The sequence below is a fragment of the Triticum aestivum genome, chromosome 7B (genome assembly GCF_018294505.1).
Source record: "Triticum aestivum cultivar Chinese Spring chromosome 7B, IWGSC CS RefSeq v2.1, whole genome shotgun sequence".
Taxonomy (NCBI): Eukaryota; Viridiplantae; Streptophyta; class Magnoliopsida; order Poales; family Poaceae; genus Triticum; species Triticum aestivum.
In genome coordinates, this window is record NC_057813.1 from 593,723,788 (window position 1) to 593,795,876 (window position 72,089).

Genomic DNA, 72,089 nt, shown 5'->3' on the forward strand with positions numbered 1-72,089 from the left:
TATGCTATGTGATGTGATATGGCCAAGAAGAATGTGATGAATGATATGAGATTGATCATGTTCTTGTAATAGGAATCACGACTTGCATGTCGATGAGTATGACAACCGGCAGGAGCCATAGGAGTTGTCTTAATTTATTGTATGACCTGCGGGTCATTGAACAACGCCATGTAATTACTTTACTTTATTGCTAACCGGTAGCCATAGTAGTAGAAGTAATAAGTTGGCGAGACAACTTCATGGAGACACGATGATGGAGATCATGATGATGGAGATCATGGTGTCATGCCGGTGACGATGATGATCATGGAGCCCCGAAGATGGAGATCAAAAGGAGCAAAATGATATTGGCCATATCATGTCACTATTTGATTGCATGTGATGTTTATCATATTTATGCATCTTGTTTACTTAGAACGACGGTAGTAAATAAGATGATCCCTTACAACAATTTCACGAAGTGTTCTCCCCTAACTGTGCACCGTTGCTAAAGTTCATCGTTTCGAAGCACCACGTGATGATCGGGTGTGATAGATCCTTACGTTCACATACAACGGGTGTAAGACAGTTTTACACATGCAAAACACTTAGGGTTAACTTGACGAGCCTAGCATGTACAGACATGGCCTCGAAACACAAAGACCGAAAGGTCGAGCATGAGTCGTATGGAGGATACGATCAACATGAAGATGTTCACCGATGATGATAGTCCGTCTCACATGATGATCGGACACGGCCTAGTTGACTCGGATCATGTAATCACTTAGATGACTAGAGGGATGTCTATCTGAGTGGGAGTTCATAAGATGAACTTAATTATCCTGAACATAGTCAAAAGATCTTTGCAAATTATGTCGTAAGCTCGTGCTTTAGTTCCACTGTTTAGATATGTTCCTAGAGAAAATATAGTTGAAAGTTGACAATAGCGATTATGCGGACAATAGAAAGCTTATGACCTTAATGCACCGCACAGTGTGCTGAACCCCAAACGTCGTTTGTGGATGTTGCGAACATCAGACATACACGTTTTGATAACTACGTGATAGTTCAGTTAAACGGTTTAGAGTTGAGGCACCAAAGACGTTTTTGAAACGTCGTGGAACATATGAGATGTTTCGAGGGCTGAAATTGAGATTTCAGGCTCGTGCCCATGTCAAGAGGTATGAAACCTCCAACGATTTTCTTAGCCTGCAAACTAAGGGAGAAAAGCTCACTCGTTGAGCTTGTGCTCAGATTGTCTGAGTGCAACAATCACTTGAATCGAGTGGGAGTTGATCTTCCAGATGAGATAGTGATGTTTCTCCAAAGTCATTGCCACCAAGCTGCTAGAGCTTCGTGATGAACTATAACATATCAGGGATAGATATGATGATACTTGAGGTATTCACAATGTTTGACACTGCGAAAGTAGAAATCAAGAAGGAGCATCAATTGTTGATGGTTGGTGAAACCACTAGTTTCCAGAAGGGCAAGGGCAAGAAGGGATACTACATGAAACGACAAATCAGCTGCTGCTCCAGTGAAGAAACCCAAGGTTGAAGCCAAACCCGAGACTAAGTGCTTCTGTGATAAGGGGAATAGTCACTAGAGCGGAATTACCTTAGATAATTGGTAGATGAGAAGGCTGGCAAGGTCGATAGAAGTATATTGGATATACATTATGTTAATGTGTACTTTACTAGTACTCCTAGTAGCACCAGGGTATTAGATACCGGTTCGGTTGCTAAGTGTTAGTAACTCGAAATAAAAGAGCTACGGAATAAACGGAGACTAGCTAAAGGTGAGCTGACGATATGTGTTGGAAGTATTTCCAAGTTTGATGTGATCAAACATCGCACACTCCCTCTACCATCTAGATTAGTATTAAACCTGAATAATTGTCATTTGGTGTTTGCGTTGAGCATAGACATGATTGGATTATGTCTATCGCTATACGGTTATTCATTTAAGGAGAATAATGGTTACTCTATTTATTTGAATAATACCTTCAATGGTCTTGCACCTAAAGGAATGGTTTATTGAATCTCGATCGTAGTGATACACATTTTCATGCCAAAAAGATATAAGATAGTAATGATAGTACCACTTACTTGTGGCACTGCCATGTAAGTCATATTGGTATAAAACGCATGAAGAAGCTCCATGTTGATGGATCTTTGGACTCACTCGTTTTGAAAAGTTTGAGACATGCGAACCATGTCTATTGGTGTATACGCATGAAGAAACTCCATGCAGATGGATCGTTTGGCTCACTTGATTTTGAATCACTTGAGATATGCAAATCATACCACATGGGCAAGATGACTAAAAAGCCTCCTTTTTCAGTAAAATGGAACAAGATAGCAACTTGTTGGAAGTAACACATTTTGATGTGTGCAGTCCAATGAGTGCTGAGGCATGCAGTGAATATCGTCATGTTCTTACTTCACAGATGATTCGAGTAGATGTAGAGTATATTTACTTGATGAAACACAAGTCTGAATTATTGAATGGTTCAAGTAATTTCAGAGTGAAGTTGAAGATCATCGTGACAAGAGGATGAAATGTCTATCTAAGTTACGAGCTTTGGCACGCAATTAAGACATTGTGGAAATTGTTTCACAATTAATACCGCCTGGAACACCATAGTGTGAGGGTGTGTCCGAACATCATAGTTGCACCCTATTGGATATGGTGCGTACCATGATGTCTCTTATCAAATTACCACTATCGTTCATGGGTTAGGCATTAGAGACAACCACACTCACTTTATAGGGCACCACGTAATTCCGTTGAGACGACACCGTTTGAACTATGGTTTGGAGAAACCTAAGTTGTCGTTTCTTAAAAGTTTGGGGTTGCGACGCTTATGTGAAAAGTTTCAAGTTGATAAACTCGAACCCAAAGCGGATAAAATGCATCTTCATAGGACACCCAAAACAGTTGGGTATACCTCCTAATTCAGATCCGAAAGCAATAGGGATTGTTTCTTGAATCGGGTCCTTTCTCGAGGAAAAGTTTGTCTCGAAAAGTTGAGTGGGAGGATGGTGGAGACTTGATATGGTTATTGAACCATCACTACAACTAGTGTGTAGCAGGGCACAGGAAGTTGTTCCTGTGGCACCTACAACAATTGAAGTAGAAGCTTATGATAGTGATCATGAAACTTCAGATCAAGTCACTACCGAACCTCGTAGGACGACAAGGACGCGTACTACTTCGGAGTGGTACGGTGATCCTGTCTTGAAGGTCATGTTGCTAGACAACAATGAACCTACGAGCTATGGAGAAGCGATGGTGGGCCCAAATTCCGACAAATGGTTAGAAGCCATGAAATCCGAGATAGGATCCATGTATCAGAACAAAGCATGGACTTTGGTGGACTTGCCCAATGATCGGCAAGCCATTGAGATAAATGGATCTTTAAGAAGAAGACGGACGTGGACGGTGATATCACCATCTATGAAGCTCGACTTGTGGCGAAGAGTTTTTCACAAGTTCAAGGAGTTGACTACGATGAGATTTTCTCATCCGTAGCGATGCTTAAGTCCGTCGGAATCATGTTAGCATTAGCTGCATTTATGAAATCTGGCAGATGGATGTCAAAACGAGTTTCCTTACCAGTCTTCATAAGGAAAGGTTGTATGTGATACAATCCGAAAGTTTTTGTCGATCCTAAGGATGCTAAAAGGTATGCTGGCTCCAGCGATCCTTCTAAGGACTGGAGTAAGCATCTCGGAGTTGGAATGTACGTTTTGATGAGATGATCAAAGATTTTGGGTTTATACAATAGTTTATGAGAAACTTGTATTTCCAAAGAAGTGAGTGGGAGCACTATAGAATTTCTGATGAGTATATGTTATTGACATATTGTTGATCAGAAATGACGTAGAATTTCTGGAAAGCATATAGGGTTATTTGAAAAGTGTTTTTCAAGTGAAAACCTGGTTTAAACTACTTGAACATTGAGCACCAAGATCTATGAGGATAGATCAAAAACCGCTTAATGATACTTTCAAATGAGCATATACCTTGACATGATCTTGAAGGTGTTCAAGATGTATCAGTCAAAGAAGGAGTTCTTGCCTGAGATGTAAGGTACGAAGTTAAGACTTAAAGCTCGACCACGGCAGAATAGAGAGAAAGGACGAAGGTCATCCCCTATGTTTCAGACGTAGGCTCTATAGTATGCTATGCTATGTACCGCACCGGAAATGTGCCTTGCCATGAGTCAGTCAAGGGGAACAAGAATGATCCAGGAATGGATCATTGGACAGCGGTCAATATTGTCCTTGGAGTAAATATGGACATGTTTCTCGATTATGGAGGTGATAAAGAGTTCGGCGTAAAGGGTTACGTCGATGCAAGCTTTAACACCTATCCGAGTGACTCTGAGTAGCAAAGCGGATACGTATAGTGGAGCAACCATTTGGAATAGCTCCAAGTGGAGTGTGGAAGCAGCATTTACAATATGACCTAGAGATTTGCGAAGTACATACGGATCTGAATGTTGCAGACCTGTTGACTAAAACCTCTCTCACAAGCAAAACATGATCAAACCCCAGAACTCATTGAGTCTTAATCACATGATGATGTGAACTAGTTTAATGACACTAGTAAACTCTTTGGATGTTGGTCACATGGCGATGTGACCTGTCAGTGTTAATCGCATGGCAATGTGAACTAGATTATTGACTCTAGTGCAAGTGGGAGACTGTTGGAAATATGCCCAAGAGGCAATAATAAATTAGTTATTATTATATTTCCTTGTTCATGATAATCGTTTATTATCCATGCTATAATTGTATTGATAGGAAACTCAGATACATGTGTGGATACATAGACAACTCCTTGTCCCTAGTAAGCCTCTAGTTGACTAGCTCGTTGATCAATAGATGGTTACGGTTTCCTGACCATGGACATTGGATGTCGTTGATAACGGGATCACATCATTAGGAGAATGATGTGATGGAAAAGGCCCAATCCTAAGCCTAGCACAAAGATTGTGTAGTTCGTATGCTAAAGCTTTTCCAATGTCAAGTATCATTTCCTTAGACCATGAAATTGTGCAACTCCCGGATATCGTAGGAATGCTTTGGGTGTACCAAATGTCACAATGTAACTGGGTGGCTATAAAGGTGCACTACAGGTATCTCCGAAAGTGTCTGTTGGGTTGGCATGAATTGAGACTGGGATTTGTCACTCCGGTAAACGGAGAGGTATCTCTGGGCCCACTCGGTAGGACATCATCATAATGTGCACAATGTGACCAAGGGGTTGATCACGGGATGATGTGTTACGGGACGAGTAAAGAGTCTTGCCGGTAACGAGATTGAACAAGGTATCGGCATACCGACTATCAAATCTCGGGCAAGTATAATACCGCTAGACAAAGGGAATTGTATACGGGATCGATTGAGTCCTTGACATCGTGGTTCATCCGATGAGATCATCGTGGAATATGTGGGAGCCAACATGGGTATCCAGATCCCGCTGTTGGTTATTGACTGGAGAACGTCTCGGTCATGTCTACATGTCTCCAGAACCCGTAGGGTCTACACACTTAAGGTTTGATGACGCTAGGGTTATAAAGGAAGTTTGTATGTGGTTACCGAATGTTGTTCGGAGTCCCGGAAGAGATCCCGGACGTCACTAGGAGTTCCAGAATGGTCCGGAGGTAAAGATTTATATATGGAAAGTCCTGTTTTGGTCACCGGAAAAGTTTCGGGTTTTTCCGGTAACGTACCGGGACCACCGGGAAGGTCCCGGGGGTCCACCAAGTGGGGCCACCAACCCTGGAGGGCTGCATGGGCCAAGTGTGGGAGGGGCCAGCCCCAGGTGTGCTGGTGCCCCCCCCCCACAGGGCCCAAGGCGCAGGAAGTGGGGAAGGGGGGAAAACCCTAGGGCAGATGAGCCCTAAGGCCCACCCCAGGCGCGCCTCCCCCTCTCTTCCCCTCTAGCCGCCACCCAGATGAGATCTGGGGGCTGCCGCCACCCTTGGGGAGGGAACCCTAGAGGGGGCGCAGCCCCATCCCCCACTATAAATACTTGAGGTTTGGGGGCTGCCCAAACACAAATCTTGTCCCTCTTGGTGCCAGCCCTACCCTCTCTTACTCCTCCTCTCCCGTGGTGCTTGGCGAAGCCCTGCAGGATTGCCACGCTCCTCCATCACCACCACACCGTTGTGCTGCTGCTGGATGGTGTCTTCCTCAACCTCTCCCTCTCTCCTTTCTGGATCAAGGCGTGGGAGACGTCACCGGGCTGTACGTGTGTTGAACGCGGAGGTGCCGTCCGTTCGGCACTAGGATCTCCGGTGATTTGGATCACGACGAGTACGACTCCTTCAACCCCGTTCTCTTGAACGCTTCCGCTTAGCGATCTACAAGGGTATGTAGATGCACTCTCCTTCCCCTCGTTGCTGGTTTCTCCATAGATAGATCTTGGTGACACGTAGGAAAATTTTGAATTTCTGCTACGTTCCCCAACAGTGGCATCATGAGCTAGGTCTATTGCATAGATTCTTTGCACGAGTAGAACACAAAGTAGTTGTGGGCGTTGATTTTGTTCAATATGCTTACCGTTACTAGTCCAATCTTGTTTCGACGGTATTGTGGGATGAAGCGGCCCGGACCGACCTTACACGTACCTTACGTGAGACAGGTTCCACCGATTGACATGCACTTGGTGCATAAGGTGGCTAGCGGGTGCCAGTCTCTCCACTTTAGTCGGAACGGATTCGATGAAAAGGGTCCTTATGAAGGGTAAATAGCAATTGGCATATCACGTTGTGGTTTTGCGTAGGTAAGAAACGTTCTTGCTAGAAACCCATAGCAGCCACGTAAAACATGCAAACAACAATTAGAGGACGTCTAACTTGTTTTTGCAGGGTATGCTATGTGATGTGATATGGCCAAGAAGAATGTGATGAATGATATGTGATGTATGAGATTGATCATGTTCTTGTAATAGGAATCACGACTTGCATGTCGATGAGTATGACAACCGGCAGGAGCCATAGGAGTTGTCTTTATTTATTGTATGACCTGCGTGGCATTGAACAACGCCATGTAATTACTTTACTGCTAACCGGTAGCCATAGTAGTAGAAGTAATAAGTTGGCGAGACAACTTCATGGAGACACGATGATGGAGATCATGATGATGGAGATCATGGTGTCATGCCGGTGACGATGATGATCATGGAGCCCCGAAGATGGAGATCAAAAGGAGCAAAATGATATTGGCCATATCATGTCACTATTTGATTGCATGTGATGTTTATCATGTTTATGCATCTTGTTTACTTAGAACGACGGTAGTAAATAAGATGATCCCTTACAAAATTTCAAGAAGTGTTCTCCCCTAACTGTGCACCGTTGCTAAAGTTCGTCGTTTCGAAGCACCACGTGATGATCGGGTGTGATAGATTCTTACGTTCACATACAACGGGTGTAAGACAGATTTTACACATGCAAAACACTTAGGGTTAACTTGACGAGCCTAGCATGTACAGACATGGCCTCGGAACACAGAGACCGAAAGGTCGAGCATGAGTCGTATGGAGGATACGATCAACATGAAGATGTTCACCGATGATGACTAGTCCATCTCACGTGATGATCGGACACGGCCTAGTTGACTCGGATCATGTAATCACTTAGATGACTAGAGGGATGTCTATCTGAGTGGGAGTTCATAAGATGAACTTAATTATCCTGAACATAGTCAAAAGATCTTTGCAAATTATGTCGTAAGCTCGCGCTTTAGTTCCACTGTTTAGATATGTTCCTAGAGAAAATATAGTTGAAAGTTGACAATAGCGATTATGCGGACAGTAGAAAGCTTATGTCCTTATTGCACCGCTCAGTGTGCTGAACCCCAAACATCATTTGTGGATGTTGCGAACATCAGACATACACGTTTTGATAACTACGTGATAGTTCAGTTAAACGGTTTAGAGTTGAGGCACCAAAGACGTTTTCGAAACGTCGCAGAACATATGAGATGTTTTCGAGGGCTGGAATTGGGATTTCAGGCTCGTGCCCACGTCAAGAGGTATAAGACCTCCGACAATTTTCTTAGCCTGCAAACTAAGGGAGAAAAGCTCAATCGTTGAGCTTGTGCTCAGATTGTCTGAGTGCAACAATCACTTGAATCGAGTGGGAGTTGATCTTCTAGATGAGATAGTGATGTTTCTCCAAAGTCATTGCCACCAAGCTGCTAGAGCTTCGTGATGAACTATAACATATCAGGGATAGATATGATGATCCTTGAGGTATTCGCGATGTTTGACACTGCGAAAATAGAAATCAAGAAGGAGCATCAATTGTTGATGGTTGGTGAAACCACTAGTTTCAAGAAGGGCAAGGGCAAGAAGGGATACTTCATGAAATGGCAAATCAGCTGCTGCTCTAGTGAAGAAACCCAAGGTTGAACCCAAACCCGAGACTAAGTGCTTCTGTAATAAGGGGAACAACCACTGGAGCGGAATTACCCTAGATACTTGGTAGATGAGAAGGCTGGCAAGGTCGATAGAAGTATATTGGATATACATTATGTTAATGTGTACTTTACTAGTACTCCTAGTAGCACCAGGGTATTAGATACCGGTTCGGTTGCTAATTGTTAGTAACTCGAAATAAAAGCTACGGAATAAACGGAGACTAGCTAAAGGTGAGCTGACGATATGTGTTGGAAGTATTTCCAAGGTTGACGTGATCAAGCATCGCACGCTCCCTCTACCATCGAGATTTGGTGTTTGCGTTGAGCATAGACATGATTGGATTATGTCTATCGCAATACAGTTATTCATTTAAGGAGAATAATGGTTACTCTATTTATTTGAATAATACCTTCAATGGTCTTGCACCTAAAGGAATGGTTTATTGAATCTCGATCGTAGTGATACACATTTTCATGCAAAAAAGATATAAGATAGTAATGATAGTACCACTTACTTGTTGCACTGCCATGTAAGTCATATTGGTGTAAAACGCATGAAGAAGCTCCATGTTGATGGATCTTTGAACTCACTCGTTTTTGAAAAGTTTGAGACATGCGAACCATGTCTATTGGTGTATACGCATGAAGAAACTCCATGCAGATGGATCGTTTGGACTCACTTGTTTTTGAATCACTTGAGATGTGCAAATCATACCACATGGGCAAGATGACTAAAAAGCCTCATTTTTCAGTAAAATGGAACAAGATAGCAACTTGTTGGAAGTAACACATTTTGATGTGTGCAGTCCAATGAGTGCTGAGGCATGCAGTGAATATCGTTACGTTCTTACTTCACAGATGATTCGAGTAGATGTAGAGTATATTTACTTGATGAAACACAAGTCTGAATTATTGAATGGTTCAAGTAATTTCAGAGTGAAGTTGAAGATCATCGTGACAAGAGGATAAAATGTCCATGATATGATCATAGAGATGAGTATCTGAGTTACGAGCTTTGGCACGCAATTAAGACATTGTGGAAATTGTTTCACAATTAATACCGCCTGGAACACCATAGTTTGATGGTGTGTCCGAACATCATAGTTGCACCCTATTGGATATGGTGCGTACCATGATGTCTCTTATCGAATTACCACTATCGTTTATGGGTTAGGCATTAGAGACAACCACATTCACTTTAAATAGGGCACCACGTAATTCCGTTGAGATGACACCGTATGAACTATGGTTTAGAGAAACCTAAGCTGTCATTTCTTAAAGGTTTGGGGCTGCGACGCTTATGTGAAAAAGTTTCAGGCTAATAAGCTAGAACCCAAAACGGATAAATTGCATCTTCATAGGACACCCAAAACAGTTGGGTATACCTCCTAATTCAGATCCGAAAGCAATAGGGATTGTTTATTGAATCGGGTCCTTTCTCGAGGAAAGGTTTGTCTCGAAAAGTTGAGTGGGAGGATGGTGGAGACTTGAAATGGTTATTGAACCATTACTACAACTAGTGTGTAGCAGGGCACAGGAAGTTGTTCCTGTGGCACCTACACCAATTGAAGTAGAAGCTTATGATAGTGATCATGAAACTTTAGATCAAGTCACCGCCGTACCTCGTAGGGTGACAAGGATGCGTACTGCTTCAGAGTGGTACAGTAATCCTTTCGTGAAGGTCATGTTGCTGGACAACAATGAACCTACGACCTATGGAGAAGCGATGGTGGGCCCAAATTCCGATAAATGGATAGAAGCCATGAAATCCAAGATAGGATCCATGTATCAGAACAAAGCATGGACTTTGGTGGACTTGCCTGATGATCGGCAAGCCATAGAGATAAATGAATCTTTAAGAAGAAGACGGACGTGGACGGTAATGTCACCGTCTATGAAGCTCGACTTGTGGCGAAGAGTTTTTCACAAGTTCAAGGAGTTGACTACGATGAGATTTTCTCATCTGTACCAATGCTTAAGTCCGTCGAAATCATGTTAGCATTAGCTGCATTTATGAAATCTAGCAGATGGATGTCAAAACGAGTTTCCTTACCAGTTATCGTAAGGAAAGGTTGTATGTGATACAATCAAAAAGGTTTTGTCGATCCTAAGGATGCTAAAAGGTATGCTAGCTCCAGCGATCCTTCTAAGGACTGGAGTAAGCATCTCGGAGTTGGAATGTACGTTTTGATGAGATGATCAAAGATTTTGGGTTTATACAAAGTTTATGAGAAACTTGTATTTCCAAAGAAGTGAGTGGGAGCACTATAGAATTTCTGATGAGTATATGTTGTTGACATATTATTGATCAGAAATGATGTAGAATTTCTGGAAAGCATATAGGGTTATTTGAAAAGTGTTTTTCAATGGAAAACCTGGATTAGGCTACTTGAATAATAAGCATCAAGATCTATAAGATAGATCAAAATGCTTAATAGTACTTTCAAATGAGCACATACCTTGACATGATCTTGAAGGTGTTCAAGATGGATCAGTCAAAGAAGGAGTTCTTGCCTGAGATGTAAGGTATGAAGTTAAGACTTAAAGCTCGACCACGGCAAAATAGAGAGAAAGGACAAAGGTCGTCCCCTATGTTTCAGACGTAGGCTCTATAGTATGCTATGCTGTGTACCGCACTGGAAGTGTGCCTTGCCATGAGTCAGTCAAGGGGTACAAGAATGATCCAGGAATGGATCATTGGACAGCGGTCAAAATTGTCCTTGGAGTAAATAAGGACATGTTTCTCGATTATGGAGGTGATAAAGAGTTCGGCGTAAAGGGTTACGTCGATGCAAGCTTTAACACCTATCCGAATGACTCTGAGTAGCAAACCGGATACGTATAGTGGAGCAACCATTTGGAATAGCTCCAAGTGGAGCGTGGAAGCAGCATTTACAATATGACCTAGAGATTTGCGAAGTACATACGGATCTGAATGTTGCAGACCCGTTGACTAAAACCTCTCTCACAAGCAAAACATGATCAAACCCCAGAACTCATTGAGTCTTAATCACATGATGATGTGAACTAGTTTAGTGACACTAGTAAACTCTTTGGATGTTGGTCACATGGCGATGTGACCTGTGAGTGTTAATCACATGGCGATGTGAACTAGATTATTGACTCTAGTGCAAGTGGGAGACTGTTGGAAATATGCCCTAGAGGCAATAATAAATTAGTTATTATTATATTTTCCTTGTTCATGATAATCGTTTATTATCCATGCTATAATTGTATTGATAGGAAACTCAGATACATGTGTGGATACATAGACAACACCATGTCCCTAGTAAGCCTCTAGTTGACTAGCTCGTTGATCAATAGATGGTTACGGTTTCCTGACCATGGACATTGGATGTCGTTGATAACGGGATCACATCATTAGGAGAATGATGTGATGGACAAGACCCAATCCTAAGCCTAGCACAAAGATCGTGTAGTTCGTATGCTAAAGCTTTTCTAATGTCAAGTATCATTTCCTTAGACCATGAGATTGTGCAACTTCCGGATACCGTAGGAATGCTTTGGGTGTACCAAACATCACAACGTAACTGGGTGGCTATAAAGGTGCACTACAGGTATCTCCGAAAGTGTCTGTTGGGTTGGCACGAATCGAGACTGGGATTTGTCACTCCGTGTAAACGGAGAGGTATCTCTGGGCCCACTCGATAGGACATCATCATAATGTGCACAATGTGACCAAGGGGTTGATCACGGGATGATGTGTTACGGAATGAGTAAAGAGACTTGCCGGTAACGAGATTGAACAAGGTACCGGTATACCGACGATCGAATCTCGGGCAAGTACAATACCGTTAGACAAAGGGAATTGTATACGGGATTAATTGAGTCCTTGACATCGTGGTTCATCCGATGAGATCATCGTGGAACATGTGGGAGCCAACATGGGTATTCAGATCCCGCTATTGGTTATTGACCGGAGAACGTCTTGGTCATGTCTACATGTCTCCCGAACCCGTACGGTCTACACACTTAAGGTTCAATGATGCTAGGGTTATAAAGGAAGTTTGTATGTGGTTACCGAATGTTGTTCGGAGTACCGGATGAGGTCCCGGACGTCACGAGGAGTTCTGGAATGGTCCGGAGGTAAAGATTTATATATGGAAAGTTGTTGTTCAGGTTCCGAAAAAAGTTCGAGTTTTTTCGGTATTGTACCGGGAAGCTTCCAGAAGGTTCCGGAGGATTCCGGAGGGGTCCGGAGGTCCGGAAATTGTTCCACCACGTCCAATACAGTAGCATGGGCTGTAGGAGGGCGCCCTAGCCTTAATGGGCCAGGGGCACCAGCCCCCGCAAGGCCCATGCGCATGGAGAGGGAAAACCCTAAGGGGGGAGGGCCTCCACTTGACTTGGGATGCACTCCTCCCCCCCTTGGCCGCCGCCCCCTCCTCAGATTGGATCTGAGGGGGCCGGCCCCCCTCTCCCTTGCCCCTATATATATGTGGGGGGTGGGAGGGCAGCCGTACCACAAGTTCTGGCACAGCCCTCCCCCTCTCCGAAGTACTCCTCCTCTCCCGAGGTGCTTGGCAAAGCCCTGCAGGATTGCCACGCTCCTCCACCACCACCACGCGGTTGTGCTGCTGCTGGATGGAGTCTTCCTCAACCCCTCCCTCTATCCTTGCTAGATCAAGGCATGGGAGACGTCACCGGGCTGTACGTGTGTTGAACGCGGAGGTGCCGTCCGTTCGGCACTAGGATCTCCGGTGATTTGGATCACGACGAGTACGACTCCTTCAACCCCGTTCTCTTGAACGCTTCCGCTTAGCGATCTACAAGGGTATGTAGATGCACTCTCCTTCCCCTCGTTGCTGGTTTCTCCATAGATAGATCTTGGTGACACATAGGAAAATTTTGAATTTCTGCTACGTTCCCCAACAGTGGCATCATGAGCTAGGTCTATTGCGTAGATTCTTTGCACGAGTAGAACACAAAGTAGTTGTGGGCGTTGATTTTGTTCAATATGCTTACCGTTACTAGTCCAATCTTGTTTCGACGGTATTGTGGGATGAAGCGGCCCGGACCGACCTTACACGTACACTTACGTGAGACAGGTTCCACCGACTGACATGCACTTGGTGCATAAGGTGGCTAGCGGGTGCCAGTCTCTCCCACTTTAGTCGGAACGGATTCGATGAAAAGGGTCCTTATGAAGGGTAAATAGCAATTGACATATCACGTTGTGGTTTTGCGTAGGTAAGAAACGTTCTTGCTAGAAACCCATAGCAGCCACGTAAAACATGCAAACAACAATTAGAGGACGTCTAACTTGTTTTTGCAGGGTATGCTATGTGATGTGATATGGCCAAGAAGAATGTGATGAATGATATGTGATGTATGAGATTGATCATGTTCTTGTAATAGGAATCACGACTTGCATGTCGATGAGTATGACAACCGGCAGGAGCCATAGGAGTTGTCTTAATTTATTGTATGACCTGCGTGTCATTGAACAACGCCATGTAATTACTTTACTTTATTGCTAACCGGTAGCCATAGTAGTAGAAGTAATAGTTGGCGAGACAACTTCATGAGACACGATGATGGAGATCATGATGATGGAGATCATGGTGTCATGCCGGTGACGATGATGATCATGGAGCCCCGAAGATGGAGATCAAAAGGAGCAAAATGATATTGGCCATATCATGTCACTATTTGATTGCATGTGATGTTTATCATGTTTATGCATCTTGTTTACTTAGAACGACGGTAGTAAATAAGATGATCCCTCATAAAATTTCAAGAAGTGTTCTCCCCTAACTGTGCACCGTTGCTAAAGTTCGTCGTTTCGAAGCACCACGTGATGATCGGGTGTGATAGATTCTTACGTTCACATACAACGGGTGTAAGACAGATTTACACACGCGAAACACTTAGGGTTAACTTGACGAGCCTAGCATGTACAGACATGGCCTCGGAACACAGAGACCGAAAGGTCGAGCATGAGTCGTATAGTAGATACGATCAACATGAAGATGTTCACCGATGATGACTAGTCCGTCTCACGTGATGATCGGACACGGCCTAGTTGACTCGGATCATGTAATCACTTAGATGACTAGAGGGATGTCTATCTGAGTGGGAGTTCATAAGATGAACTTAATTATCCTGAACATAGTCAAAAGATCTTTGCAAATTATGTCGTAAGCTCGCGCTTTAGTTCCACTGTTTAGATATGTTCCTAGAGAAAATATAGTTGAAAGTTGACAGTAGCGATTATGCGGACAGTAGAAAGCTTATGTCCTTAATGCACCGCTCAGTGTGCTGAACCCCAAACGTCGTTTGTGGATGTTGCGAACATCGGACATACACGTTTTGATAACTACGTGATAGTTCAGTTAAACGGTTTAGAGTTGAGGCACCAAAGACGTTTTCGAAACGTCGCGGAACATATGAGATGTTTCGAGGGCTGAAATTGGGATTTCAGGCTCGTGCCCACGTCAAGAGGTATAAGACCTCCGACAATTTTCTTAGCCTGCAAACTAAGGGAGAAAAGCTCAATCGTTGAGCTTGTGCTCAGATTGTCTGAGTGCAACAATCACTTGAATCGAGTGGGAGTTGATCTTCCAGATGAGATAGTGATGTTTCTCCAAAGTCATTGCCACCAAGCTGCTAGAGCTTCGTGATGAACTATAACATATCAGGGATAGATATGATGATCCTTGAGGTATTCGCGATGTTTGACACCGCGAAAGTAGAAATCAAGAAGGAGCATCAATTGTTGATGGTTGGTGAAACCACTAGTTTCAAGAAGGGCAAGGGCAAGAAGGGATACTTCATGAAACGGCAAATCAGTTGCTGCTCTAGTGAAGAAACCCAAGGTTGAACCCAAACCCGAGACTAAGTGCTTCTGTAATAAGGGGAACAACCACTGGAGCAGAATTACCCTAGATACTTGGTAGATGAGAAGGCTGGCAAGGTCGATAGAAGTATATTGGATATACATTATGTTAATGTGTACTTTACTAGTACTCCTAGTAGCACCAGGGTATTAGATACCGGTTCGGTTGCTAAGTGTTAGTAACTCGAAATAAAAGCTACGGAATAAACGGAGACTAGCTAAAGGTGAGCTGACGATATGTGTTGGAAGTGTTTCCAAGGTTGATGTGATCAAGCATCGCACGCTCCCTCTACCATCAAGATTAGTATTAAACCTGAATAATTGTTATTTGGTGTTTGCGTTGAGCATAGACATGATTGGATTATGTCTATCGCAATACGGTTATTCATTTAAGGAGAATAATGGTTACTCTATTTATTTGAATAATACCTTCAATGGTCTTGCACCTAAAGGAATGGTTTATTGAATCTCGATCGTAGTGATACACATTTTCATGCCAAAAGATATAAGATAGTAATGATAGTACCACTTACTTGTGGCACTGCCATGTAAGTCATATTGGTATAAAACGCATGAAGAAGCTCCATGTTGATGGATCTTTGGACTCACTCGTTTTTGAAAAGTTTGAGACATGCGAACCATGTCTATTGGTGTATACGCATGAAGAAACTCCATGCAGATGGATCGTTTGGACTCACTTGATTTTGAATCACTTGAGATATGCAAATCATACCACATGGGCAAGATGACTGAAAAGCCTCGTTTTCAGTAAATGGAACAAGATAGCAACTTGTTGGAAGTAACACATTTTGATGTGTGCAGTCCAATGAGTGCTGATGCATGCAGTGAATATCGTTATGTTCTTACTTCACAGATGATTTGTGTAGATGTTGAGTATATTTACTTGATGAAACACAAGTCTGAATTATTGAATGGTTCAAGTAATTTCAGAGTGAAGTTGAAGATCATCGTGACAAGAGGATAAAATGTCTATGATATGATCATAGAGATGAGTATCTGAGTTACGAGCTTTGGCACGCAATTAAGACATTGTGGAAATTGTTTCACAATTAATACCGCCTGGAACACCATAGTGTGATGGTGTGTCCGAACATCATAGTTGCACCCTATTGGATATGGTGCGTACCATGATGTATCTTATCGAATTACCACTATCGTTCATGGGTTAGGCATTAGAGACAACCACATTCACTTTAAATAGGGCACCACGTAATTCCGTTGAGATGACACCGTATGAACTATGGTTTAGAGAAACCTAAGCTGTCATTTCTTAAAAGTTTGGGGCTGCGACGCTTATGTGAAAAGTTTCAGGTTGATAAGCTCGAACCCAAAGCGGATAAAATGCATCTTCATAGGACACCCAAAACAGTTGGGTATACCTCCTAATTCAGATCCGAAAGCAATAGGGATTGTTTCTTGAATCGGGTCCTTTCTCGAGGAAAGTTTGTCTCGAAAATTGAGTGGGAGGATGGTGGAGACTTGATGAGGTTATTGAACCGTCACTTCAACTAGTGTGTAGCAGGGCACAGGAAGTTGTTCCTGTGGCACCTACACCAATTGAAGTAGAAGCTTATGATAGTGATCATGAAGTTTCGGATCAAGTCACTACCGTACCTCGTAGGGTGACAAGGATGCGTACTACTTCAGAGTGGTACAGTAATCCTGTCTTGAAGGTCATGTTGCTAGACAACAATGAACCTACGAGCTATGGAGAAGCGATGGTGGGCCCATATTCCGACAAATGGTTAGAAGCCATGAAATCCGAGATAGGATCCATGTATCAGAACAAAGCTTGGACTTTGGTGGACTTGCCCGATGATCGGCAAGCCATTGAGATAAATGGATCTTTAAGAAGAAGACGGACGTGGACGGTAATGTCACCGTCTATGAAGCTCGACTTGTGGCGAAGAGTTTTTCACAAGTTCAAGGAGTTGACTACGATGAGATTTTCTCATCCGTAGCGATGCTTAAGTCCGTCGGAATCATGTTAGCATTAGCTGCATTTATGAAATCTGGCAGATGGATGTCAAAACGAGTTTCCTTACCAGTTTCGTAAGGAAAGGTTGTATGTGATACAATCAGAAAGGTTTTGTCGATCCTAAGGATGCTAAAAGGTATGCTAGCTCCAGCGATCCTTCTAAGGACTGGAGCAAGCATCTCGGAGTTGGAATGTACGCTTTGATGAGATGATCAAAGATTTTGGGTTTATACAAAGTTTATGAGAAACTTGTATTTCCAAAGAAGTGAGTGGGAGCACTATAGAATTTCTGATGAGTATATGTTGTTGACATATTGTTGATCAGAAATGATGTAGAATTTCTGGAAAGCATATAGGGTTATTTGAAAGTGTTTTTCAATAGAAAACCTGGATTAAGCTACTTGAACATTGAGCATCAAGATCTATGAGGATAGATCAAAAACGCTTAATGGTACTTTCAAATGAGCATATACCTTGACATGATCTTGAAGGTGTTCAAGATGGATCAGTCAAAGAAGGAGTTCTTGCCTGAGATGTAAGGTATGAAGTTAAGACTTAAAGCTCGACCACGGCAGAAAGAGAGAAAGGACGAAGGTCGTCCCCTATGCTTCAGACGTAGGCTCTATAGTATGCTATGCTGTGTACCGCACCGGAAGTGTGCCTTGCCATGAGTCAGTCAAGGGGTACAAGAATGATCCAGGAATGGATCATTGGACAGCGGTCAAAATTGTCCTTGGAGTAAATAAGGACATGTTTCTCGATTATGGAGGTGATAAAGAGTTCGGCGTAAAGGGTTACGTCGATGCAAGCTTTAACACCTATCCGAATGACTCTGAGTAGCAAACCGGATACGTATAGTGGAGCAACCATTTGGAATAGCTCCAAGTGGAGCGTGGAAGCAGCATTTACAATATGACCTAGAGATTTGCGAAGTACATACGGATCTGAATGTTGCAGACCCGTTGACTAAAACCTCTCTCACAAGCAAAACATGATCAAACCCCAGAACTCATTGAGTCTTAATCACATGATGATGTGAACTAGTTTAGTGACACTAGTAAACTCTTTGGATGTTGGTCACATGGCGATGTGACCTGTGAGTGTTAATCACATGGCGATGTGAACTAGATTATTGACTCTAGTGCAAGTGGGAGACTGTTGGAAATATGCCCTAGAGGCAATAATAAATTAGTTATTATTATATTTCCTTGTTCATGATAATCGTTTATTATCCATGCTATAATTGTATTGATAGGAAACTCAGATACATGTGTGGATACATAGACAACACCATGTCCCTAGTAAGCCTCTAGTTGACTAGCTCGTTGATCAATAGATGGTTACGGTTTCCTGACCATGGACATTGGATGTCGTTGATAACGGGATCACATCATTAGGAGAATGATGTGATGGACAAGACCCAATCCTAAGCCTAGCACAAAGATCGTGTAGTTCGTATGCTAAAGCTTTTCTAATGTCAAGTATCATTTCCTTAGACCATGAGATTGTGCAACTCCCGGATACCGTAGGAATGCTTTGGGTGTACCAAACGTCACAACGTAACTGGGTGGCTATAAAGGTGCACTACAGGTATCTCCGAAAGTGTCTGTTGGGTTGGCACGAATCGAGACTGGGATTTGTCACTCCGTGTAACGGAGAGGTATCTCTGGGCCCACTCGGTAGGACATCATCATAATGTGCACAATGTGACCAAGGGGTTGATCACGGGATGATGTGTTACGGAACGAGTAAAGAGACTTGCCGGTAACGAGATTGAACAAGGTATCGGTATACCGACGATCGAATCTCGGGCAAGTACAATACCGCTAGACAAAGGGAATTGTATACGGGATTGATTGAGTCCTTGACATCGTGGTTCATCCGATGAGATCATCGTGGAACATGTGGGAGCCAACATGGGTATCCAGATCCCGCTGTTGGTTATTGACCGGAGAACGTCTCGGTCATGTCTGCATGGTCTCCGAACCCGTAGGGTCTACACACTTAAGGTTCGATGACGCTAGGGTTATAAAGGAAGTTTGTATGTGGTTACCGAATGTTGTTCGGAGTCCCGGATGAGATCCCGGACGTCACGAGGAGTTCCGAATGGTCCGGAGGTAAAGATTTATATATGGAAAGTTGTTGTTCGGGTTCCGGAAAAAGTTCGGTTTTTTCGGTATTGTACCGGGAAGCTTCAGAAGGTTCCGGAGGATTCCGGAGGGGTCCGGAGGTCCGGAAATTGTTCCACCACGTCCAATACAGTAGCATGGGCTGTAGGGGGCGCCCTAGCCTTAATGGCCAGGGGCACCAGCCCCCCCAAGGCCCATGCGCATGGGGAGGGGAAAACCCTAAGGGGGAGGGCCTCCACTTGACTTGGGAGGCACTCCTCCCCCCTTGGCCGCCGCCCCCTCCTCAGATTGGATCTGAGGGGGCCGGCCCCCCTCTCCCTTGCCCCTATATATATGTGGGGGGTGGGAGGGCAGCCGTACCACAAGTTCTGGCGCAGCCCTCCCCCTCTCCCAAGTACTCCTCCTCTCCCGCGGTGCTTGGCGAAGCCCTGCAGGATTGCCACGCTCCTCCACCACCACCACGCCGTTGTGCTGCTGCTGGATGGAGTCTTCCTCAACCTCTCCCTCTCTCCTTGCTGGATCAAGGCATGGGAGACGTCACCGGGCTGTACGTGTGTTGAACACGGAGGTGCCGTCCGTTCGGCACTAGGATCTCCGGTGATTTGGATCACGACGAGTACGACTCCTTCAACCCCGTTCTCTTGAACGCTTCCGCTTAGCGATCTACAAGGGTATGTAGATGCACTCTCCTTCCCCTTGTTGCTGGTTTCTCCATAGATAGATCTTGGTGACACGTAGGAAAATTTTGAATTTCTGCTACGTTCCCCAACAGTGGCATCATGAGCTAGGTCTATTGCGTAGATTCTTTGCACGAGTAGAACACAAAGTAGTTGTGGGCGTTGATTTTGTTCAATATGCTTACCGTTACTAGTCCAATCTTGTTTCGACGGTATTGTGGGATGAAGCGGCCTGGACCGACCTTATACGTACCCTTACGTGAGACAGGTTCCACCGATTGACATGCACTTGGTGCATAAGGTGGCTAGCGGGTGCCAGTCTCTCCCACTTTAGTCGGAACGGATTCGATGAAAAGGGTCCTTGTGAAGGGTAAATAGCAATTGGCATATCACGTTGTGGTTTTGCGTAGGTAAGAAACGTTCTTGCTAGAAACCCATAGCAGCCACGTAAAACATGCAAACAACAATTAGAGGACGTCTAACTTGTTTTTGCAGGTTATGCTATGTGATGTGATATGGCCACGAAGAATGTGATGAATGATATGACATTGATCATGTTCTTGTAATAGGAATCACGACTTGCATGTCGATGAGTATGACAACCGGCAGGAGCCATAGGAGTTGTCTTAATTTATTGTATGACCAGCGTGTCATTGAACAACGCCATGTAATTACTTTACTTTATTGCTAACCGGTAGCCATAGTAGTAGAAGTAATAAGTTGGCGAGACAACTTCATGGAGACACGATGATGGAGATCATGATGATGGAGATCATGGTGTCATGCCGGTGACGATGATGATCATGGAGCCCCGAAGATGGAGATCAAAAGGAGCAAAATGATATTGGCCATATCATGTCACTATTTGATTGCATGTGATGTTTATCATGTTTATGCATCTTGTTTACTTAGAACGACGGTAGTAAATAAGATGATCCCTTACAACAATTTCAAGAAGTGTTCTCCCCTAACTGTGCACCGTTGCTAAAGTTCGTCGTTTCGAAGCACCACGTGATGATCGGGTGTGATAGATCCTTACGTTCACATACAACGGGTGTAAGACAGATTTACACATGCAAAACACTTAGGGTTAACTTGACGAGCCTAGCATGTACAGACATGGCCTCGGAACACAGAGACCGAAAGGTCGAGCATGAGTCGTATAGTAGATACGATCAACATGAAGATGTTCACCGATGATGACTAGTCCGTCTCACGTGATGATCGGACACGGCCTAGTTGACTCGGATCATGTAATCACTTAGATGACTAGAGGGATGTCTATCTGAGTGGGAGTTCATAAGATGAACTTAATTATCCTGAACATAGTCAAAAGATCTTTGCAAATTATGTCGTAAGCTCGCGCTTTAGTTCCACTGTTTAGATATGTTCCTAGAGAAAATATAGTTGAAAGTTGACAATAGCGATTATGCGGACAGTAGAAAGCTTATGTCCTTAATGCACCGCACAGTGTGCTGAACCCCAAACGTCATTTGTGGATGTTGCGAACATCAGACATACACGTTTTGATAACTACGTGATAGTTCAGTTAAACGGTTTAGAGTTGAGGCACCAAAGACGTTTTCGAAACATCGCGGAACATATGAGATGTTTCGAGGGCTGAAATTGGGATTTCAGGCTCGTGCCCACGTCAAGAGGTATGAAGACCTCCGACGATTTTCTTAGCCTGCAAACTAAGGGAGAAAAGCTCAATCGTTGAGCTTGTGCTCAGATTGTCTGAGTGCAACAATCACTTGAATCGAGTGGGAGTTGATCTTCCAGATGAGATAGTGATGTTTCTCCAAAGTCATTGCCACCAAGCTGCTAGAGCTTCGTGATGAACTATAACATATCAGGGATAGATATGATGATCCTTGAGGTATTCGCGATGTTTGACACCGCGAAAGTAGAAATCAAGAAGGAGCATCAATTGTTGATGGTTGGTGAAACCACTAGTTTCAAGAAGGGCAAGGGCAAGAAGGGATACTTCATGAAACGGCAAATCAGCTGCTGCTCTAGTGAAGAAACCCAAGGTTGAACCCAAACCCGAGACTAAGTGCTTCTGTAATAAGGGGAACAACCACTGGAGCGGAATTACCCTAGATACTTGGTAGATGAGAAGGCTGGCAAGGTCGATAGAAGTATATTGGATATACATTATGTTAATGTGTACTTTACTAGTACTCCTAGTAGCACCAGGGTATTAGATACCGGTTCGGTTGCTAAGTGTTAGTAACTCGAAATAAAAGCTACGGAATAAACGGAGACTAGCTAAAGGTGAGCTGACGATATGTGTTGGAAGTATTTCCAAGGTTGATGTGATCAAGCATCACACGCTCCCTCTACCATCGAGATTTGGTGTTTGCGTTGAGCATAGACATGATTGGATTATGTCTATCGCAATACGGTTATTCATTTAAGGAGAATAATGGTTACTCTATTTATTTGAATAATACCTTCAATGGTCTTGCACCTAAAGGAATGGTTTATTGAATCTCGATCGTAGTGATACACATTTTCATGCCAAAAGATATAAGATAGTAATGATAGTACCACTTACTTGTGGCACTGCCATGTAAGTCATATTGGTGTAAAACGCATGAAGAAGCTCCATGTTGATGGATCTTTGGACTCACTCGTTTTTGAAAAGTTTGAGACATGCGAACCATGTCTATTGGTGTATACGCATGAAGAAACTCCATGCAGATGGATCGTTTGGACTCACTTGATTTTGAATCACTTGAGATATGCAAATCATACCACATGGGCAAGATGACTAAAAAGCCTCGTTTTCAGTAAAATGGAACAAGATAGCAACTTGTTGGAAGTAACACATTTTGATGTGTGCAGTCCAATGAGTGCTGAGGCATGCAGTGAATATTGTTATGTTCTTACTTCACAGATGATTCGAGTAGATGTAGAGTATATTTACTTGATGAAACACAAGTCTGAATTATTGAATGGTTCAAGTAATTTCAGAGTGAAGTTGAAGATCATCGTGACAAGAGGATAAAATGTCCATGATATGATCATAGAGATGAGTATATGAGTTACGAGCTTTGGCACACAATTAAGACATTGTGGAAATTGTTTCACAATTAATACCGCCTGGAACACCATAGTTTGATGGTGTGTCCGAACATCATAGTTGCACCCTATTGGATATGGTGCGTACCATAATGTCTCTTATTGAATTACCACTATCGTTTATGGGTTAGGCATTAGAGACAACCACATTCACTTTAAATAGGGCACCACGTAATTCCGTTGAGATGACACCGTATGAACTATGGTTTAGAGAAACCTAAGCTGTCATTTCTTAAAGGTTTGGGGCTGCGACGCTTATGTGAAAAAGTTTCAGGTTGATAAGCTAGAACCCAAAACGGATAAATTGCATCTTCATAGGACACCTAAAACAGTTGGGTATACCTCCTAATTCAGATCCGAAAGCAATAGGGATTGTTTCTTGAATCGGGTCCTTTCTCGAGGAAAGGTTTGTCTCGAAAAGTTGAGTGGGAGGATGGTGGAGACTTGAAATGGTTATTGAACCATTACTACAACTAGTGTGTATCCGGGCACGGGAAGTTGTTCCTGTGGCACCTACACCAATTGAAGTAGAAGCTTATGATAGTGATCATGAAACTTCAGATCAAGTCACTGCCGTACCTCGTAGGGTGACAAGGATGCGTACTGCTTCAGAGTGGTACAGTAATCCTGTCTTGATGGTCATGTTGCTGGACAACAATGAACCTACGAGCTATGGAGAAGCGATGGTGGGCCCAAATTCCGACAAATGGATAGAAGCCATGAAATCCGAGATAGGATCCATGTATCAGAACAAAGCATGGACTTTGGTGGACTTGCCCGATGATCGGCAAGCCATAGAGATAAATGGATCTTTAAGAAGAAGACGGACGTGGACGGTAATGTCACCGTCTATGAAGCTCGACTTGTGGTGAAGAGTTTTTCACAAGTTCAAGGAGTTGACTACGATGAGATTTTCTCATCCGTAGCGATGCTTAAGTCCGTCGGAATCATGTTACCATTAGCTGCATTTATGAAATCTGGCAGATGGATGTCAAAACGAGTTTCCTTACCAGTTTTCGTAAGGAAAGGTTGTATGTGATACAATCAGAAAGTTTTGTCGATCCTAAGGATGCTAAAAGGTATGCTGGCTCCAGCGATCCTTCTAAGGACTGGAGTAAGCATCTCGGAGTTGGAATGTACGTTTTGATGAGATGATCAAAGATTTTGGGTTTATACAAAGTTTATGAGAAACTTGTATTTCCAAAGAAGTGAGTGGGAGCACTATAGAATTTCTGATGAGTATATGTTGTTGACATATTGTTGATCAGAAATGATGTAGAATTTCTGGAAAGCATATAGGGTTATTTGAAAAGTGTTTTTCAATGGAAAACCTGGATTAGGCTACTTGAACAATAAGCATCAAGATCTATAAGATAGATCAAAATGCTTAATAGTACTTTCAAATGAGCACGTACCTTGACATGATCTTGAAGGTGTTCAAGATGGATCAGTCAAAGAAGGAGTTCTTGCCTGAGATGTAAGGTATGAAGTTAAGACTTAAAGCTCGACCACGGCAGAATAGAGAGAAAGGACGAAGGTCGTCCCCTATGCTTCAGACGTAGGCTCTATAGTATGCTATGCTGTGTACCGCACCGGAAGTGTGCCTTGCCATGAGTCAGTCAAGGGGTACAAGAATGATCCAGGAATGGATCATTGGACAGCGGTTAAAATTGTCCTTGGAGTAAATAAGGACATGTTTCTCGATTATGGAGGTGATAAAGAGTTCGGCGTAAAGGGTTACGTCGATGCAAGCTTTAACACCTATCCGAATGACTCTGAGTAGCAAACCGGATACGTATAGTGGAGCAACCATTTGGAATAGCTCCAAGTGGAGCGTGGAAGCAGCATTTACAATATGACCTAGAGATTTGCGAAGTACATACGGATCTGAATGTTGCAGACCCGTTGACTAAAACCTCTCTCACAAGCAAAACATGATCAAACCCCAGAACTCATTGAGTCTTAATCACATGATGATGTGAACTAGTTTAGTGACACTAGTAAACTCTTTGGATGTTGGTCACATGGCGATGTGACCTGTGAGTGTTAATCACATGGCGATGTGAACTAGATTATTGACTCTAGTGCAAGTGGGAGACTGTTGGAAATATGCCCTAGAGGCAATAATAAATTAGTTATTATTATATTTCCTTGTTCATGATAATCGTTTATTATCCATGCTATAATTGTATTGATAGGAAACTCAGATACATGTGTGGATACATAGACAACACCATGTCCCTAGTAAGCCTCTAGTTGACTAGCTCGTTGATCAATAGATGGTTACGGTTTCCTGACCATGGACATTGGATGTCGTTGATAACGGGATCACATCATTAGGAGAATGATGTGATGGACAAGACCCAATCCTAAGCCTAGCACAAAGATCGTGTAGTTCGTATGCTAAAGCTTTTCTAATGTCAAGTATCATTTCCTTAGACCATGAGATTGTGCAACTCCCGGATACCGTAGGAATGCTTTGGGTGTACCAAACGTCACAACGTAACTGGGTGGCTATAAAGGTGCACTACAGGTATCTCCGAAAGTGTCTGTTGGGTTGGCACGAATCGAGACTGGGATTTGTCACTCCGTGTAAACGGAGAGGTATCTCTGGGCCCACTCGGTAGGACATCATCATAATGTGCACAATGTGACCAAGGGGTTGATCACGGGATGATGTGTTACGGAACGAGTAAAGAGACTTGCCGGTAACGAGATTGAACAAGGTATCGGTATACCGACGATCGAATCTCGGGCAAGTACAATACTGTTAGACAAAGGGAATTGTATACGGGATTAATTGAGTCCTTGACATCGTGGTTCATCCGATGAGATCATCGTGGAACATGTGGGAGCCAACATGGGTATCCAGATCCCGCTGTTGGTTATTGACCGGAGAACGTCTCGGTCATGTCTACATGTCTCCCGAACCCGTAGGGTCTACACACTTAAGGTTCGATGATGCTAGGGTTATAAAGGAAGTTTGTATGTGGTTACCGAATGTTGTTCGGAGTCCCGGATGAGATCTCGGACGTCATGAGGAGTTCCGGAATGGTCCGGAGGTAAAGATTTATATATGGAAAGTTATTGTTCGGGTTCCGGAAAACGTTTGAGTTTTTTCGGTATTGTACCGGGAAGCTTCCAGAAGGTTTCGGAGGATTCCGGAGGGGTCCGGAGGTCCGGAAATTGTTCCACCACGTCCAATACAGTAGCATGGGCTGTAGGGGGGCGCCCTAGCCTTAATGGGCCAGGGGCACCAGCCCCCCCCAAGGCCCATGCACATGGGGAGGGAAAACCCTAAGGGGGGAGGGCCTCCACTTGACTTGGGAGGCACTCCTCCCCCCCTTGGCCGCCGCCCCCTCCTCAGATTGGATCTGAGGGGGCCGGCCCCCCTCTCCCTTGCCCCTATATATATGTGGGGGGTGGGAGGGCAGCCGTACCACAAGTTCTGGCGCAGCCCTCCCCCTCTCCCAAGTACTCCTCCTCTCCCGCGGTGCTTGGCGAAGCCCTGCAGGATTGCCACGCTCCTCCACCACCACCACGCCGTTGTGCTGCTGCTGGATGGAGTCTTCCTCAACCTCTCCCTCTCTCCTTGCTGGATCAAGGCATGGGAGACGTCACCGGGCTGTACGTGTGTTGAACGCGGAGGTGCCGTCCGTTCGGCACTAGGATCTCCGGTGATTTGGATCACGACGAGTACGACTCCTTCAACCCCGTTCTCTTGAACGCTTCCGCTTAGTGATCTACAAGGGTATGTAGATGCACTCTCCTTCCCCTCGTTGCTGGTTTCTCCATAGATAGATCTTGGTGACATGTAGGAAAATTTTGAATTTCTGCTACGTTCCCCAACAGCCTTTAGTGACCACAATTTAGTGCCGGTTATGGAACCGGCACTACAGGGCCTTACGAATCGGTGCTATTGCCCGGTTCTGCACTAGTGTTAGATCATAAACTAAAAACATGTTCCAGTTCCCACAATAGTTGCATCTACAGATGAAATGCCAAACATCCACTGCCAACCGTTGTGCTAAGAAATATCAAACTGAGCACACCACATAGCAGTTCATAACTCCAACCATTTAAACCGCATATAAAATTCAATAAACTGTACCATATCTACTTTAAACAATACAACAGTGCATCAACTCCATGTACTACTAAAGTACCATTTGTTTGAAATTCAGTGCATGTACTAATTCAGACAATTCCTAAGTGCTAATCCAGTTGCACCAATAATTGAGTGAGTTAAGAAAGCAGATATACCTGCCACTACTTGTTTCACATTGATGGTAGTCAGTTGATTGATTGATTCAGAGTTCTGTTGCCAGTACTCACTTTATGTTAGCTTGCCTGAACAAATAAAACAAAATATGTTTTTAAATATTAGGAGGAATGAAACAAATGATATATAGTGCTCGCTGCATGCCGTCACCTACTAACATGCACAGATGCATTAGAAACTGAACTTTTTGCACTGTCTGAATCAATCAATGGAGCAATCTGCCTCTTCAAGTTTAAACTGATTGTTTGGAGGCCATTTGTATGTTGACATGTTAAAAGCAAGATATATCAAGTTTTGTTTTCTTGTTCGAAGATATTAAACAGAAGCTGCTATAGAGGAAGACTCATCTTACTCATGTATGACCGCAAAAAAAACTTAATTGTTGTGTTCATCTTACTCATCTTACTCATGGTACAAAATTGGTTTCAATCTAAACAAGTGCCAAAACTCATGGGCTTGACCATTATATTGGTAAGGCTGTCTTTGGTAGTCGTCAAAACAGACCTTTATTCACGCAACAAAACAAAATAGGTTAGGAGGGGCTTACCATGACCTGAAGAGGTAGCAGATGCTGAGACGGTTGATGTTGCCAGCTACTGCAGCGGGAGGTGTTCCACGACGGCGGTCAGATGTTATAAACTATAGGGCAAAAGAAATCACATACAAATTAAGAGATGGCATTAAAAATATAGTTTAACGTAAGAATAGAACGCATCAACAATATAATTGTATAACATTGGCTATCTAAAGTTTTCAATTTGACAGAAAGAATGTAACTTTGACATTAATACTTGCTGCTAGGAAACACCTAAATTGCACACATAAAAACCGGCAACATTCACTTAACTAAAAGTGACGTCATTAAAAAAATAGATACATAATAATATCTAATAAAATTTCAGGCAAGCTTGCATTCAAAGAGAACAGTCCCTCAATTATACGCTGCTAGAAAATTAAAATCACTTTGTATTCTGTTTGGGTTTACTTTAATTCAATCCTAAAATTCAGAAACAACAATTATCCACTGCTAGAAATTAAAGATAAAGCACACATAAAAATAGGTAGAATAATTTTAGTTCTGCTACGGTTACTTTCCCAGGAAGAATTTTTGTCCTCCATACTACATTTTCAGTAAAATGCATAGGCGTGAAAATATGAAGAGTAAAGCACCCACATAAAAAATAGGAGCTGACAATATGGATAATCTAGAATTGCAAGAGGACATGCCTGAGCATTAAAAGAAAAGAGAGGACACAACCTAAAGATCCTGATGCACCACTGATTCTGAAGACACCTCCATAGACATCGCCCTGGTCCAGACAGCAAGATCTAAATACCAACATCCATCCGTTCAACCTGTTGGTAGCGACACTGATTCATCGGGATAATAAAACTTGACTAGCTAATTTACAAACATTCTCTACTGCAAACAAAATTCAAAATTAAGCGGTGCAGCTACTGTAAGAAGATCCAAATGGGTACTCCATTTAATCCTTGAGTAAAAATGCAACATATTGAAACACAAATGCTCAGAGTTGTAGCAAACATATGCACAAACCCTATAAAATGCTCAAGGTTCTAGCAAACATCTTCACAAAGCCTGGCAAACATCTAGCAAACATCTGCAGAAACCATAGCAAACATCTAGCAAGCATCTGCACAAACATATGGAAACTACAATGCTCAATATTCAGTGCAACATCTGCACAGACCCTACAAAAGAGAGCTAAGGATGCAGAGATGCTGCCACTAAAATATATGATTGAGTGGAATATTTAAGAGCTCGTATTTATTTGTGAAGGCATGTATAATAGTAAACGCAGTAGTCCAAACTCTAGAAAGTTAACCATGGTATGGTTACTGCATATAATGCTACTAACTAAAAGTGACATCATCAAAAACAAGAAAAATAAAACACATACATAATAATTGCTAATAAAATTACAGGCAAAGCTTGCATTGAAAGATAACAGTCCCTCAATTCTACGATGCTAGAAAATTAAAATCACTTTGTCTTTTGTTTGGGTTTACTTTAATTCAATCCTAAAATTCACAAACAACAATTATACAGTGCTAGAAATTAAATATAAAGCACACATAAAAATAGGTAGAATAATTTTAGATCTGCTACGGTTACTTTCCCAGGAAGAATTTTGTCCTCCATACTACATTTTCAGTAAAATGCATAGGCATCAAAATATGAAGAGTAAAGCACCCACATAAAATATATGAGCTGTCAATATGGATAATCTAGAATTGCAAGAGTACATGCCTGAGCATCAAAAGAAAAGAGAGGACACAACCTAAAGATCCTGATGCAGCACCGATCCTGAAGACACCTCCATAGACGTCGTCCTGGTCCACACAACAAGATCTATATACCAACATCCATCCGCTCAACCTGTTGGTAGCGACACTGATTCATCAGGATAATAATACTTCACTAGCTAATTTACAAACATTCTCTACTGCAAACAATATTCAAAAGTAAGCAGTGCAGCTACTGTAAAGAAGATCCAAATGGGTACTCCATTTAATCATTGATTAAAACTGCAACATATTGAAACAAAAATGCTCAAAGTTGTAGCAAACATCTGCACAAACCCTATAGAAATGCTTAAGGTTCTAGCAAACATATCAACAAACCCTAGCGAACATCTGCAGAAACCCTAGCAAACATCTAGCAAGCAACTGCACAAACAAATGAAAACTAAAATGCTCAATATTCAATGCAACATCTGCACAAACCCTAGAAAAGAGAGCTAAGGATGCAGAGATGCTGCCACTGCTTAAGGATTCATTTCCTTACCATCAGATAAGCGGGATCCATGCGAGCTAGCTGTTGCTGATGGCAAGCAGTCGTCGTCCTCGCCGTGCATGGGAGGTTTGTTCATGGCCCCGCGCCACAAAAAGAATAGAGAACCATGTCAGCACGGTAGAAACATTCGAAGAAGACTAGGAGGGGGCCGATCTGCCATGGGGAGTGGCGTACCGTAGCTGTGGCGTTGCAGATTGGGACGCGTCACCTCGGATCCACCTGCGACATCACCGGAGAGGAGCACCGCTGCGGATCCATGCCAAGTGCTTGTGCATGTCATCCCTCCTTGGCGAGGGCGGCGGCGTCGGCAAGCAGTCGTCGTCCTCGCCGTGCATGTGAGGTTGGCTCATCGCACCGCGGCACAGAGAGAACAGAGAAGGAGTTCAGTGGCTAAGAAGACGAGGAGGGGGCGGATCTAAGCAGCCCGCGTTGATTTGATTTGTCAGGCATGGGTAGTGGCTTACCGGAGTTGTGTCGTTGTAGATATGGATGCGTCGCTGCGGATCCAGTTGCGACCACGCCGGAGAGTAGCGCCGCCGCGGATCCGACCGGAACGGGACCGCATCCATCACCCGCAGGTGCTCCAGGAAGCGCGCCCTGTCCATCCCACTTAGTCGCGCAGCCCACAGCAGGCAGCCCCAAGTTCAGTGGATGCAGGAGACCGATTCGGTGGCCGGCGGGCGGGAGAGTGGGGCTTCCTGCCCATCAACGCGGGCAGCGATGCGGGCAGGGGAGGGGAAAGGGCGAGAGGGTTTGTGTGAGTGAGACAAGAGGAGATGAGAGAGTGAGAGAGAGGAGAGGATAAGGTAGGTTAGGTAGAATGCGGCGGGGGAAGGGGAACGGGCGACGGCGCATGGCTTTAGTGCTGCTGCGTGCCAGGTGGGCCGTGGTGGCGGGCCGCGTTGGACGGGCCTGGCTTTTTTTTGTTTGTTTTCCTTTTATCTTTTATATTTTTGGGGGGTTTTGTTTATATTTTATTTCCTATACTTTTTTTATTATGTAGTTATATTGTTTTATTTTTATTATAATATACAGATTTCGTTGCATGTCACAAAAGTGTTCAATAGTATTAATGAATTGTTCATGGTTTTTTTCAACAGTTCATCATCCATTACAAAATTGTTGAACATTTATTTAAAAATTATCAATGAATATATAATCACTAAACAACAACAACAACAACAACAACAACAACAAAGCCTTTAGTCCCAAACAAGTTGGGGTAGGCTAGAGGTGAAACCCATAAGATCTCGCAACCAAATCATGGCTCTGGCACATGGATAGCAAGCTTCCACGCACCCCTGTCCATAGCTAGCTCTTTGTCGATACTCCAATCCTTCAGGTCTCTCTTAACGGACTCCTCCCATGTCAAATTCGGTCGACCCCGCCCTCTCTTGACATTCTCCGCGCGCTTTAGCCGTCCGCTATGCACTGGAGCTTCTGGAGGCCTGCGCTGAATATGCCCAAACCATCTCAGACGATGTTGGACAAGCTTCTCCTCAATTGGTGCTACCCCAACTCTATCTCGTATATCATCATTCCAGACTCGATCCTTCCCCGTGTGGCCACACATCCATCTCAACATACGCATCTCTGCCACACCTAACTGTTGAACATGTCGCCTTTTAGTCGGCCAACACTCCGCGCCATACAACATTGCGGGTCGAACCGCCGTCCTGTAGAACTTGCCTTTTAGCTTTTGTGGCACTCTCTTGTCACAGAGAATGCCAGAAGCTTGGCGCCACTTCATCCATCCGGCTTTGATTCGATGGTTCACATCTTCATCAATACCCCCATCCTCCTGCAACATTGACCCCAAATACCGAAAGGTGTCCTTCCGAGGTACCACCTGGCCATCAAGGCTAACCTCCTCCTCCTCACACCTAGTAGTACTGAAACCGCACATCATGTACTCGGTTTTAGTTCTACTAAGCCTAAACCCTTTCGATTCCAAGGTTTGTCTCCATAACTCTAACTTCCTATTTACCCCCGTCCGACTATCGTCAACTAGCACCACATCATCCGCAAAGAGCATACACCATGGGATATCTCCTTGTATATCCCTTGTGACCTCATCCATCACCAATGCAAAAAGATAAGGGCTCAAAGCTGACCCCTGATGCAGTCCTATCTTAATCGGGAAGTCATCGGTGTCGACATCACTTGTTCGAACACTTGTCACAACATTATCGTACATGTCCTTGATGAGGGTAATGTACTTTGCTGGAACTTTGTGTTTCTCCAAGGCCCACCACATGACATTCCGCGGTATCTTATCATAGGCCTTCTCCAAGTCAATGAACACCATATGCAAGTCCTTCTTTTGCTCATTGTATCTCTCCATAAGTTGTCGTACCAAGAAAATGGCTTCCATGGTCGACCTCCCAGGCATGAAACCAAACTGATTTTTGGTCACGCTTGTCATTCTTCTTAAGCGGTGCTCAATGACTCTCTCCCATAGCTTCATTGTATGGCTCATCAGCTTAATTCCACGGTAATTAGTACAACTCTGAACATCCCCCTTGTTCTTGAAGATTGGTACTAATATACTCCGTCTCCATTCTTCTGGCATCTTGTTTGCCCAAAAAATGAGGTTGAAAAGCTTGGTTAGCCATACTATCACTATGTCCCCGAGACCTTTCCACACCTCAATGGGGATACAATCAGGGCCCATCGCCTTGCCTCCTTTCATCCTTTTTAAAGCCTCCTTCACCTCAGACCCCTGGATGCGCCGCACAAAACGCATGCTGGTCTCATCAAAGGAGTCGTCCAGTTCAATGGTAGAACTCTCATTCTCCCCATTGAACAGCTTGTCGAAGTACTCCCGCCATCTATGCTTAATCTCCTCGTCCTTCACCAAGAGTTGGCCTGCTTTGTCCTTGATGCATTTGACTTGGCCAATATCCCTCGTCTTCCTCTCCCGGATCTTAGCCATCTTATAGATGTCCCTTTCACCTTCCTTTGTGCCTAACCGTTGGTATAGGTCCTCATATGCCCGACCCCTTGCTTCACCAACAGCTCGCTTTGTGGCCTTCTTCGCCATCTTGTACTTCTCTATGTTGTCTGCACTCCTATCCAGGTATAGGCGTCTGAAGCAATCTTTCTTCTCTTTAATCGCCTTCTGGACATCATCATTCCACCACCAGGTATCCTTATCTTCGCTTCTCCTTCCCCTGGACACTCCAAACTCCTCCGAGGCCACCTTACGAATGCAAGTCGCCATCTTCATCCACACATTGTCTGCATCCCCTCCTTCCTCCCAAGGGCCCTCCTTAATTACCCTCTCCTTGAACACCTGAGCTACCTCCCCCTTGAGCTTCCACCACTTCGTTCTAGCGACTTTGGCACGCTTATCCCGCTGGACACGAATCCGAAAGCGGAAGTCAGCAACCACCAGCTTATGCTAGGGTACAACACTCTCTCCGGGTATCACCTTACAGTCTAGGCACGCACGCCTATATTCTCTTCTCGAGAGGATGAAATCAATCTGGCTAGAGTGTTGGCCACTACTAAAAGTCACCAGATGTGATTCTCTCTTTCTAAAGAGGGTGTTAGCTACAATCATGTTGTAGGCTAGAGCAAAGCTTAAGACATCTTCTCCTTCTTGATTCCTGATGCCATAGCCAAAGCCCCCATGTGCCCCTTCAAAACCTGTGTTAGATGTACCCACGTGGCCATTGAGGTCTCCTCCTATGAAGAGCTTCTCACCAATCGGTACACTCCTAACCATGTCTTCCAAGCCTTCCCAGAACTCCCTCTTGGTGTTCTCATTGTGGCCTACTTGCAGGGCATACGCGCTGATAACATTGAGAACCAAGTCCTCAACTACCAGCTTGACCAGGATAATCCGGTCCCCACGTCTCTTGACGTCTACCACTCCATACTTGAGGCTCTTGTTGATCAAGATGCCTACGCCATTTCTGTTTGCAGCCGTCCCCGTGTACCACAGCTTGAAGCCGGTATCCTCCACCTCCTTCGCTTTCTGTCCTCTCCATTTGGTTTCTTGGACGCAAAGGATATCAACACCCCTCCTCACCGCTGCATCAACTAGCTCCCTAAGCTTCCCTGTCAGAGACCCTACGTTCCAGCTACCTAAGCAAATCCTCCTAGGCTCGGCTAGCTTCCTTACCCTTCGCACTCGTCGAGTCAAATGCGAAGACCCTTGCTCATTTTCCACTACATCCGGGCGCCGATGTAGCGCGCCACTAAGGATGCGACGACCCGATCCTCGCTCACTTGCCACCGTATCCGGATCAAGATACGGTGCGCCACTTGAGGGTGATGGCCCGGCCCTTGCCCATTTTCCACCACACCCGGGTTCCGATGTGGCGCGTCGCTGAGAGGGTTACGCCCCAACGAAAATCTTTTGGGTTTCATCTCCATAAGAGTGGCTGAGTTTTTACGCTGGCTCGCCAAGCCTATCACAACCCTCCTCCTTTACCCGGGCTTGGGACCGGCTATGTTGAGACAACATAGGCGGAGTTAATGAATATATAATCACTGTGTTTTAAAAATTTGTTATTTGTATTAAAAAAATTCAAATATGTAATAAGAAATTGTTCAACTTATATTACAAAAAAATATAATCATTGTGTTTTTTTGTTTATTTTCTTTTCATTTATCTCTTTTTTCTTTTTTATGTTTTTTTCTATACTCTTTTATTCTTTGTTTATAATGTTTGATTTTTATTATAATATACAGAGCTCAATGCATGTCACAAAAGTGTTCAAAGGTATTAAGGAAATGTTCATGTTTTTTTGAAAAGTTCATCGTCCATTACAAAATTGTTCAACTTATATTATAAAATGTTAAGTGAATATATAATCACTGTGTTTTTTAAGTTTGTTAATTATATTTTACAAACAAAATTGTTTATAAAATTTATTATAAAATGTTTTTCTTTTCCTTTTTCTATTTTTTTTGTTTGAATTTATTATAAAATGTTTTTCTTTTCTTTTTTCTATGTTTTTTTGTTTATATTTTTCTCCTATCCTTTTTTATTCTTTATTTATATTGTTTCGTTTTCATTATAATATACAGGGTTCATTGCATGTCACAACAGTGTTCACCGGTATTAAGGAAATGTTCATGGTTTTTACAATAGTTCATCATCCATTGCAAAATTGTTCAACATTTATTACAAAATGTTAAGTGAATATATAAAACTTATTCAACATTTATTATAAATTGTTCAACTGTGTTTTTGAAATTGGTTAAGTGTATATTACAAAAATTTGAAAACTGTATTAAAAAATTGTTCAACATATATTACAATATTTATCATCATTATGCATTTTTTGAGTTTTTCAAAATAAGTTTGATACTAAATAGGTCGCTCCGCAAGATTTCAATAGCATATGTTATTAATTAAAAATCATTTAAGCAATTTCAGATGACCACTTACTTATATATATGAACATTATAGTTTGTTGTTTACTTGAATTGTGGTATTAGTAAAATGATTTGAACTGCATATTTTTCTAATATAATCAAAAGCATTTTTTATCACAGATAAAATAGTTGTGTTAGTTTCACATTATATGATGCATAAACAAATCATATTTATATTTCAGCATAGATATAAAGTGATGGGTTCCGACATACACGATGATGTAACAATTGCAGTCCGCACTGACACAACACGAGAAGAGGTGCATATAGCTAAACTTACTCTGTATGTATATTATAGATGATAATATGAATGGTCTATTTATATTCTTGTTTTATCAAAATATAGGAGACATGGATATGGACTTTGGAGATGCACAGAAAGAATCCATGGAGGTTTCAGATGCAATGTCGCTGGAAGGGACCGGATATTCACAACATAATAACGTCGAAGAGGTTATATCTCATAACAAACCAAAAAAGTATGCTAATTTGCATGTTATCCCACAAGGTATATGTTTATATTATTATCGATCTTATTTTTGTGATCTTGCCTTTTGTATTCAACTAATTTTGCTCATTTTTTTGTTACTAAGTTGTCTCACTTTTTATGAATTTGACAGACTATGTTTGTACCCCTAGAGATATTACAGTCATCGAATCAATAAAGTCTGCCCCCAAGAATACCTAGTTCGTAGACATTGGAGATGCCTTGTTAGCAACCGACGATTTGAAATGCCTTATAAAAAATGATATGTTCTTACATGACGGTGTAAGACCAATTGCACAAAGGTTGTAATCAGTAATATGAACATTATATAATATCATAAAATATAAATATATTCTAAATGTTGTTTACAGGTGATAAATGCTTACATATATTGCATGCTTGCTCACGGCCATCTACAAGACAGAGCGGGTGAAAAGGTACACATTATTAGCACATTTGTATCTGGCCAGATAAAAGAAGACGGTGAAAGAGACATCGACCCATCAAAATATCGTCGCATCGTGCGTCATGTTAATGCTTATCTACAACAAGATATGGTTAGTTTTTTTTCTTGTTATCCATGCATATAATTATGGATTGTTTTGATTTAGTTCATCTGTCTAATGATTAATTAATAATTATATCTATTTGTGACTGTGTTTACACCAGTTATTCGTTCCGATTAACATGCAGGGCTACCATTGGTATCTAGCAGTCGCTAATGCCAAAAAACGAGAGATCCAAGTATTGGACTCACTTGGTGAGAATGTCAAACGCAATGACCTTGCTACTACGGTAACTATCTATGTTTTTACTCATCTTAACATTTGTTTTATTTGACTTCATCCCTAACATTTCTCATATGATAGTTACGGGGGGGCTCGAGAAATGGCTGAAACTTGTAGAGCAGAGTCCGGAGTTTATCAGAGGTGATAAGTGGCCCGATCTCAATGTTACAAAATGGACGGATGAAGAGCAAGTTCAGGAGGCAATACAAACTGATGGGTAAGCAATTGTTAAAATGGTTTGTTTATTTGATTCATCTGTGTGATATTCTAAAGCATTATGTTATAATATTATAGCATATCATGTGGATTGTTTATGCTGAATTATATGGAATATTGGACATCACATGGACTGTCAGACCAATTCACCCAGGTATTTCATTTGTATACATTATCTTGTTATTTTATCTGAAAATATTATTTAATTTTTTTGTATAAAATTTTGGTAGGAGGATATGAAACATTTTCATCAAAAATTAGCAGTCATTTTGCTCGATTCAGAGCTTAATAAGCTAGAAGGATGTCCCATATACCATCAACATGTCAACGAAGAAACTTTAGCTAATTTTGATCTCGAGATCCTGGATAATCCTTCGGACGTAGTCGAAGACAAACGTCCTGCCCAAATCACTATCATTCCCACGGATCAATGTCAAATACTTGCTGACCTCTGCAAGTACATCACGTCGATCGATGATTCCGGGTGTTTGGAGTAAGTATCATGTATCAATATTTAACGTGCGGATGTATATTATTGTTCTTCTTACCATCCAAATTACAGGAAGGTATGGGTCCGGAGTTGCACACCCGATCCAAAGAGCTTAAGTCTTAAGAAACTTCAGTGCATACTTAAGATGGAGCAGCCTATGGACAATGATTGCTTCAACACCGCCGTGCGTATGCTGGCATGTGATGAGGGAGTATTGATCACAGACCCTCCTATACACTACATGGATCTACGATTTTGTGTAAGTTATTGAAACTCTTCATTCTATGTGCCATTAGTATCAACATGTTTTAACAATATTCTTCTTTTACTTAGTCCATGATGCTAGAGTCAACACAAGGTCAGAAGTTTTGTGAGAAGGAAACTATCCAGACATTGGTAACATTATTTGATAGCTGGCCTGGGATGGAGAACGACATCTCATCTTGCAATAAGGTAAATAAAATATTTTGTCCATCGTTATCATGGTTTGTTGTTGTTTCTAATAGCTCCATTTGTAGATTTATCTTCCCTATGCATCCATCGGCCGATACATCTTGTACGTCATTGACAAAGAGGCACGTCTTCTATATATTATGGATCATATTGAAACATCACAATCGTTAGAGGATAAAAACTTGAGGCAATCACTGAAATTAAAAAGTTTTGCAAGGGATTTCAAAGAAGCACTCGAAATAAAGATGCCTGGTCGGAATTATGATATATCTAAATGGCAACGTTTATTTCCGTTCGGTGTTCCAAAGAGTGTAGATGGGTAATGAATTCGTAACAAGAATATTTACTTTTGTTATCACTATAATTTTTATATTAGTAATTTAAATTTTTGCAGGAATGTGTCCGGCTATTTTATTTTTCATTTTATGCTCTGGTGGAACGGTAAAGAATTGGTGAAGCCGATTTGCGCAGTGAGTATTGTGCATTACATGTTTTAAGACCTTCGGCGTGAAATTTTCATGCTGACTACATGTGTTGTTTCCGCATGATGGGTATGAATTGAGGAAGAAATTTTTATTATACTTGCTAAAACATCATGGGAATGAAGCTAGAGGAAACTTTCCTGATATTGTTAAAGAATTTCTTAAGCGCATCATCTAGATATTAATAGTTTTGTAATAGATGTTCAGTTGGTACATCACTCAGTTTGTTACATTGACATGTCGTTAAATTTTCTTTTATGTTATCCAATTACATTGCAATAATGGACTTCAGTTATTAAATAATTGTGTTTGTTTTATATTGTTTGTATGTGTGAAATTTAACATGTAACTCTGGTAAAATATTTCAAGAGCCCGTGGCAACGCAAGGGCAATCTACTAGTTTTCAGTAACTGTGGTCCATCTAAAATATATTGAAGATACTTCGCTACAATATGCTTCAAATTTCGAAAAACCAGGTTAATGCCTTCAATCTGAAAAAACAAAAACTGCAATGGCCTAGTAGTTTCAATTTTAAAAGTGTGGAGATCAGATTCAAAAAAATTTGGCAGCAATCCATCTTATTAAAATGCACGTGTTGACATGGAGAATTTCTGTGGGGTGTTCGAGGATTTAATTTTTAGAGAATCTCATATCCAAACAAGGCAAGAAACCAGTAACTAATTAGAACATGGATTACCGTAGGTGGAGTGATCACTGCGGGGCGGGCACGATTGGCTGGGGGCATCGCCAGTCAGGTCGCGTGGATGGACAAACGATGCGATCGAGTAGCTGGCCCTAGCAACATGTCTAGTGGCAGTGGCAGTAGCGCGGGAGGTGCGAGATGCATATGCGGCAGCGAAGGCGGCTCTACCGGTGGCGACGGCAGTGCGGACGGCAAAAGCGGTGGCAGCGTCCTGGGTGGTTTTTGCGAGCTTGGAGGTGATTGAAGTCATTGCGAAAGGATGGGCGAGGGACGGAGGGTTGCTGTGCGTTGCCTTTGTTAGCCCCAGGTTTCCTTGTAATATAGCAGCATCGAAAAAGTTCACGAAAAAACATAATTTGGGCGGTCATTATGAGTTTGGGTCTTTTCTAGCCGTCCGATCAAGTTTAGCTTGATGGTTTAGGGCAACTCAAGTCGCTCACCTCAATTCCCTCCCCTTCCCCTCTCTCGCGCTGGCGATGGTGGGCAAGGACCTCTTCCTGGCGCATGAAACCTTAACCTGCTTGCCTTCTCTTCATGTTGCTTGTTGATTATGATTGGCTTTTGGTTCACAGGAATAAGGTTAGGCAAATACTCCCTCCGTCCGAAAATACTTGTCATCAAAATGGATTAAAAGGATGTATCTAAACGTATTTTAGTTCTAGATACATCTCTTTTTATCCATTTTGATGACAAGTATTTTCGGACGGAGGAAGTAACTCTTTGCATGGAGAAGATTTCATTGGCGTCTTGATGGCAAGCAGGTTGCAATGGCATCCTATCATGATCATCCTGTTTAAGTCTTCACCTTGCTTGTCTTCTTTAAACTATCCATGCTTTTATTTCCATAACTGCTCTCTCCATTTCTAAATATAAGCCCTTTTAAAAATTTCAATATGAACCACATGCGGATCTTTATGGACATATTTTAAAGTATGGATTCACTCATTTTGCTCCCTATTAGTCAGTATTGGAATATCTGAAGGGCTTTATGTTTAAGAACGGAGGGAGTATGTGCTTATCACGTGTTTGATGCAATGCACAAGAATAATGGGGCACTCGGTGGTATTTATTTCTACGTGTGAGGAGTACAACATGTAAATGCCATCAATCTTCAAACCTAAGCGCTGTAAGTGAGCTTCATGTGAAGCTTACCCTATAATTTAGGTTCTAGGTACAAGCACGTTAGCTCAAGTGCCATCATTTTCCACTTCTTAATAGTATTTGGATAGCTCGGTTTAGGGATATACGAGGCATTGGAATTTTGAGATGGACTGATGGAGGATCTGATTATGTTGGTAAATGTGATCTTAATGCTAGTTCACTTGCCATCCTTCAATTCATATTGAAGGCATTATACTGTGATAATAATTCACACTATAGTTATGCATTTTAATTTTGTATAGAGAGTTGTGCTTTTGTTTGACAAATGCGATAAGTTGCAACCAAACTATAATCTTTTTAATACGACCGAATTTCTTCTACTACCCTATCAAAGCACCCAGTCCGGAGAACCAAAAACATCCCGAACATTAAACCATACTCCAATGTTTCGCATCAAACCATGCTCTAATGATCTAAATTGCCCCAATGTTTAGCATCAAACACGTTCAACACTTAACCTCATTGCTAAATCCCATGTTTGGTTGTTTAAATAAAAACACAAGCTTTATTCATTTGAAATAATCATTACATCATTTATGAGGATCGGTACAATTTCTTTTAAAGGCTCCTTAAATCCCACGCCTGGTTATAAGCACCAACTCACCCGAGTCCTACCCCTTGCCTCTGCTTTCCCCTTGCTCCTCTCCAGAATATTCCGGAGAGACAGGGGAGCAAAGCTAGGGTTTCGACATCGCCGCCACATTGTCCTCCCAACATCAAACTAAGTGCAATGCTAGGGCATGAGCTCTCCTATACACCAACTCAAACCAAGTGCATTCTAGGTGAGTGTACACGGAAAAAAATTATTATCAATATTTACGTTCTTTGTTTATTATGATTACGATGATATTCTAAATATAATTAGAAAGCACGCACATGTTTCCCAATTATACTGAACCCAAGTTGCAAGAACATTTATCACCCACCAGAAATTTCTATAGGTATGATTACCTACTAATACACTACCAAATATTATTAAAATATTTGTTAGAGTCCATAGTTTGGAAATCTCTACAATGATATTCAATGTTACCAAAATAGATATGAACACACACATACATGCGAATATATATTTTTACAATACATAATTTATGTAGCATTCATTTTTTTCTTAAATTGCATTTTAAATATAGCAAAAGCAAAAATTTCACTAACATACATTACAATTTCTTAACTTTTTACACTATAACTAGTATTTGGCAACACTATTATGTGGTTAACTATGGTAGATAAACAATATAAAATTATGCTCATTATCACTATACTATGTTAATTTTGATTACAAAACTATAGTATGATACAAGTAACTAAAATAAATATAAAAATTAGCATAAAAACTTTGTCCGGGGTTCATTGCATGGACCGGCCCTATCACAAATTCATTTCTAAGAAAGTGAAGATATTGCGCTAAATATCTAGTTTCCTATCTAATCAAATTCCAGTATTTCTAGTTCCTGCAGCTCGTGGTTGTTTTGTAGAGAAACTAATGGAATTGGAGCATATGACCTAAAGTTGGAAGCTGTTAAAGCAAGCTCTGATTCATGCACTCGGGCCACCTTTGTGCATGTGTTTGGCAGGTGCCTTAGGTTTCTACGCCGGTTGTGAGTGTCCCCTCTTTGATGCTGAAGTGTTACCCCAAGCACAAGAAAATGAGATGTAATACCTATGTTCTTTGTTTAATATATTGTTTTCACTTCAAACAGGCAGTGGATATTCCACTGCATGTGGTTAGAACAATCGTTTCTCAATTCAATAAATTCTAGGCCATATTTCTAAATATGTATGTTGCATGTAGTGTACGTTCTATCTTGTATGTATTTTGGTATTCTAAACCATATGTTTATGAATGTGTGTATGTCTCATCTTATACCATGTATGTCTACCAAGTTTCAATTTTCTGAATAAGTATGTTGCATGCAAGTCATGTTCTATCATATATGTCTCTTAGTTTTAAAGTTTCCAAACCATCTTTATGAACTCATCCATTCAGACATTTTTGAATCATTTTTTCTTTTTGACAAAGAGAGCTCCCTCTCCGATTTCGTATACTATAAACCAAATGTCTCACAGAACAACTACAGAAAAAAAAAAGTAGAACAGACCAAACATGTTCCACATCTTGCAATTTTGGGGAATCCACAAATTGGATCTTCAAAACAGAAGACAAAATAATGACCTCCATATCAAGGAAAGGCATAATAAGTTTTTAGAACAATGATAGCAAATACTAAACGAACTATTGGCAAAGTATGTGCGAGCACACACACACACACACATGTAGAGAAGTTCTTTGTGCAGATGGACTTTGAAGAAGGACAGGAGACAAAAGCAGCTCAAGGCGTTGTAATTCTCCTCACCCCTACTGTCCATCCATGCACTACATCAAACACTTCATTTGCTATCATCTCGGACATTTTTACTTATTGTCATGCTTGATTTTCCTGCTTTATCTGCAAAATGATCCAATCATTAACCACCTTGCAATCATGTTGACAACAACATTAGGATCATTGATCTTTTTGTTATCAACCCCGCACTATTTCTTAATCACCATATGGACCAAAAGACAGTAGATACACCGAGCGTCATAAGATGTTTATAATGTTTTATAAATCTTTTAAGCCAAATGTTTAACAAGTCATTCATATTATCAGGAACATGAAAGGCGTATTTTAGAATATTCCATAACATTTTAGAAATTGAGCATTGCAAAAATAGATGGTTAGTTTATTCATCTCTACCACAGAAGGCACAAGATTTGCTTACTAACCATCCTCTCCTAATCAAGTTATCATTGGTTCGAACACTGTTTCTAAGAACCAACCACATAAAAACTTGATTCTAGAAAGCATTTTAACTTTCCACAAAAAAATTGTGTGGGAAGGAGACCATTTTCACTCAAATTCCTACAGTAGGGTTTCACAAAATATATCCCACCCATTTAACTCAACATTAGAATATGCTTATTTGATGTCTGTCCACAATTCAATTGACTAAACCCCTCCCCCCCCCCCACACACACACACGCACACGCACACACACATGCACACATCATCACCACCACAAAATCCTTCTAAAATAATCATTGTCTTATCCTTTTTTAAGTACTTCAACTACTAACATTTTTCTATCAAAACAAATATTGTATAATGTGGGGTAGTTGGATTTCAGAGGTTTATCCCCAATCCACCAGTCTTCCCGAAATCTCACATTTTCACCATTTCCCACGCAAAATATACACAAAGATAAGAAATGGTCTCTATATTTAAGTAAGCCACCCCGGAACTGGGATCACCCTATTTAGATTTGATTCCAGTTTTAAAAAGTTGTCATATATACTTATGAGAATAGATTGCCATAACCTCCTAAATTGTAAATTTTCGACCACCATGCACATCAATGATTGATTCACTACGGCGAGAATTTGAACACCAACACCCCCAAGGTTTTTTGGCAACAAACATCATAACATGTTACTAGGTGATATTTCGTTTTGTTAGTTTCTTCCTACCACAACAATCTAACTCTAAAAACATAAATCTGATTTTAACCCCTACAGGTAACCCATGGAAAGACATCATAAAATTCGGGATACCAATACGGATGATTGCATCAAAGTGACTGCTACTTGTGATCTGCGTTGGTTTTTCCCCGAAGAGGAGAGGATGATGCAGTACAGTAGAGATAAATATTTCCCTCAGTTAAGAACCAAGGGTATCAATCCAGTAGGAGAATCAAGCAACACCTTGTTAGTAGCACATGCACATAAAATAACAACTTCTTGCACCCAACGTGAACAAGGTGTTGTCAATCCCTTGGCGGTAAGTTGCAAGGATTAAATCTAGTAGGGATAAATAGATAGATAAAATACAAAATAAAATAACAGTAATTAAATAGTAGCAAAGTATTTTTGGATTTTAATATATGATAAAAGTAGACCCTGGGGCCATAGTTTTCACTAGAGGCATCTCTCTTGAAGATAGCATACGGTGGGCAAACAAATTACTGTTGGGTAATTGATAGAAACGCAAATAATCATGACGATATCCAAGGCAATGATCATGTATATAGTCATCACGTTCGAGAGAAGTAGACCGACTCCTGCCTGCATCTACTACTATTACTGCACACATCGACCGCTATCTAGCATGCATCTAGAGTATTAAGTTCATAAAGAATGGAGCAACGCCTTAAGTAAGATGACATGATGTAGACAAAGTAAACTCATGCATGAATAAACCCCATATTTTTATCCTTAATAGCAACAATACAGTACGTGTCATGTCCCCTTCTGTCACTAGGATTGAGTAGCGCAAGATCGAACCCATTACAAAGCACCTCTCCCATTGCAAGAAAAATCAATCTAGTTGGCCAAACCAAATCAATAGATCAGAGAGAAATACGAAGCTATAATAATCATGCATAAAATAGTTCAGAGAAAAATCAAATAATATTCATGGATAATTTGAACATAAACTCACAATTCTTCGGATCCCAACAAACACACCGCAAAAAGTGATTACATCGAATAGAACTCGAAGAACATAGAGGAGAACATTGTATTGAAGATCAAAGTGACAGGTGAAGACGTCTAGCTACTTACTATGGACCCGTAGATCTGTGGTAAACAACGCACACGTCATCGGAAGGGCAGCAAGGCTGATGTAGACCCCCTCCGTGATTGATTCACCCCCCGGGAGAGTGTCGGAAAAGGCCCCCAGATGGGATCTCTCGAGAACAAAAGCTTGCAGCAATGGAAAAAGTATTTCATTGCATCGTCTGTTGGTATCCTAATTATAGAGAATTTATAGAGGCGGAATTCGGTCGAACAGAGCCTCATGGGCCCCACGAGCCACCGGGGTGCGCCTACCCCCTGGGCACGCCCTGGCGCCTCGTGGGCCCATGCTTCATCTTCTGGCCCTCTCCCAAAGCTTCAATCGTCTCTATTGTCCAGAAAAAAATCTCCAAAAAGTTTTGTGGAATTTGGACTTCGTTTGATATTGATATTCTGGAAAACCAAAAATAGGCACAAAAAAACTGGCACTGGGCACTAAGTTAATAGGTTAGTCCCAAAAAATGATATAAAGTTGCTTGTAATTGAATATAAAACATCCAAGATTGATACTATAATAGCATGGAATAGTAAAAAAATTATGGATACGTTGGAAACGTGTCAAGCATCCCTAAGCTTATTTCCTACTCGTCCTCGAGTAGGTAAATGATAAAAACAGAATTTTTAATGTGGAATGCTACCTATCATATGCATCATATAATCTTTCTTTTTGGCATGGACATTTGGATTAGAGTGATTCAAAGAAATAGTCTATAGTTTGACATGAAGACATAAATATTCAAGCATATCAACAAGCAACCATGTCTTTCAAAATATCAATGCTAAAGAAAGTTATCCCTAGCCCATTATGCTCAATCATTGATCCATTCATGAAACACACTCAAATATTAGCTACACCCAACACACAATTATGACAATAGTGTTCTCTAGTTGGTGCTTTAAAAGAAGATGGAGACTCGGAATAATAATAAAAAATAAAATTTGCATAAAAATAAATAGATATGCCCTTCGCAGAGGGAAGCGGAGATTTACAGAGGTGCTAGATCTCAAAGCTTAAATTAGAGAGATAAAATTATTTTGAGAGGCATGCTTTTCTTGTCAACGCTACGACCGAGAATTCTCAACATCTTCCATGCTAGACACATTATAGGCGGTTCCCAAACAGAAAATAAAATTCATTTCCTTTCCACCATTCTTACACAATCCATGGCTAGCCGTATCAACGGGTGCCTTCCAACTTCTCACTTTCCAAGGAATTTTGTTGTTATTATTTTTTATTTATTTTGGGACTAGGCATCCCTATTACTTGCCACTTTCTCATGCAATGACAGGTGAATAAAAATTCATCGTGAGAATAACCCACCTAGCATGAAAGATATTGGCCACCCCCTGCCGCCACATGAGCAGTACGGGCACACAAAACGGAAATTTATTTTGAGTAATTAGAGTTGGCTACGCAAATTTACTTGGAACAACATGGAGATACCACATATAGTAGGTATGGTGGACTGATATGTCTCCGTCGTATCTACTTTTCCAAATGCGTTTGCTCTTGTTTTGGACTCTAATTTGCATGATTTGAATGAAACTAACCCAGACTGACGATGTTTTCAGCAAAACTACCATGGTGTTGTTTTTGTGCAGAAATAAAAGTTCTCGGAATTGGCCGAAACTTTTTGAAGATCTTTGTGGAATATATAAAAAATCCTAGAGCCAAGACCTAGAGGAGGGGAGCCAGCAGTGGCCCACGAGCCACCAGGACACGGCCACGCCCTGGGCGCGCCCTGGTGCCTTGTGGGGCCTACGTGGCTCCGCTGACCCTAATCTCAAGCCTATAAATTCCTATTTCCTGAGAAAAAAATAGGAGAAGAAGTTTTATCGTGTTTCATGATACAGAGCCGCCGCCACCTCTTGTTCTTCATCTGGAGGGCATATCAAGAGTCCATTCCGGGCTCCGGAGAGGGGGATTCGTCGTCATCATCATCACCAACCCTTCTTCATCGCCAATTTCATGATGGTCACAATCGGGTGTGAGTAATTCCTTCGTAGGCTTGCTGGACGGTGATGTGTTGGATGAGATTTATCTTGTATTCGAGCTAGTTCTGTTAGCGCTTGATCCCTAATATCGACTGTGTTCTGAGATTGATGTTGCTATGACTTTGCTATGCTTAATGCTTGTCACTAGGGCCTAATGCGTCTCCAACATATCTATAATTTATGAAGCATTCATGCTATTATATTATCTGTTTTGGATGTTTAAGGGCTTTACTAAGCACTTTTATATTATTTTTGGGACTAACCTGTTAACCGGAGGCCCGGCCCATATTGATGTTTTCTTGCCTATTTCAGTGTTTCGAAGAAAAGGAATATCAAACGGAGTCCAAACGGAATGAAACCTTCGGGAAAGTTATTTTTGGAACGGAAGCAATCCAGGGGACTTGGAGTGCACATAAGGGAAGCTTCGAGGTGGCCATGAGGCAGGGAGGCGCGCCCACCTCCCCTGGGTGCGCCCCCCGCCCTCGTGGGCCCCTCATGGCTCCCCTGACCGACTTCTTTCACCTATATAAGTCCATATACCCTAAAACCTTCGAGGAACAAGATAGATCGGCAGTTCCGCTGCCGCAAGCCTCTGTAGCCACCAAAAACCTCTGGGAGCCCATTCCGGCACCCTGCCGGAGGGGGAATCCATCACCGGTGGCCATCTTCATCATCCTGGCGCTCTCCATGACAAGGAGGGAGTAGTTCACCCTCGGGGATGAGGGTATGTACCAGTAGCTATGCGTTTGATCTCTCTCTCTCTCTCGTGTTCTTGAGGTGATACGATCTTGATGTATCGCGAGCATTGCTATTATAGTTGGATCTTATTATGTTTCTCCCCCTCTACTCTCTTGTGATGAATTGAGTTTTCCTCTTGAAGTTATCTTAAAGGATTGAGTCTTTAAGGATTTGAGAACACTTGATGTATGTCTTGTCGTGCTTATCTGTGGTGACAATGGGATATTCATGTGATCTACTTGATGTATGTTTTGGTGATCAACTTGCGGGTTCAATGAACCTATGCATAGGGGTTGGCACACATTTTCGTCTTGACTCTCCGGTAGAGACTTTGGGGCACTCTTTGAAGTACTTTGTTTTGGTTGAATAGATGAATCTGAGATTGTGTGATGCATATCGTATAATCATGCCCACGGATAATTGAGGTGACAATGGAGTATCTAGGTGACATTAGGGTTTTGGTTAATTTGTGTCCTAAGGTGTTATTCTAGTACGAACTCTATGATAGATCGAACGGAAAGAATAGCTTCATGTTATTTTACTACGGACTCTTGAATAGATCGAGTAGAAAGGATAACTTTGAGGTGGTTTCATACCCTACCATAATCTCTTCGTTTGTTCTCCTCTATTAGTGACTTTGGAGTGACTCTTTGTTGCATGTTGAGGGATTGTTATATCATCTAATTATGTTATTATTGTTGAGAGAACTTACACTAGTGAAAGTATGAACCCTAGGCCTTGTTTCCTAGCATTGCAATACCGTTTACGCTCACTTTTACCACTTGTTACCTTGCTGTTTTTATATTTTCAGATTACAAATACTCATATCTATCATCCATATTGCACTTGTATCACCATCTCTTCGCCGAACTAGTGCACCTATACAATTTACCATTTTATTGGGTGTGTTGGGGACACAAGATACTCTTTGTTATTTGGTTGCAGGGTTGTTTGAGAGAGACCATCTTCATCCTACGCCTCCCACGGATTGATAAACCTTAGGTCATCCACTTGAGGGAAATTTGCTACTGTCCTACAAACCTCTGCACTTGGAGGCCCAACAACGTCTACAAGAAGAAGGTTGTGTAGTAGACATCAAGATCTTTTCTGGCGCCGTTGCCGGGGAGGTGAGTGCTTGGAGGTATATCTTTAGATCTTGCAATCGAATCTTTTTTTTTCTTGTTTTATCACTAGTTTAGTTTATAAAAGAAAACTACCCAAAAAATGGAATTGAGTTTGCCTCATACGCTTCATCTTTTTAATATCTTTCGTAAGTATGATGAAAAGGAAAATTGTGCTCAAGTGCTAGAAGAAGAAGTCTATAAAATGTTTGGTACCAAATCTTTGAATGATGAGCATGATTGCAATGTTGTTAGTATGAACTCCTTGAATATCCATAGTATTAATGATGATTGCACTAGTCATGATGAAAATATCTCTTATAAGCATGTCGATTTAAGATAGATATTGCAAGAGGCATAAGCATTTAGAAACTAAATTGTTGCAAGAAAGGCTAAATGTGAGTGCTGAAAATTTATATTTCCTTTGCCATACTTGTGAACTTTGCAATGAAAGTGGTCATTTACATCTCCGAATTGTTTCATGATCGAATCGTGTCCAAAAATTGTGATGATTTGATTTCCCTTGCACATTATAATGAACTTAGCTTGCTTATGGGTTATGAAGAAATGAAACATATAACTAAGTATCTTCTAGAATTTTCCCGTTATAAACTTCTTGACTTTGATCTAGAGAAGATTTATTTGTATTGTGCGGTGAATTGCATTGAAAATCCTTATATTGCCAATTACCTAAAGAAAAGAAAGCAAATATAAGAAGAAGAGAATACTAATGAAAGGGAAGAAACTTCCCAATATCCTCCTATTATTTCTTATGATGAATCAGGTAACGAGGAGGAGCTTTCTATTCAACCAATCTCATCAATAAGGAGCTCAAAGAAGAAGGTTGAACCCGCACATAATGTGAAGAAGAAAAAGAAAAAACGGAGAAGCAAATGTAAAAAGGCATCCCTCCCAAATGATGTTTCTCCTACTACTCATTGATATGATGATAATTGCTATACTATTGGTGCTATCCATACTATTAATGATGAGAGTGATTATTCTTATGATATGAAAAGGCCCAAGCTTGGGGAAGCTATGTTTGATGAGGATGACATATTTGAGAATATATTTGCTAAAATTAATGTTTGTCCCAAGCTTGGGGATGCTACGCTTAATGAAGATGATATTTTTAGCCTCCCAAATTTTGATATGCAAAGTTGTTATGATGATAGCATGCCTCTTACCTATGATGATTATATTGATGAAAGTGGGTTTGGAAGAGTGTCAACTTTAGGAAGTAATGATCCCACTATTTTGGAGGATGTTGAATCTTATTGTGATGAATATGAAAGTGGGTTTGGAAGAGTGTCAACTTTATTTAGTGATGATTCCACTATCTTGGAAGAGGTTTCAATTGATTATGATGAGAACAAAGTTGCTACTTATGATGATTATTGTGATGAAACTTATGCTATAAAAAGTATTGATGATTATATTTATAAAACTTGTCATGATTATGATTACCCTTTTTCTGAACTTCATTCTTCTAATGTGGAAACAATTTATACTATTCGAGTCTCTTATGATACTCCCACTATTCCGAATGAGAAGAATTTTGCTTATGTGGAGAGTTGTAAATTTTCTATGCAAGTAGATCATGAAAAGAATGCTTTAGGTGCTGGTTATATTGTTGAATTCATTCATGATTCTACTGAAAATTATTATGAGGGAGGAACATATGCTTGTAGGAATTGCAAAAATATCAAGTTTCCTTTCTATGTGCTTAAAATCTTGAAGCTATGCTTGTTTTACCTTCCTATGCTAGTTGATTATTGTTCCTATAAGTTGTTTGCTCACAAAATCCCTATTCATAGGAAGTGGGTTAGGCTTAAATGTGCTAGTCATATGTTTCACGATGCTCCCATTATGTTTCAATTCTTATCTTTTATGTGAGCATCATTGTCATCATCATGCCTAGCTAGAAAGACATTAAAGAAAAGCGCTTGATGGGAGACAACCCAATATTTACCCTTACTGTTTTTGTGTGTCCAAATGATTATGCTACTGTAGTAATCATGTTTTATAGCTTTTGTTTCAATAAAGTGCCAAGTAAGACCTTTAGGATAGCCTACGGTGATAGTTGTGTTGATCCTGCTGAAAATCAGAAACTTTTGCACCCAGTAAATTAGTTTTGATAATTCACAGAAACGTGATTTTGATCTGATTCCTTTTGCTATGGATCGGTACACAAATTTCTTAGGACGTCCTAATTTTTCTGGAGTTTTGTAGTTCCAGAAGTATACGTTTGATACAGATTACTACAGACTGTTCTGTTTTTGACAGATTCTGTTTTCTATGTGTTGTTTGCTTATTTTGATGAATCTATGAGAAGTATCAGAGGGTACGAGCCATAGATAAGTTGGAATACAGTAGATATTACACCTTTATGAATTTATAATGAGTTCATTACAGTACCTAAGTGGTGGTTTATTTTCTTATACTAACGGAGCTTACGAGTTTTCTGTTGAGTTTTGTGTTGTGAAGTTTCCAAGTTTTGGGTAAAGATTCGATGGACTATGGAATAAGGAGTGGCAAGAGCCTAAGCTTGGGGATGCCCAAGGCACCCCAAGGTAATATTCAAGGACAACCAAGAGACTAAGCTTGGGGATGCCCCGGATGGCATCCCCTCTTTCGTCTTCGTTCATCGGTAACTTTACTTGGAGCTATATTTTTATTCACCACATGAAATATGTTTTGCTTGGACTGTCATGTTGTTTTATTTTGTTTTGCTTGCTGTTTGAATAAAATACCCAGATCTGAAATTCTTAAATGTTAGAGAGTCTTCACATAGTTACATAATTATTTAATTACTCATTGATCTTCACTTATATCTTTTTGGAGTAGTTTGTCATTTACTCGTGTGCTTCACTTATATCTTATGAGTAAATGGTTGAATGAGTTGAATGTCATAAATCTGAAATTATATATGTTTCATTTGCTTATTCCATGCATAGTAATGACTTCACATCTAAGAAGTAGAGGTGGTAAATTTATTGAAGGTTAGCAAGCATTGTATTGGTCACTTGAACAATTCATGAAAGAATATTGAAGGAAGAGAGATTTCACATATAAATATACTATCTTAGACATCATCTATGATTGTGAGCCCCATTAATTATTTTCAAACCTGAGCAAATTAGTTGAAGTTGGACAAGGAAGACAACATAATGAGTTATACTTGGGTATATTTGTATAGAAGTTATATTGTTATGGATCCTCCAACATGTGGTGCTTGCTTTTTAGAATCCTTTGCTAGCCAAAATATCTGTACTAAGCGGGAATACTGCTTGTGCATCCAAATTCCTTGAACCAAGTTTCTTCCATGAGTGTCCACCATACCTACCTTTATGCGGTATTTACCTGCCGTTCCAAGTAAATTTGCATGTGCCAAACTCTAAACCTTCAAATAATAATCTATTTTGTATGCCTGAATCGCTCATGTAGCAACTAGGGGTTGTTAGTATCTTCCATGCTAGGTGGTTTATTCTCAAGATGAGTGGACTCCGCTCATCATTCACGAGAAAAATGGCTGGTAACCGGGATGCCCAGTCCCATGATTAAAAGATCAAAATCAAATCAAAAATAATTGCAAACAAAACTCCCCCAGGATTCATGTTAGTTGGAGGCACCCATTGTTTTGGGCAAGCCATGGATTGATGATTGTTGGTGGAGGGGGAGTAGAAACTTTACCATTCTGTTTGGAAACCGCCTATAATGTATGTAGTATGGAAGATATTGGGAACTCTTGGTTGTTATGTTGACAATGAAAGCATGCCTCTCAAAATTATTTATCTCTATTTCAAAATCAAGCTCTGGCACCTTTGCAAATCCCTACTTCCCTCTGCGAAGGGCCTACCTTTTACTTTTATGCAAGAGTCAGTAGTATTCCTTCTCATTCCTACCTACTCTTTAGTTGGCAAGCATCGTGTGTTGGGAAAAGATCTAAGCATATATGGCCATGCAAATATATTTGATCTTGAATTATTATTGTTGACAATTATCTATAAGATAAGTGAGTTGGGAGGCGAAACACCAAGCCCCTATCTTTCTCTGTGTTCGATGGATGTTATTTGTTCTAAGAATATGCTTTGAGTGGTAGCAATTATGGAAGACTATATGATAGTTGAGTATGTGGAGTTTGCTAAATCAAAGCTCTGACATAGACCCTTCCTGAAAATAAGATGAATTGTAATTATTTGATGACTGAGAATGAAGTTTGCTAGTTTTCAAGAAAGTTTATGGTCTATGCTTTAATATGTGAATAGCTTGTTACTTGATCTTAAGAAGTTTTATGAGATGAACCACTGTTATTACCACTACTAGGGAAAAGGCTATACACAGAATCTTAGCAGCAGCGAGGGTTAAAAACTCTCGCTACTGCTACTTACTAGCAGCGCAGGTTTTTAAACCTCGCTACTACTAAGTTGATAGCAGCAGCGCGGGTTTGTAACCCTCGCTACTACTAAGCGGTCTCTACCGTGCCCCCCGGGATATGCCATAGTAGTAGCGAGGGTTTTCAACCCTCGCTACTACTAAGTTGATAGCAGTAGCGCGGGTTTTTAACCCTCGCTACTACTAACCCGCGCTACTGCTATCAACTTAGTAGTAGCGAGGGTTAAAAACATGCGCTACTGCTAATCGTCTGTCATAGTAGTAGCGCGGGGTATGGCCTATTTGTCAAAGTCTACCCCCCCCCCCCCCCCCCCCCCCCCGCCCCCCCGTGGACCGCCTTTTCAGTTTTAAAAAAAATAAAAGAAAATGATAAAAATGTCAAAAAAATAAAAGAAAAAAGTTTCCCATGTGATATGTGGTCTAGTTGTTTGGAAAATTTACAAATATGAATTTCGACTTTATTTGCAAAATCTCTCTGGAAAATTGTAAAATGGCCATAACTTTTGCATACGAACTCGGATGAAAAAGTTTTTTATATGAAAAGTCATCTACTCGAAAAGTTACATCCGAATTTAATCGGGGGAACCCCGTTAAACATTTTTAAAATCCTCAAAAGCCTAACAGAAAAAAAGTTACGGGGCTTTTAAGATCTGGAGGCAAAAAAATTCAAAAAAAATCAGTTTATTTAATTTTTGTTAAATCTGGTCAAACTATGGTCAAACTAATTATTCAAGAATATTAGTGTTACTAAATAATTATTTAAGTTTTTTTGAATTTTGGTCAAATCTGGTCAAACTATGGTCAAACTGTGGTCAAATCTGGTCAAACTGTGGTCAAACTATGGTCAAACTAATTATTCAAGAAATATTAGTGTTACTAATTTTTTAGAACAATAGTTTCAAACTCAAACAGTGAAATGTGTGACTTCATGCTCAAGCTAAATTCCTGAGGTTAATAGGATTGACATCTTATTATTGTCAGGAAAACAACAAGTGCAGGCTGGAGTAGTGAGAGGATGGGTGACCGTCCGGGAAGTTAGATGATTTGGAATGATGAGGGGTGATTAGAGATTAAATTGAGCAGCGATGAGGGGTGATTAGAGATTTGAGGTTAAAATAATTCAGAAATTTGAAAATTAGGGAAAAAATTCAAAAAAAAATTCAAAAAAATTCAAAAAAAAATTTCAGAGATTACAGATTAGTAGTAGCGCGGGTTTCTACCCACGCTACTGCTACACGTTAGCTGTAGCGCGGGTTGCACCCGCGCTACTACTATAAGTTAGCTATAGCGCCTTATTAGTAGCGCGGGTACCCGCGCTACTAATAGGCCCAAAACCCGCCCTGCTGCTAGGCTTTTCCCTAGTAGTGTACATATAATCATGCTAGAAAAGGTGATTGAAATTATCATTGATCAAACTTGTGCACCTGCTAGCATTCACACTTCATAAATTCTTTCTTTTATCATGTACCTACTCAAGGACGAGCAGGAATTAAGCTTGGGGATGCTGATACGTCTCCAACGTATCTATAATTTATGAAGCATTCATGCTATTATATTATCTGTTTTGGATGTTTATGGGCTTTAGTAAGAACTTTTATATTATTTTGGGACTAACCTATTAACCGGAGGCCCAGCCCATATTGCTGCTTTCTTGCCTATTTTAGTGTTTCGAAGAAAAGGAATATCAAATGGAGTCCAAACGGAATGAAACCCTCGGGAAAGTTATTTTTGGAACGGAAGCAATCCAGGGGACTTGGAGTGCATGTAAGGGAAGCTTTGAGGTGGCCACGAGGCAGGGAGGCGCGCCCACCTCCCCTAGGCGTGCCCCCACCCTCGTGGGCCCCTCGTGGCTCCCCTGACCGACTTCTTTCGCCTATATAAGTCCATATACCCTAAAACCTTCGGGGAACAAGATAGATCGAGAGTTCCGCCGCCGCAAGCCTCTGTAGCCACCAAAAACCTCTCGAGACCCGTTTCGGCACCCTGCCGGAGGGGGAATCCATCACCGGTGGCCATCTTCATCATCCCGACGCTCTCCATGATGAGGAGGGAGTAGTTCACCCTCGGGGTTGAGGGTATGTACCAGTAGCTATGTGTTTGATCTCTCTCTTGTGTTCTTGAGGTGATACGATCTTGATGTATCGCGAGCTTTGCTATTATAGTTGGATCTTATGATGTGTCGGTGTACAAAAGTAGGGGCTCTCCTTTTGACCCCTTTACTTGTGCACGGGTAGTCAGAGCCACGCGCCACAGCCGCACATAGCAGCGCAAAGGAGGGGAGCCGGAGAAAAGCCGAAGGCACAAAAACAATCAGCGCAACGCCAAAGAGAGCAGATGGACGGAGCAGGTTTCCCCGGCAAACCCCTTGCCGGGGTGGCTCGCCCACACCAGCGGAGTGAGCCACCCTCGAACCCACGGTCTCCAACACCATCAACCACGTTGGGCCAGGGCTCGGGAGGCACCTCCATGGTGGCATGCAGATCTTTGTGAAGACAAAGAATATCCAAGATCAGATGAAGATTGGAAGGCAACAATCCTCGACAAGATCCATGTCGAGGAAACCCGCAAGACCCCTAGCAAGATCCTTGCCGGGGACGACAGCGCACCACGGCAAGACCCTTGCCGGGCCACCCGGCAAGACCCTTGCCAAGGGCGTCGGCGAGGCCACTGCCAGGCCCACACCAACCAAGTCTCCGCCGCCGTTCACATGCAGCTGCCAACCCAACCAGCTGGGCAGGCACCTGCGTGAACATGCAGCTTCCAGGCCAACTCAGCACACGCCTACGTGGTGGCATGCAGATCTTCGTGGAGGCTCCACCACCGCGCCACCTCAGCTGCTTGCCTGCCTACATGGTGCTGCATGCATCATTGGCCAGGGCGCGTGTCGAAGCGAGGAGGAGCGGCGACGGACGGGACAGGCCTCGCTCCCGTCCCCGATAAAGTAAGAGGACACTTAAGCTATGCATTAAATGCGCCTTGTCCTGTAATACGAGTAATAAGCTCATAGCACTGTAGGCCTTTCCACCTCCTGTGTGCCACTGTGGCAGCCCCTTTCAACTATAAAAGGAGGCCCATGGCGTACTGGAGAGGGATTCGGCTCTTTTGAACCACGCAGCCGCCATAACTAGTTCAAGAGCTCAGAAACACTCAATACATCCACCAAAGCAGGACTAGGGTTTTACGCGTTCCTCGCGGCCCAAACCTGGGTAAAGAATCCTTGTGCTGGTTACTAATCCTGCTCTTCTCACAATCTCGCACCCCGCAACCGCAGAAGGGATCCTCGTGATCCCATAGGTGTTGTTTCCCACCGACATCTTTGGCGCGCCAGGTAGGGGGTGCAATTGTGAGAATCTGGTCTGTAGTTGGCCCAGCAGTTCTTCATCGCCATGGCTCCTAAGAAGAAGAGGACCACGGCGATCGGTTCATCCGGGACCGGACTGCCAGTACCGTTGCGGACCAGTAGCGGGCCAGTCGCAGAGAGAACCTGTGGCGCGGCCCGCAAACATCCACTTCACCTTGGCAGTCCAGGCCTGGTGAGCGGCATCGCTCGTATGCCAGGCAGCGAGCCACGCGTTGCAAGCTCTAGATACGGAGTCGGGCCCCCCGCAGGCGGTGCGGGGCCCTCCAGGGTCGTCGTCGTACCGCCAAACGGCGGCACGGCGACCTCCAAGACACCAACACCGGCCCCCATGGTGCACTCTTCTCAGGTCGTGCGCGATGAGCAGCGCTGCCCTGCTGGTGACCCTGGGCGTCGCCCTGGGAAGAGTCCTATGCGCCCTTCACATGATGAGGAGGGCCAGCATACGCGCCGAGGTGCTGGTGGAGGTGGCGAACGGCTGCGGGGCCATGATGGGGCTCCTTCTAACGCGGTTATAAGTCGAAGCGCATCGCAGTCCACACAGCTTTCGCCGCTGCCCACGCCAGCAAAATCCCTAGCGCGCGCGGCTGCTCCTCGACTTTCCTCCCACTGCGGATAAGCTTGACGAATGGAGGGCCACCGTCCGGAGCCTCGTCGGTATCGCTAACAATGACAAGTTGCGACCGGCGGGACCTGTAGGCCGTCGCTCCATCGAGCCACCGCATGCCAGCGGAGGTCGGGCCGGAGGCGATGCGGCCACGGTGCACTCCCCTCCTCCATCCCGGCCACCGCGGGTGTCGGTCCATCACGACGATGCTCGTGATGATATTTCCATAGCGACGTCCGACCTGCGAACCCACCGCGACCAGCGTCAAGTTCTTCGGGAGCGAGCTCATGAAGACGCTTGAGGGAGTCCTGGACTAGGGGGTGTCCGGACAGCCGGACTATCATCGTCTGCCGGACTCCAAGACTACGAAGATACAAGATTGAAGACTCCATCCCATGTCCGGATGGGACTTTCCTTGGCGTGGAAGGCAAGCTTGGCGATACGGATATGTAGATCTCCTACCATTGTAACCGACTCTGTGTAACCCTAGCCTTCTCCGGTGTTTATATAAACCGGAGGGCTGTAGTCCGTAGGACACAACATACATTACAACAATCATACCATAGGCTAGCTTCTAGGTTTTAGCCTCCTTGATCTCGTGGTAGATCCACTCTTGTACTACCCATATCATCAATATTAATCAAGCAGGACGTAGGGTTTTACCTCCATCGAGAGGGCCCGAACCTGGGTAAAACATCGTGTCCCTTGTCTCCTGTTACCATCCGCCTAGACGCACAGTTCGGGACCCCCTACCCGAGATCCGCCGGTTTTGACACCGACATTGGTGATTTCATTGAGAGTTCCTCTGTGTCGTCACTGATAGGCTCGATGGCATTTTCAATCAACAACGCTGTGAAGGGTGAGACTTTTCTCCCCGGACAGATCTTCGTATTCGGCGGCTTCGCACTTCGGGCTAATTCACTTGGCCATCTGGAGCAGATCGAAAGCTACGCCCCTGGCCATCAGGTCAGATTCGGAAGCCTAAACTTCACAGCCGACGCCCGCGGGGACTTGATCTTCGACGGGCTCGAGCCAAAGCCAAGCGTGCCGCACTGTTGCGATGGGCATGATCTAGCTCTGCCGCCGAACAGTGCCTTGGTGGCCGCACACGAGTCCGCTCCGGCCCTTAGTCCGGAGCCGATCGCCCAGATCAAGGACCGGTGGATGGACACCGCCTCGGGGGCTTCAACTTCCACGGCGATGGAGCCGAACACTAATCTTGTCCCTCGCGAAACTCGTGATTCCGAGGTGCTGGACCCCTTGCCGGACTCCGGACCTCCCACGCCCCTACCAATCGAATCGGATTGGGCGCCGGTTATGGAATTCACCGCCGCGGACATCTTCCAATACTCGCCCTTTGGCGACATCCTAAATTCGCTAAAGCATCTCTCATTATCGGGAGAGTCCTGGCCGGACTATGGCCAGGATGGTTGGGATACGGACGACGAAGAAATTCAGAGCCCACCCACCACCCACTTTGTAGCCACTGTCGATGATCTTACCGACATGCTAGACTACGACTCCGAAGACATCGATGCTATGGACGACGATGCCGGAGACGAACAGGAACCAGCGCCTACAGGGCACTGGAAGACCACCTCGTCATACGACATATACATGGTGGACACCCCAAAAGACGGGGACGGCGAAGAAGCAGCGGAGGCAGATTCTCTAAAGAAGAGCCCAAGCGCCGGCGTCAGCGGCGCCGCTCTAAATCCCGCCACAGCAAGAATGGAGATTCCGGCACAGGAGATAATAATACCCCAGAGAGTGCCGAAGATAATCCCCTCTAGCAAGACTCAGTGCAGGAGGATGCAGAAGCAAGCCCTCACGAGAGGGCGGCAGACGAAGAGGTCGAGGATTATAACTATACACCTCCCTCTGAAGACGAGGCAAGCCTCAACGACGACGAATTCGTCATGCCCGAGGATCCCGTCGAACAAGAGCGTTTCAAACGCAGGCTTATCACCACGACAAATAGCCTAAAGAAAAAGCAGCAGCAGCTTCAAGCTGATCAGGATCTGCTGGCCGATCGATGGACCGAGGTCCTCGCGGCCGAAGATTATAAACTCGAACGCCCCTCCAAAAGTTACCCAAGACGCAAGCTGCTCCCCCGATTAGAGGAGGAAGCATACATACCTCCATCACCAGCGCACGATACGGCTGACCGACCACCCCGTGGTCGTGACAGAGAGGCATCCAGGCCCCCAACCAAGACCGTCCCCCGGCATCGCTCCAAAAGTACGAAGCCAAGAGGGAACGCGCCGGACTTGCGAGATATATTGGAGGACAAAGCAAGGCAATCCAGATCCATCTACGGATCACGTGGGCGCCCCACGATCCATGACGAATACCGTCGCGTCGGATACAATAACCCCGGCCGGGCCGAACACAGCAGACAACGCTCTCTCGAGCTGCGTCGTGATATTGCTCAATACAGAGGCGCCGCACACCCGCTATGCTTCACTGACGAAGTAATGGATCATCAACTCCCTGAAGGGTTTAAACCCATAAACATCGAATCCTACGATGGCACAACAGACCCCGCGGTTTGGATCGAAGACTATCTTCTTCACATCCATATGGCCCGCAGCGACGATCTGCATGCCATCAAGTATCTCCCACTCAAGCTTAAAGGACCAGCTCGGCATTGGCTCAATAGCTTGCCCGCAAAGTCAATTGGGTGTTGGGAAGACCTGGAAGCCGCATTCCTAGACAACTTCCAGGGCACCTATGTGCGGCCACCAGATGCCGATGACCTCAGCCACATAATTCAGCAGCCAGACGAGTCGGCCAGACAATTTTGGACACGGTTCTTGACAAAGAAAAACCAAATCATCGACTGTCCGGATGCAGAGGCCCTTGCAGCCTTCAAACATAACATCCGCGATGAGTGGCTAGCCCGGCACCTGGGACAGGAAAAGCCAAAATCCATGGCTGCCCTCACATCATTAATGACCCGCTTTTGTGCAGGAGAGGATAGCTGAATAGCTCGCAGCAACAACCTCCGTAAAAATTCTGGCAGTCCGGATACTAAGGACAACAATGGCAGGTCACGTCGAAGTAAAAATAAACGCCGCATTAACGACGACGACAAGGAAGATACGGCAGTCAACGCCGGATTCCGAGGCTCTAAACCCGGTCAACGGAAGAAGCCATTCAAAAGAACCACTCCAGATCCGTCCAATTTGGACCGAATACTCGACCGCTTATGCCAGATACATGGCACCCCTGAAAAGCCAGCTAATCACACCAACAGAGATTGCTGGGTGTTCAAGCAGGCAGGTAAGTTAATTGCCGAAAACAATGACAAGGGGCTAAACAGCGACGACGAGGAAGAGACCCGACCGCCGAACAATAGAGGATAGAAGGGTTTTCCCCCAAAAGTGCGGACGGTGAACATGATTTACGCAACCCATATACCCAAGAGGGAGAGGAAGCGCGCACTAAGGGACGTCTATGCGATGGAGCCAGTCGCCCCGAAGTTCAATCCATGGTCCTCTTGTCCGATCACTTTCGATCGAAGAGACCATCCGACCAGCATAAGCCATGGCGGATTCGCCGCATTGGTTTTAGACCCAATCGTCGATGGATTTCACCTCACGAGAGTCCTGATGGACAGCGGTAGTAGCCTGAACCTGCTTTATCAAGATACAGTGCGCAAGATGGGCATAGACCCCTCAAGGATTAAACCTACAAAGACAACCTTTAAAGGTGTCATACCAGGTGTGGAAGCCAATTGTACAGGCTCAGTCACACTGGAAGTGGTCTTCGGATCCCCGGACAATTTCCGGAGCGAGGAGTAAATCTTCGACATAGCTCGTTTCGCAGCGGCTATCACGCTCTGCTCGGACGAACCGCGTTTGCAAAGTTGAACGCGGTGCCGCATTATGCATACCTCAAGCTCAAGATGCCAGGCCCTCATGGAGTCATCACGGTCAACGGAAATACGGAACGCTCCCTCCGAACGGAGGAACATACAGCGGCTCTCGCGGCAGAAGTATAGAGCAGCCTTTTAAGGCAATTCTCGAGTCCGGCCGTTAAACGGCCGGATATAGCAAAACGCGCCCGAAGCAATACCAACCAAGACCACCTGGCGCGATTAGAGAATGCGTAGCAATGCGGCCCCAACCCCCGCTCTCGCATGATTGCAAGAACAACCCTCCGCGTACACCATTACGCTTTGGAGATACCATGGGCGCAGGGGAAGGGGCACGATCACAATGAACCCAGAGTGCGGCTCGACCACACCGGGGGCTCGCAAGTGTGCCCCCTTTTTTATTATTATTATTTTTCTTCTTTATATACACAGGACTTCGTTAACCAGAGGCCCTGTCCGGCGGTGAACCTGCCGAACTCACGATGCAACAGCCAGGGAAAAAGAAGGCCGCGACGAACACTCAGGTGGTCTTAATTACAAGCATTAAATTCGATTATATACACAAAGTCCGCAGCCCATCCCTGGAGGGGGACATGTTCAATTAGTCCAAATCCCTTGCTTACCGCACTATTTGTATCAGTCCGCACTCATAGCAGTCTTCCTTTAATAAATAATGCAGCACTTTTTGACTGCAATTACATTACCTTATATATATATATATATATATATATGTTCATTACATGACATCTTGCACCCGTATATTTTGGTACGGCCTAATACACCAGGGGCTTATGTTCCCCACATTATGGTGTGATAAGTCCAAACACTTTCATAAGTGCGGCACCCCGAACTTATAGCATTATATGAATCGGCTCCGAATCATGCCTTGGGTCAATAGTTGGGTTTGCCCGGCTCCCACGTTTTGGTGCCTTACGTTCCGTTCTGTCGGCTAAGGTGGCACCGGGAGAACCACTGCGATTGCGCCCCGGTTGAGCCGGGCGAGCGCCTCAGTGGAGAAAGCTAAAACTGACCGACATGATAAGGCAAGAGACTGGTCACTGTTTGAGAGGTCTTTTAGGGTCCTTAAAGACTCACGCCGCTTCGAGCGAAGTTCCGGATAATGTCCGACGAAGGCGTGGATAGCGCCCCGAATTCGGTCTTCCGAATACCAGGGGCTTCGCCGAAATTTAAAATTATAGAATTCTATGGCTAAGTGAGAGTGTTCAAGCATTATAAGTCCGGTTGCCTTGTTCGCTGTGTTGAGCGCCTCCCTAGATGGACCCAAAAATGGGAACAAGAGTGCTCAAGTTTATCCCGAACACCCCAGCACTCGCGGCTCGGGGGCTGAAGCCAATGACTTGCCATCTCTCAGATTTTATAAACGGCCGCACAGAAGGTAATATTTTAAATTAAACAAGCGTTGCTCAAGGCGCATATGAACGAAGTTTTCAGCGCACAAGATAATACATAGCGAGTTTACTCAAAAATTACATTTCTGGGGCACTCATCCGCAATATCGCGGGCTCCCTTCAGGACAGTTTTATAATACATTTCGGGCGTGCGATACTCCTTGCCCGGTGGCGGTGGGTCTGTGAGAAGCTTCTCCGCATCCAACCTACCCCAATGCACCTTTGTGCGGGCAAGGGCCCGACGAGCACCTTCAATGCAGGCGGAGCGCTTGATGACCTCCACCCAGGGGCACGCATCCACCAGCCGCCGCACGAGGCCGAAGTAGCTCCCAGGCATGGCCTGTCTAGGCCACAGCCAGACTATAAGGCCCTTCATGGCCTCCTCAGCTACCTTGTGGAGTTCGACCAGCTGTTTCAGCTGGTCGCTTGGGGGCACCGGATGGCCGGCCTCAGCGTACTGAGACCAGAAGACCTTCTCCGTCGAGCTCCCCTCCTCACCACGATAGAATGCGGTGGCATCGGACACACTACGCGGCAGATCTGCAAACGCCCCTGGAGAGCTCCGAATGCGGGTAAGTGTCAGGTAGTTTACATTAACATGCTTGCTTTGCATGAAAAATGCCTTACCCGCCGCTATCTTCTTTACATCTTCAACCTCCTGAAGGGCCTTACGGGCCTCGGCCTTGACGGACTTGGCACTTTCGAGAGCCGAAGCAAGCTCGGACTCTCGAGTCTTGGAGTCACGCTCCAAGCTCTCATGCTTCTCCATGAGAGCCTAGAGCTCTTGCTGTACTTCCACCACCCGTGCCTCCTGCTTTTCTCGCTCTGCACATTCCGCGGCCGCACTGTGTTCGGCCGCGGACACAGCCTCCTTCAGGGCTGCCACCCCGCTCGTGGCCCCTGCAATACCCATATTATCCTTGTTAATTTTATTGCAACCAAAATCCTTTTCTGTAAGGTAACTATTCAAAGTGTTGTTACTCACCTTCTTTGTCCTCGAGCTGCTTCTTGGCATGGCCGAGCTCTTGCTCGGACCGCTCGAGATCCTGCTTCAAAGCACCGACCTCCGCAGTCAGTGCGGCAGAGGTCAGCAGCGCAGCCTGCAAACCCATATTGACATATTTTAAGCAACCCTGCGTATATCTTATTAGATCCTCAGTCCGGCTTTTCTTTCCGAACACCGAACCGAGCATCACGGGCTACTGTCTATGCGGTATTACATTACATAATTATAACTTCTTGCCTCAAAGCCTATTAGAAGGCTGCTGCAGGCTTCGGTCAGCCCGCTCTTGGCGAGCCGAACCTTCTGAATCACCGCACTCATGATAGTGTGGTGTTCTTCCTCGATGGAAGCGCCTTTAAGCGCCTCCAACAAGTTATCCGGCGCCTCCGGTTGGACGGAGGCCGCCGGTGTCACGGTCTTGCCCTTCTTTCGAAGGGGCCGCCTGCCGGACTCTGGAACCACTGCAGGTTCTGATGTAGAGTCCGGCGCAAAGTCCGGGAGGCTGCCTGGCGGCGCCTCCGGAGCCTCCTCCTGATGGGTCCCTCTCTGGGATCCCACCTCGGCATCCTCGTCGGTGTGGGGGGTAGAGGCAGTCGGAAGTGAATCCACATCTGACGGGGCCAACGACCCGCTCGATGAAGCGGGGAGATCATCATCGGCCGGACTACGGACAGAATGCGGCATTAGTAGGACACTAGGTGACACGAAAGAAATTGCATATCAGGGATCCGGATACTTACGATCTCGCCGGACGCCTGGCCCTTGAAGGCCACTCCTCCTCGCCAACGATGGTGTTGGCGAAACTGTCCGGGGGAATAGTTCTCCCCCTCTTGGACCCTTCGGCCTCCCCTATTGGGGAAGCCTTCCTCTTCTTCTCTCCCTCCTCCGGGAGAGAGTCTTCTTCCTCCTCCTCGTCTTTGGGGGAGGAGTCCGCCTCGTCGTCGGACGCCTGATTGCGGGAACTCTTTCGAGTCCCCGCGGCCACCTTCTTGGCCTTCTTCTCCGGCACCACGTGCGGTGCCGGAACCAGCAGCCCTGCTAGATGGGCGTTCACTGGGTCTTCTGGCATGGGAGCCGGGCTGATGAGCTGCTCGGCCTTCTCCATCCATTCCTGCCAAAGGAAAAGATAGATTGAAACCCTCTTAGAATCAATTTGATTACCACAAGTGTCCCGTAAAGGGGTTGAATCACTTACCTCGTCAGCTGGATGCTGCGAGCTAAATCCGCGATCTTCCGTCGCGGATGCGGGGGCTTCGGCGCCCTTAAACAGCACCCTCCAGGCGCCTTCGTACGTCGTGTCGAAGAGCCCGCTCAGCGCCCGGTGCTGTTCCGGATTGAACTCCCACAGATTAAATGCCTGTTCTTGGCATGGGAGAATCCGGCGGATGAGCATGACCTGGACCACGTCGACGAGCCTGAGCTTATTGCTCACCAGCTTCTGGATGCAGGCTCGGAGTCCCGTCAGCTCCTTCGGATTGCCCCACAACAAGCCCTTCTCTTTCTAGGAGGTAAGCTGCGTGGGGATGCCAGATCTAAACTCGGGGGCCGCCGCCCATGTGGGCTCGCGCGGCTCGGTGATGTAGAACCACCCCGATTGCCACCCCTTGATGGAGTCCACGAAGGCCCCTTCGAGCCAAAGGACGTTGGGCAACTTGCCCAACATGGCGCCTCCGCATTCTGCTTGCGTGCCCTTCACAACCTTCGGCTTGACGTTGAAGGTCTTGAGCCACAGGCCGAAGTGGGGCCGGATGCAGAGGAAGGCCTCGCACACGACGATAAACGCCGAGATATTGAGGATGAAGTTCGGCGCCAGATCGTGGAAATCCAGGCCGTAATAGAACATGAGCCCCCGGACGAAAGGGTGTAGTGGAAAGCCCAGTCCGTGGAGGAAATGGGGAAGAAAGATGACCCTCTCATGGGGCCCGGGGGTAGGGATGAGCTGCCCCTCGTCGGGCAGCCGATGCGCGATATCGCCGGAGAGGTATCCGGTGCTGCGCAGCTTGGTGATGTGCTCCTCCTTAACGGTGGAGGCCAACCATTTGCCTCCCGCTCCGGACATGATCGAAGAAGGTCGAGGCGAGATGCGCGAGCTTGGGCGTTGGAGCTTGAGTGCGCGAAGATGGATAAGCAAAGGAGGAAGAAGGCGTAGGTGAGAAGGTAAATCCTTATCCCTTATATATGGGCCGACGAAGACTATGCGTCCCCCACCGGCCTGGTAAAACTCGCTTATCTCCCAAGCGCCACCATCAATGGCGCGGTTGGGTTACCCACGTCCGTATTGATGAGAATCCCGGAATAAGGGGAACACGATCTCTGCTTCGACAAGACGTGCCAAGGAAACCGCTTCGCTAAACGTGCTGAGGTGGTATAGTAAAAAACGATTCAAACAAAGGCTTGGTAGCGGTGTGATGTCATGCCGCATAATACGTCAGCAGATTGGACTGGTGTACATTTTATTCTCTCTACGGTGGAATGTGGAATTCATTTTGCAGAGCCAGACACTATCCTGGTGTTCATGATCTTCTCTGGATTATTCAAGGGAGGAACCCGCCTTGCAATGCCGAACATTATGCGCGCCAGACTTATCGTCATTGAAGCCTGGTTCAGGGGCTACTAAGGGAGTCCTGGACTAGGGGGTGTCCGGACAGCCGGACTATCATCGTCCGCCGGACTCCAAGACTACGAAGATACAAGATTGAAGACTCCGTCCCGTGTCCGGATGGGACTTTCCTTGGCGTGGAAGGCAAGCTTGGCGATACGGATATGTAGATCTCCTACCATTGTAACTGACTCTGTGTAACCCTAGCCTTCTCCGGTGTCTATATAAACCGGAGGGCTGTAGTCCGTAGGACACAACATACATTATAACAATCATACCATAGGCTAGCTTCTAGGGTTTAGCCTCCTTGATCTCGTGGTAGATCCACTCTTGTACTACCCATATCATCAATATTAATCAAGCAGGACGTAGGGTTTTACCTCCATCGAGAGGGCCCGAACCTGGGTAAAACATCGTGTCCCTTGTCTCCTGTTACCATCCACCTAGACGCACAGTTCGGGACCCCCTACCCGAGATCTGCCAGTTTTGACACCGACAACGCTTGAACCACCATCGAGCACCGACGTGACGTGCGCCACCAGTTGGACAGGCGGGCAGGGCCCACTACAGACCACCCAGCACCGGGAGGCTACGGTGGCCTACCCTACGAGGTGGGTTGTCTGGCCTTCACCCGTGAGCTGCGGCAGTTCCAGTGGCCCTCCCGCCGCACGTTCAAGCCTGACATTGGCGAGAAGTACAATGGCAAGACTCACCCGTCGGAGTTCCTCAGCATCTACACCATCGCGATGCAAGCTGTCGGGGCCCGCGACGATAAGGTGCTTGCCAATTACTTCCCGTTGGCACTCGAGCCCAATGTTATGTCATGGTTGATGCACTTGCCGGCAAGTGAAGCTGCTCGCTGAGAAGCAGAAAGCTGAGTATGAGCGGCGGGACAAGGAGCAGGGCCAAGAGGGCGCCGAGGGATCCGGCAAGAAGCGTGGCGGCCAAGGAGGCCGCCGCGGCAAGGATAATCAGCAGGAGAGGCCCGCCCGGGGCCGCGACAAGAAGCAGGAAGACGATGATCATGACGAGGACAATGACTCCAACGACCGCGAGTTCCAGAAAGCCACGAAAGCCATGTACGTCGATGGTGGCGCCTCGTTGCATACATCCCACCGCCAGCTCAAGCAGTGGGCACGTGAGATCACAGCGGTGGAGCCGTCGTTCGATGCACGGAAGCCGTTGAAATGGTCCAGCACGCCTACCATCTTCAACACCGAGGACCATCTTGACCGCACTACTGCGGTCGGGTGCTTGTCGTTGTTGGTTTCACCAACAATCCGCAACCTCAAGGTGATGAAGGTGCTGGTTGACGGCGGGGCCGGTCTGAACTTGATCTTGCTTGTTGTGATCAAGAGGCTACAGATCCCTGATGGTGACCTCGAGGAGACGGGCACGTTCCAAGGGGTCAACCCGGGGAGGAGCTAGCCAAAGGGAAAGGTCACGCTGCCCGTGACGTTCGGAGGCGAGCTGAACTATAGGACAGAGAGGATTGTCTTTGATGTAACCGAGATCCCCTTGCCCTACAACGGGATCCTCGACCGCCCGGCACTAGCCAAATTCATGGCGGCTTCGCATTACGCCTACAACACACTGAAGTTGCTCGGGCCGATGAACATCATCACCATCCCCTCCGAGAAGAAAGACGTGTTGATTTGCGCCGACCAACTCTACCGGGAAGCAGTTGCAGCAGTTGCCGCCAAGGCGCCTGCTCCTGCTGACGGAGTTGAAAGAACATGCGGTGCCCCCATGTTTGGTTTTGGTAATTGATGACAATTTCTATGGACTAATGGCTGTCTTGAGTTATATTTGAAGGATTTGTCCATAGGCTTTTCTTGAAGTCCATGTGTTGTTTTCAAGGAGTTTATGAGTTGACCAAGGTGCTATTAAGGAATTATACAAAGATTTGTCATGTGAGTCTTCAGCTTATTGCAAGCATGTCTTGAAGAAGAAGGTTGTGTGATCATTCATGTTTACCTTCAAGAGATCATCCAAATGAAGAGAGTTGCAAAGATTCAAGGTTGATCAAGACTAAGTCAAGAGTGAATCAAGTTGATCAACTCACAAAGCGTAGAAGATGTACCGAGAGGGATCAAGCGATCCCATGGTATGGTAAGCATTGTCCACTGCACTTTGTGTACTAACCCATGGTCTATGTGAGAGTCTATGTGGGGTTAGGTACGTGTCCATGGGCTTGCGTCAAAAGGAAGATATCATACAACCCATGGAAAGGATGACATCAAGTGGTGATCATCATCAAGATTGCCATGTGCAAGTTCAAGTGGAGCATCACGAAGAGATCAAGTGCTTGAAGCTTGCCATCCATTGTGGTGTCAATGGACTTGTGAAGATGTGCCGAAGAGTGGCTCGCCCATAGTGGAGTATGGGGGAGCAATCATCTAGTCTCCATCGACCCAAGGCAATCAAGAAAGGTGGTCCATCTTGAGGAGGACAAGATCGTCATCATCCATCTCAAGTGGATCATGTTCAAGGCAAAGGTTTGCCCTTGATAGGTTTTCTATTTTACTGGTCTCATGGTGGTAGTTGGGAGACCGGGTTATAGGATCGATAGCCGTACTATCAAGGGGGGCTCTCAAGTGAGTAGCTTGATCGTATCGTTCATCGAGAGCTCAAACCATTGCATCCTTGCACCATTTTTGTTGGTTATTGTTTGGTTCTCTTTGTGAGCCTTAGAGCTTATGGTCATCTTGATGACAATCTTGAGTTCATCGAAAACGGAGTTCGCATGCGTCTTCTATGATGTTTTCGGTGTTGGAGGTTTTACCGGTCTTATCCGAGGAAGGGTTCTCACCATTTTCTTATGGGCCTTTTATAATTTGCTTCTTATTGATATTTCTTTCAAGATTGTGTCAGCCCTTGTCGCTAGCTTTCCAAAAAACTTGGTTTCATCAAATTCGGAGTCCGTTTGCAAAAGTTGTGGCAGTTTTGGTGTTCTGAAAAGGCTACAGCGGTACTACCGTGAATTGGAGCGGATGTAATTTTTTACTACCGCTCCAGAGTGGTACTACCGCGGCTCCTACAGCGGTAGTACCGCTCCGAACCAAAAACTCGTCCCAAGTCCTGCGGTGGTAGGCCCGGATGTAATTTTTTAGTACCGCTCGCAAGCAGTAGTACCGCTAGACTTAGCAGTAGTACCGCTATCCCTAGCGGCAGTACTGTGAGGTCAAGCGATACTACCGCTCCGACGGTTCTTCTGGCCTTTTTGCCTCCTTGCTGTTGTGTTTCGAAGTGGTACTACCACTAGGCGGTAGTACCGCTCTGTGCGGGTTGTGAGCATAACGGTTGGATTTTTCCCCACCTATAAAAGGGGGTCTTCTTCCCCATTGAACCTTATCCTTTGAGCTCGTGTTCTTCCCCCATTGTTCACCTTCTTCGAGCTTGCTAACTCTCAATCCCTCCATGGATTCTTGCTAGTTTTTGAGGAAAAAGAGAGAGGAGATCTAGATCCACATTTCCACCAATCACTTTCTCCTCTATGTGAGGGGAACCCATTGGATCTAGATCTTGGAGTTCTTGGTGTTCTCCTTCTTGTTCTTCCTCTCATCTTCCTCCCTAGCATTAGTTGCTTCGGTGGGATTTCAGAGAGAAGGATTTGGGCACTCCGTGTGCCCTTGCCATTGCATTTGGTGCATCGGTTTGAGTTCTCCACGTGATACGTGGAAGTTGCAAGTTGAGAAGCTTATTACTCTTGGGTGCTTGGTACCCTTGAGCTTGTTACTCTTGGGTGTTTGGACACCCTAGAGCTTGTTCCACTTGGGTGCCTTGGCGCCCTAGATGGTTGGTGGTGTTCGAAGCTCAATCATTGTGGTGTAAAGCTCCGGGCAAGCGTCGGGGTCTCCAATTAGGTTGTGGAGATCGCCCCGAGAAATTTGACGGGTACCGGTGACCGCCTCCAAGGGTTGCCAAAGTGTACGGGTTCGGTGACTGCCCCCAAGGGTCGCCATTTGTACGGGTTCGGTGACCGCCCTCAAGGGTCCCTTAGTTGAATCACGGCATCTTGCATTGTGCGAGGGCGTGAGGAGATTACGGTGGCCCTAGTGGCTTCTTGGGGAGCATTGTGCCTCCACACCGCTCCAAACGGAGATTAGCATCCGCAAGGGTGTGAACTTCGGGATACATCATCGTCTCCGCGTGCCTCGGTTATCTCTTACCCGAGCCCTTTACTTATGCACTTTATTTTTGATAGCCATATTGTTCTTTGTCATATATCTTGCTATCACATAGTTGCTTATCTTGCTTAGCATAAGTTGTTGGTACACATAGGTGAGCCTAGTTGTTTTAGATTTTGTGCTTGACAAATTAACCGCTAGGTTTATTCCGCATTTTTTCAAGCCTAGACCGTAATTATTTTAAAGCGCCTATTCACCCCCCCCCCCTCTAGGTGACATCCTTGATCTTTCAGGAGTCCCAAGAGGGGAAAAGACCAGCGAGACCCCTCACGCACACTCCGGCAAGCGCACCTCTTCGGGGTGTTGCGCTCCCATTGAGGACGTGCCAGAGAGCTCCACCGGCAAGAGCAAGAAGTCTAGAGCTGCACCACCAGAGACCAAGAAGGTTCCCGTCAAGGAGGACGGCACGGGGGGAGCTTTTACCATAAGCTCCACCCTCGACAGCAAATAGGAAAGCGAGCTCATCACTTTCCTGCGGGCGAATGTCGATGTGGTTGCATGGCAAGCCTCCGACATCCCCGGCGTTCCCGAGGAAGTGATTGAGCACCATCTTGCTGTCTGTCCTCATGCACGGCCCGTCAAGCAGAAGGTCGGGAAGCAAGCTCTAGAGAGGCAGGAGTTCATCACGGAGGAGATTAGAAAACTAGAGGCGACAGGCTTGGTAAGGGGGGTGCTCCATCCGACGTGGTTGGCGAACCTGGTAGTGGTGCGCAAGGCAAACGGGGAGTGGAGACTGTGTATTGACTACACAGACATCAATAAAGATTGTCCAAAGGATCCCTTCCCGTTACCGCGCATCGACCAGATTGTCGACTCCACGGCTGGGTGTGACCTGTTATCGTTCCTCGATGCCTACTCAGGGTACCACCAGATCTTCATGACGAAAGAAGATGAGGAGAAGACAGCGTTCATCACCCCATGTGGTACGTATTGCTTTTTAAAGATGCCTTTTGGGTTGAAGAGTGCTGGCTCAACCTTTGCAAGAGCAGTCCAAATTGGTTTTGAGCCCCAGCTACATAGAAATATGGAAGCTTATATGGATGACATAGTGGTCAAAACCAAGGACAAAGCAACACTTGTGCAAGACCTGGAGGAAACATTTGCGAACCTACGCAAGATCAACCTCAAGTTGAACCCTGAGAAGTGTGTGTTTGGTGTCCTGTCCGGCAAGCTTCTCGGGTTCTTTGTGTCGCAGCGCGGGATTGAGGCAAACCCAGATAAGATCAAGGCCATCGAGCAGATTAAGGCACCTAAACGGATCAAAGACGTGCATCGGTTCACTGGCTGCGTTTCCTCCATGAGAAGATTCATCTCCAAGTCCGCGGAGCGTGCCCTTCCCTCTTTCAAGATCTTGAAGAAGACGGGCCCAATTGAGTGGACCCCGGAGGCCGAAGCAGCGCTGCAGGATTTGAAGAAGTACCTCTCCTCTACCCCAGTGTTGGTTGCGCCCAGACCACAAGAACCGTTGCTGCTGTACTTAGCGGCAACAAATCAGGTGGTTAGCCCCGCACTAGTGGCACAGAGAGAGGTCGACGAAGAGGCAGCGATAGCGACAGAGTCAATGGATGGCGAGCCGGAACCCTCCCCGGCAGGGCTCGGTCCCGGCAAGACTGAGTCCCCGGCAGAGGCTGACGCCAGTGCGACAGGGCCCGCGCGACTGGGTGAAGTGGCGCAGAAGAAGAAAATAGTGCAGCACCCAGTTTACTTCGTCGGCTCCCTCTTGCAAGGGGCTAGGTC